This window comes from Mesoplodon bidens (genome assembly GCF_964165515.1).
Source record: "Mesoplodon bidens genome assembly, chromosome: 19".
Taxonomy (NCBI): domain Eukaryota; kingdom Metazoa; phylum Chordata; class Mammalia; order Artiodactyla; family Ziphiidae; genus Mesoplodon; species Mesoplodon bidens.
In genome coordinates, this window is record NC_138179.1 from 25996528 (window position 1) to 26068616 (window position 72089).

The window sequence follows — 72089 nt, forward strand, 5'->3', positions numbered from 1 at the left end:
CTCTTTAAGATATCCCCAGACCACACTGATTATGCTGGTTATAGAAATTATTTCTTTGAATTCTGTTTCTTAGCTGCTAGCTTTTTTTTTTTTTGGCCTTATTGCAAAAGCAGTGCATATTCATAAAAAAAAATACAAGTAGTGCAAGAGAATAAACAATACCTATCATTCCATGCAACCAGATGACTTGGTATATATGCTGCCAGTCACATTTTTGCTTTTGCATAAATATGTGCATTTCTTTTTTTTAATCCCCGCCCCAAGCACCTTTTTAATTTTATTTTATTTACTTATTTTTAAAGATTTTATCTTTTAAAAAATTTATTTATTTACATATTTATTTTTGGCTGTGTTGGGTCTTCATTGCTGTTCACGGGCTTTCTTTAGTTGCAGCAAGCAGGGGCTACTCTTTGTTGAGGTGCGCAGGCTTCTCACTGCTGTGGCTTCTCCTGTTGCAGAGCATGGGCTCTAGGTGCGCAAGCTTCAGTAGTTGTGGCTCACGGGCTCTAGAGCACAGGCTCAGTAGTTGTGGTGCACGGGCTTAGTTGCTCCGCGGCATGTGTGATCCTCCTGGACCAGGGCTTGAACCCGTGTCCCCTGCATTGGCAGGTGGATTCTTAACCATTGTGCCACCAGGGAAGTCCCCATGCATTTCTTTACAAAGGTCATTCTGTGATAGTTTCCTAATCTGGATTTTTAAATGTATAATCTGTCTTGAAAATATTTTCACACAGTAAATGCACTTCCACAGCCTTATTTATGAAGGTAGCATAGTATTTCATTTCTGGGTTTCCTTCAGTGTTTTTTGAACAGTTAGATTAATAGCATTTCTTCTGTTATAAACAGTGCCATTATAAACTCTTAGAGATAAAACTTTGTGCAGAATCTCAATTTTTTTCTTTTTTCTTTTTTCTTTTGTTTGGCTGCGTTGGGTCTTCTTGATGTGAGTGGGCTTTCTCAAGTTGCAACAAGCGAGGGCTACTCTTTGTTGTGGTGTGCAGCTTCTTCATTGCGGTGTCTCCTCTTGTGAAGCACGGGCTCTAGGCTTGCGGGCTTCAGTAGTTGCAGCACTTGGGCTCACTAGTTGTGGCACGTGGGCCCTAGAGCGCAGGCTCAGTAGTTGTGGCGCATGGACTTAGTTGCTCCATGGCATGTGGGATCTTCCTGGACCAGGGCTCAAACCCCTGTCCCCTGCATTGGCAGGCAGATCCTTAACCACTGCACCATCAGGGAAGTCCTCAATAGAATGTTTTGTTTTCTTTTTTTTTTCTATTACTTCAGGACATCTGTTATTTGGGCTCATTAAGAATTAAATTCCTGGGACTTCCCTGGCAGTCCAGCGGTTAAGACTTCACCTTCTAATGCAGAGGGTGCAGGTTCAATCCCTGGTCAGGGAGCTAAGATCCCATGTGCCTCGTGGCCAAAAAAACAAAACATAAAACAGAAGCAATATTGTAACAAATTCAATAAAGACTTAAAAAAAATTTTTTTTTAAAGAATTAAATTCCTAAACCTTCTCCGTTCTCTTTTCTCCACTGTATTACCTTTGCTCCTTTATCAAAGATCAGCAGACCATATTTATGCAGGTCCTTTTCTAGGCTCTCTATTCTGCTCATTGATTTATTTATCTATTCTTTCACAGTACCACACTGTCTTGAGTACTGTAGCTTAATAGGAAGTCTTAAAGTCGAGTAGTGTTAATTACCCAGTTTTGTTCTTCTCTTATAATACTGTGGTTTCTGTTCTGGTTTTTTTTTTTTTTTCCTCCTCTCTGTATAAACTTTAGAATTATTCTGTTGCTATCCATGAAATAACTTGCTGGATTTTTTACTGAAAATGCATTGAATCTGTAGATCAAGATGGGAAGAACTGTCGTCTTGACAATATTTAGTCTTCCTATCCATGAACATAGAATATCTTTATGTTTACTTAGTTCTTTGATTTATTGTATTGGAGTTTTGTAGCTTTTGTCCTATAGATCTTATACATATTTTGTTAGATTTATACCTAGGTATTTCATTTTATGGGATGCTAATGTAAATGGTAATATGTATTTAATTTGAAATTCCACTTATTCATTTCTGTTATGTTAGGAAAGCCACTGACTTTTGAATATTAACCTTAAATCCTACAACCTTGCTATAATTGCTTATTAGTTCAGGAGATTTTGTGTGTGTGTGTCAATTCTTTCATATTTTCTACAGAGATGATATTGTCATTTGTGAACAAAGATAGTTTTATTTTTTCTTCTCAATGAGTATGCATTTAATTTGGTTTTCTTGTTTTTTTGCATTAGCCAGAACTTCTAGTACAATATGACAAGGACTGTGAGAGAGGGCATACTTGCCTTGTTCCTGATCTTAGTGGGAAATCTTTGTTTCTCACCATCAAGTATGACATTAGCTGTAGGGTTTTTTTGTAGTTGTTCTTTATCCAGTTGAGGAAGTCTCCCTTTATTCCTACTGTGCTGAGAGTTTTTATCACAAATGTGTGCTGGATTTTGTAAACTGCTTTTCTGCATTTATTGATATGATCATGTGATTTTTAATTTTTAGCCTGTGTATGTGGGATTACATTAATTGATTTTTGAATGTTGAACCAGCCTTGCATACCTAGGATAAATCCCACTTAGTTATGGTGCATAATTGTTTTTATACATTGGTGGATTTGATTTACTAATATTTTGTGGAGGATTTTTATATCTATTTTCATAACAGATATGGGTCTGTAGTTTTCTTGTAATGCCTTTGTCTGGTTTTGATATTAAGGTAATGGTGGGCTCATATAATGAGTTAGAAAGTGTTTCCCGTGTTTCTGTCTGCTGGAAGAGATTACAAAGAATTGGTGTAATCTCTTTCTTAAATGCTTAGTTGAATTCACCAGGAACCCATCTCAGCTTTGTGCTTGATGGTTTGGAAGGTTGTTAACTGCTGATTAAATTTCTGTAATAGATATTGGTCTGCTAAGATGGTCTATTTCTTCTGTGAGTTCTGGTAGATTGTATTTTTCTAATAATTGGCCCATTTCATTTAGGCTAGCAAATTTGTAGGAATAGAGCTGTTTATAGTATTCCTTATTGTCCTCTTAATGTGCAGGTGATCTGTTGTGCTGTCTCTTAATTTTGATATTAGTAATTTGTGTCTTCTCTCTTTTTTTCTTAGCTTGACTAGAGGCATTATCAATTTTACTGATTTTTCTCAAAGAACCAGCTTTTGGTTTTGTTGAGTTTCTCTATTGATTTTCTGTTTCCAGTTGTATTGATTTCTGCTTTTTTTTTTTACAATTTCTTTTCTTCTGCTTGCTTTGAAATTAATTTGCTCTTCTTTTATTGGTTTTCTAAGGTGGAAATTTAGATGATTGATTTTGGAGCTTTCTTCTTCTCTAATATATGCATTCATGCTATAAATTTCCCTCTGGGCACTGCTTTCACTGCATCCCACAAATTTTGATAAGATGTACTCTCATTTTTATTTTGTTCAAAATATTTTTAAATTTCTCTTTGAGATTTCTTCTTTGACCCATGTGTTATTTAGAAGTATGTTGTTTATCTCCAAGTATTTTGGGGTTTTCTAGCTATCTTTCTGCTATTGATTTCTAGTTTAATTCCATTGTGGTCTGAGTGTATACAGTGAATGACTTCTATGCTTTTAAATTTGTGAAGGGGTGCTTTATGGCCCAGAATGTGGTCTATCTTGGTAAATGTTCCAGGTAAGCTTGAGAAGAATGTGTATTCTACTGTTGTTGGATGAAGTAGTTGATAGATATCCATTATATCCAGTTGATTGATGATACTGTTGAGTTCAACTATGTCTTTATTGATTTTCTGGCTATTGGACCTGTCTGCTCCTGATAGAGTCATGTTGGAGTTTTCAACTGTAAGAGTGGATTCATCTATTTCTTCTTACAACAATATCAGTTTTTTGCCTCATGTGTTTTGATGCTCTGTCAAATTAACAATTAAGGATTGTTATGTCTTCTTGGATAATTGGCCCTTTTATCATTATGAAATGCCCCTCTTTAATCCCGACAATTTTCCTTGCTCTGAAGTCTGCTCTATTTGAAATTAATATAGTTACTTTAACTTCCTTCTGGTTCGTGTTAGCATGGCATATCTTTCTCCATCCCTTTACTTTTAATCTTTATGTATCTTTGTATTTAAAACATAGTTCTTGTAGACAACATACCGTTGGGTCTTGTTTTTTCATCCACTGACTTTTAATTTGTCTGTTAATTGGTATATTGAAACAATTTACTTTTAAAGTGATTTTTGATATTACTGGATTAATATCTACCATGTTTATTACTGTTTTCTATCCATTGCCCCTGTCCTTTTTCCCTGTTTTTGTCTTCCCCTCTTTTTCTGCCTTTTGTGGTTTTAATTGAACAGGATTCAATTTTCTCTTCTTTCTTAGCGTATCAATTATACTTTTTTTTTTTTTTACTTTGTGTTTGCCCTAGAGTTTGCAATATACATTTACAACTAATCCAAGCCCATTTTCAAATAACACCATACCACTTCATGAATAGGTCAAGTGCCATATAATAATGGAATATTCCTAATTTCTTCCTGTTGTCCCTTGTATCATTCCTGTCGTTATTTCTACTTTTATGTAAGTTATAATAATTAACTACATTGTTGCTATTATTTTGAACAAACAGCAATTGTTATCTGTTAGATCAATTAAGAATAAGAAAAATAAGCTTTCATTTTGCCTTCACTTATCCTTTCTCTCATGTTCTTTCTTTCTTTATGTAGATCCAAGTTTCTGACCTATATCATTTTCCTTCTCTCTAAAAAATTTCTTTTAACATTTCTTGAAAGGCAGGTCTAGTGGCAACCTAATCACTCAGTTTTTGTTTGTCCAAAAAAGTCTATGTCTCCTTCACTTTAGAAGGATAATTTCTCAGGATATAGAATCCTGGTTAGTTCTTTTTTTTTTTCTCTCAAAACTTTAAATATTTCACTCTGTTTCCTTCTTGCTTACATGGTTTCTGAGAATAAGTCAGAGGTAATTCTTATCTTTCCTACTCTGTAGGTGAGGTTTTAAATATCCCCCCTCTGACTTCTTTCAGGATTCTTTCTTTATTTTTAATTTTTCACAGTTTGAATAGGATATGCCTAGGTGTAGTTTTTTTTTCTTCTTCTTGTATTTATCTTGCTTAATATTCTCCGAATTTCCTGTATCTGTGGTTGGTGTCTGACATTAATTTGGGGAAAATGCTCAGTCATTATTGCTTCAAATGTTTCTTCTGTTTTTTTTTTTCCCCTGGTATTCCCATTATGCATATGTCATATCTTGCATACTTGTCCCACAGTTCTTTGATATTCTGGCTTTTTTCAGTCTTTTTCTCTTTACATTTTAATTTTGGAAGTTTCTACTGACATATTCTCAAGCTCTGAAATCTTTCCACAGCCATGCCCAAGTCTACTAATAAGCCCATGAAAGGCATTCTTGTTTCTGTTAGTGCTTTTGATCTTTAGTATTTCTTTTTGATTCCTCCTTAACATGTCCATCTCCCTGCTTACATTGCCCAACCCCCTCCTTTGTTCTTCCATGTTGTCTACTTTATCCTAGAGCTCTTACCATATTAACCATTAGAGCTCTTAGCATATTAATCACAGCTGTTTTAAATTCCTGGCCTGATAATTTCATCATCCTTGTCATATGAGTCTGGTTCTGATGCTTGCTCTGTCTGTTTAAACTGTGTTTTTGTTTTTTTTAATCTTTTAGTATACCCAATTTTTTCCTGATAGCTGGACATGATGTATTATAACAGCTAAAAGGAACTGTGGTAAGCAGCCTTTAGTAATGCGGTAGCAATGTGTGCAAGGGAGGGAAGCAGTCTTTAGTTCTGTAGTACTCACTGAAGCATTGTTTAGTGAGCCTATGCCTCAGGACTGTGAACTTCACATGTGCTTTTCACATATTTTCTCCCCTTAGGTGGGACAAGATGGCTACCATGGGCTGGAGTTGGGATTTTCTCTTTTCCCGCAAGGAAGGTTAGAGGGAGTTCTTCCCTAAGCCAATTAGGCTCTGAAAACGCCCCAATAGTTGAGGCTCTGGTAAAATAGTTTCTCTTGAAGGCGGGCCTTTTAAGAAGCATAGAATACTTTGCAGTATTTCATACTCATGCGTGAGTCTCCCCCATCCCCCCATGACTGGATCACTTGGGAGTTTTTGCTGTAGACTTGCCCACACTAAGCCTCCAGCTATTCACCACTTACAGGTTAGGTTTTCCCAGCCCAGCACTGGTTCTCATGCTTTCTGTTCTGGTTAGTTGTGACTCTCTGTATTTGCTTGTCTGTCTCTCCAATTTTGGGGCCAGTGGTTTGCCCCAAATGAAAATGATATAGGTCAGAAACTTGGATCTACATAAAGAAAGAAAGAACATGAGAGAAAGGATAAGTGAGTGACCTCACTTCTGTGACAAATTTAAGAAGAGGTCATGATTTTTTTCAGTTTGTTCAGCTTTTAAGTTGTTGTGAAGACAGTGATGACTTCTAAGCTCCTTACATGTTGGACCTGAAACCAGAAATTCAGGTCAGTATATTTTTATGTATGAAAGTTTTATCAATCACTCCATCATATCTCTTTGCAAAAAAATTTGTGAATATATATATACACATATACACATTATACATATATGTAAATTGAATTAATTTTTTCCTTCTTCTGACTGTAAGGCTTTACGTGTTAAATGTTTATTCTGGATTAAGTAATCATCACTGTTATTACAAGGTAATGGATCAAATAAGATAAACATATTGCACATTTTGATAAATAATTATTAATCATATAAAGTAAAATTTTCTGACTTAAAATTTGTTAACCCAGTCATTTATCATTAATCTTCTTAATTTCCAGGAGGTACACCAAAAAGTCTTTACTGAGTCTTATCAAATGGTATTAATTTTAGTAGGTACTCTTGTACTGACAGTCACCTTTTATTAAAGCTAAAATTAACGCTGAAATTTGAAATCTCACATTTCTGTATTTTCTTACAGTAGGCTGTGAATAATGAGTGGTTTATTCATCTCAAAGTTTAATTTTTCATGTTATCTCAAAATATATTTTTAAGTGACAGTCAGACACTTGAGAATTTATACACATAACATATACATATTATCAAGTTCATTTCATGGTTGAAAATGATTTGACAGAATTAGAGTAATATATAAAATTTGAGGAGGAAGAAGTAATTCAGATTAAACAAAGGTGTTTTCTAAACTGTAGGGCCCAATGGATGCATCATTTCGATTGCATGTTGGAACGTTTTGCCTACACGTCCATTCCTTAGTAGTTGTTCTCACTTTGAAGGAGTTTAATGTACTTGTGGAAATAAACTGCAAATAAAGAAGAGAAGATCTGAGGCCACTAGTTAGCTAGCAAGTGAGGAGCTTATAGCAGGCACATTAATGGTTGTTGTGAAGCGTTATGTTACATTCCAATTATGCTAATACAGACCTGAGAAGTATGCAGTCAAAAGGAAGAAATGAGCAGGTGCTGGAAAACACAGTTAGCAAAAGACACGTTGCCAAGTAAAAAATAAATATAGATTTACAGCAGCCAATTGGTAAAAGTTAATGAAATTATTTCTTCTGTGGGCTGAGTAAATAACCAAGAAGATATAAAATTCTATCTTACTTCTGATCTATTCTCAGTTTACTCAAAGCTACAACATGATCTGTTGGAAGAAACTGAAAGTTTTTACTTCCTCCTACTTGAAATGGTACAGCATATGCACCTGACACTCCCTCAGCTTTTTGTGTTTCCCGAGAATGGTGAAAACGCAGAGAAGATGTGCCTGCGGCAGATGGCTTTTCCCCTGATGCACGTGTGTGCGTATGTGTATGCACGTGTATGCGTATGTGTATGCACGTGTATAAATCCCAACTCTCCTAATAGTATGATGGAGAGATAAAGAGATAAGGCATGGATCCTTGCCCTCAGTTTGTGGCCTTGTGAAGGTAAAATTCCACTGCCTGCAATATTTCACACTGACAGTTTCTTTGCTTTGCTCTCACCAAACTCTCCCTAAGGAGTGATAACTATAGGACTACAGTCAGGGAGTAGAAGAGGTAAAGTCACGAAGTACCAATATCCATCCCTCCTGCTGCCTCAATCTACAACATGTCTGGATTTAGAATGTCTCAACATAGGCCAAAGCACCATGCTTTGACCTTGACAGAAGTGTTACAAAGGTGGGAAACGACTCATCCCTCTGAGTTTATGGTGGCTTGATTAAAAGAAGTGTCTCAGACACTGACATTTAGAATGGTCCGTCCCCTGGGGTATTTTCACACTCTGGGGCACTGTAGTACAGTAAGATTTGGGATGGAGGAGAGGTACATCTTTCTTTTAAAAACTGGGTGGGGCTTCCCTGATGGCGCAGTGGTTGAGAATCTGCCTGCCAATGCAGGGGACACGGGTTCGAGCCCTGGTCTGGGAGGGTCCCACATGCCGCGGAGCAACTGGGCCCGTGAGCCGCAATGATTGAGCCTGTGCGTCTGAGGCCTGTGCTCTGCAACAAGAGAGGTCGTGACAGTGACAGGCCCGCGCACCGCAATGAAGAGTGGCCCCTGCTCGCCGCAGCTAGAGAAAGCCCTCACGCAGAAATGAAGACCCAACACAGCCAAAAATAAATAAATAAATAAATAAAAATTAAAAAAAAAAGAGTGGGTGAAGGTGACACTGAAAGGGAAAGAGATAAAAGAGATCCACTTGCCAGCTCTACCAGAGGACGTTTTTAGGCAGACCAATTTCTGGGAAGAGTCCTAGTGTAAAAGAGCTACTTTATGGTACCTATATTAGTTTCCTGTGGCTGCTTTAAACAAACTTCCCCACACTTGGTGGCTAAAGGTAACAGAATTATAGACTTCCATGGTTTTGGAGGCCAGAAGTTGGAAATCTGTTTCACCTGGCCAAAATCAAGGTGTCAACAGGGCTGTATTCCCTCCAGATGCTCTAGGAGAGAATCCATTTCTAGCCTCTTCCAGCTTCTGGAAGTTACTGGCATTCCACGGCACGGGGCAGCATCACTCCTGTCTGTCTCTGTGGTCACAATGCTTTTGCCTCTTCTGCTGTGTCCAGTCTCCCTCTGCCTCTGTCTTATAAGGACACTTCTGACTGCATTTAGGGCCCATCCAGATAATCCAGGATAATCTCGCCAACTCATGATCCTTTACTTAATCACACCTGCAAAGACCCTTTTTTCAAATCAGGTAACATTTACAGGTTCCAGGGATTAGGGCCTGGTATCTTTGAGAGGCATTATTCAGCCTACTCTGGTACTCAGTAAATATTTTCCATCTACTTTAAGGAATTTTCTGCTGTACGTTTAGCACATAAATGGCTAGCTTCTTACATTCCTACAGTGGTGAATTCTCTTGGGTTCTATAAAAATGTTGCTTGTTGGTCTTCATTTTCACAGTAGTTATGAATTCCAGTGTATGTGTGTGTGCACAACATGTTCCTAGGGTACACTGGCCGATGCAACATTAGTATATCAGGTGCTCCGTAAAATTCTGGAGAGCAAAATCAAGTGGGACATCCCAGTAAGAGAGACAAAACCTGTCAAATTGATCTCCCAGTTTCCAATTTTCACAGAAACTTGAACACTAAATTATATCTCCTGGTGCCCCGGCTCCTTTCATAGACTCCCTGACTCCCTCCTCCCTCCATAATCTAGCAAATCCAATAAATATCAATGACCCCAGATGCCTTGGGATCAATGCCTAGTTTTTCCTTGGGTTACTGTAAACATAGACACTTGGCACCATCTGGCCCTAAATTTGGGGGGCGGTTCAGAGCCATTTACCACATAAAGATCACGTATTCCAAAGAAACCAAACTCTCTTATCCATAGCAATGATAAAAACAAAAGGAAAGCATTATTTGGGCAGGAGAGGCCTCTTATTAGCTAAGTAGGCCCACTGCATGGCAGATAAAGCACAGTAATTGGTTATCTCCAGCCCACAAGGCCCAGGACCAACTATAAATGATCCATTCAAGTCCCTCTGAGTGCATGTGTTAAAGGACTTCCAGATGTTCTCAAAGGCAGGCCCTCTGTTCTATGATCTGGGTCTCATCCACCATATGGTGCTAATTTGGTTGTCCTGATACAGCAATGTGGGATGAAACACTGGCTGCTCCACAAGCTACAAAAGAGTTGGTAAATTGTTTAAGGCCTCATCATTCATCAGGTTGGAGCTCCCTATGGCAAACACTTCCTGATTTCCGTGGGATAAGGAGGTGTGTAGGCATACTCTAAGCACAGACTGTTCGTGAAACATATAAATGATTATGTCAGTGCCCTGGAATGACCCCACATATTTTGGGATCTTATCAAAATGCTCAGTCCATGGCCAGAAGTTTGGGGCTAAACTGGAGTTGTAAAATGAAAAGCAGGGGTCAGAATCTTCTGCATGCACTCATCCTTAGGGCTTTATTTCATTACTGAAGGTGCCTACTCCTCTTGGTTATAGCCGATGGCCACTCCCATGGCAGCCTTTCAGTGACACTTGGAGAACCAGAGAGAATTAGGATCAAATGAGGGTGTTTAGGGCTTCCCTGGTGGCGCAGTGGTTGAGAGTCTGCCTGCCGATGCAGGGGACATGGGTTCGTGCCCCAGTCCGGGAAGATCCCACATGCCGTGGAGCGGCTGGGCTCGTGAGCCATGGCCACTGAGCCTGTGCATCCAGAGCCTGTGCTCCACAATGGGAGAGGCCACAACAGTGAGAGGCCCACGTACCGCAAAAAAACCCCACAAAAAACAAGGGTGTTTAGTGAACATCTATTTCGACACTCCTTTTTTTCCAAATAAGAAAAAGGCATAGAAGAGGGTATGTAGTTCATCCTCAATTCACATATTAGGGTCTCTGCCTCCCAATTTCTGATCCAGTGCCCTTTTTACTCCCATGGATGGCCTCTCTGTCATGGGCGTCATCTTTAACAAGGTCATCTTGACTTGAAAGCCAAAGGGAAGTCCACTGCATTGAAATCCTCAGATCAGGAGCTGCAGGCAGGTTGAGTTGGATGTGAGTATTGGGAGGGAAAACCAGAGCCACCTGTAGCCAAAATCTTGGCTGCTTTGCTAACTTTCCTGTAGTAGTCGTCCTCATCAAATTGCACTGTCAGTTTCTCAGAGAAGAGTCAGAACAAAATTTCAAAAGGGATCAAAGATAGTAAACAAAAGCCTGAATAGAAGTTTAAAAGGGACAAAAAACACCCAATAAAAGGTGGAATAAGAGTTTCTTGAATTCTTTTTTATAGGAGAATTGAGACTATTTGAAATTAAAATATGACACATGTGAAACTTACATCCATGCAGACAGATGCAAAACACAATCAAGCTTCATATGCATACTCAGAGATAAGATATACTCAGAGATAAGATACACAAAGATAAATTGGTACCCAGCATCATGAAATAGAGATGTTTTGGCAAATATGAGGATGTACTGTGGCTTAATCTTTACTTCATTTCCTCCTTTCCTGGTTATCAGCCATCAAAGACAGTAAATAATGTTCTGACCCATCTGCCTGCCTCCAGCCACTGACTCCTCCAGCCTTTTTTCCACATTTCTACCCAAAGGAATGTCCTCTGTACATCAGTCTTCCCCCTCAAAAGCCATCAATGGTTTCCTGTTGCCTGTTGAGTCATGACCAAGCTTTGTCTTATGGTATTCTAAGTCCAGCACCAAAACTGGCGAGTAGGTTTCAATTAGGGCACCCACCCTGATGGATTTTGTCCTCCCAGCCTGGAGCCTTGTGTTGAAAAGGGATCTAAAGCTACATCTGAATTCAATGAGAAGCCTGCGTCTTGATTGATAGGGGATGCCTGCCATGATGTGGTATCCGGGAGTGAAAGTCCAAGGCTACATATTTCCCAGCCCTGCCAGACAGCATCCGATCTCATCTGTCACTCCATCTCCATCCCAATTCTTTGCTTCAGCAACTCCAGATTGTCTTATGTTCAGTTAAGGGAGGATTTTAAAAAGTGCAGTAATGTCTTCCTCATTAGACTGGCAGATGTTTAGAAATATGCAGTCTATTCCACCTCTTAAAACCTTTTGTATCCATCCCCTCTGTGCCATCCTCACTGCCTCTGCCTTAGTTCAGAGCCCCCTCCCCAGCTCTCCCCTGGCCTATTTCATTACTCTCCTATCTGATCATTTTATGGTACATTAAACCCTTCAGTGGCTCCCATTTCAATCTCTTTAGCTCGGCTTAGAAGGCCCCCCAACCCATCCCCCCCCCACACACAATGTTTTAGCTAATGCTAACCCTTCCAACAGTATCTCTGCCATACCTATAAATGTGACCTGTGATTACAGTCAACTTTACCTGTAAGCTCCTTGAGGCCACGTCTTATTCATCTTTGTAACCCACATCACCTATTACATTGCTTACAATACTGTTGACATTATATCAACATTTGTTTTGAATGAACTGATTAATGAGTGAATAAAGACTTGAGGATTTGGATTCTAGTTGACCTGCTGTGAGTGTGAAAAAAGTGCTGAAAATATCCTAGAGCCTCAGAGACTTAGGAGTGGAGGGGATTTTGAGAACTGTGACCCACAGAGACCCTCTCATCAGGGTGGAGTGAAGTTCTTGGAAAACTACCTGGCTACGGAATCCAGCCCCAGACCTGGCAGCCTGGTTAGAGGAGCTCGAACCCCTGGGAGGAAGGCTCAGCTTTCAGACTTTTGCAAGGCCAGCTTCTTCCCTTCATCCATCTCTTGGGTCAAATGTCACCTCCCTTCACCCACTGCATCACCTTATTTATTTTCTTCAAGGAACTTTTTATTTACCTTTCTTGTATTTTTTACTATTGATGCATTTTCCATCTTTGTCAATAGCATATGAACTACATGAGAGCACAGTTATTCTGTTTATTGGGGTGTCCTTGGCTCCTAAAACAGGCTCTGCTACTGTTCAATTTGTTGAATAATCGAATCGATGAATTCTCAGTACTGGTATCCACTCAGATAAGAGAAAGGGGCAAAAGAGGTGATGTAGGTGGAGGCCCCAAACTTGGGGTGGGTAGCAAGAAAATGATAGTCAAGGGAATGAGTCAATGTGCACTTGACCCTATCCTCAGAGAAGAGGGTTGGGAGTAATTAGGGCAACTACCTATCAACTTTAGAGTTTGGGGAAGGGCAAGGATTGGAAAGCTATGAAGAGAAAGTGGTAAGAACTCCAATGGGTAAGCAACCATGTTGGGCTGGGGAATGCTCCTGGGTCAAGTCGATGGTCTAGAAGAATTCCAGGGATGGATCCTGGCTCTGGTAGGGTGAGTTCATTCCAAAACAGTGAGGCTGATGGGGGACTTTAAAGTGGGTGAGGCTATGATATATATCTATATATATCTATATCTGTCCTGATGTTGATGGTCTTAAATCAGGAACTGAGGGAAGCCTTAGCCCACAAATGGAGCCATGTGTATTCAAGCTTAAAAACTTGGGGAAGGCTTGGAAGGAGAAAAAGAGAGAGGGGATGAGGTTCGGGGAAGAAAACAGGTTGTTTTTAAAGGCCTATTAATGTGCCAGTCACTGTACCTGGTTGCTTGCATGAGCCATCCCATTATATCCAATCCAACCCTACAAGGTGATTACAATCAATGTCATTTTATAGACGAAGAAACTAGGTCTCAGTGAAAATAAGGAACCTCCCAAAGTTTACACAGGCCATGGAGAAGCCAGGGTTAAAACCCAGACTAGATGACCCCCTAATTCTTGCATTTTCCCATTCTGCCACAGTAGTTTCCTATAAAGCACTGGTTCCCTCTTTCTTCTGGGATATGTAAGACAGATGATCACACAGTGACACACTTCTATACAAACATATATACAAACACTGACAATTTTGAGGTGTCATGCATAACTTCCTCTCTTTTTTCCCATTTAGACAGCATATCAGAATGTGAGTGTATTGCTATCATGGGGATAACATGAATTTTGGATTAAAGAGCAAATGATTATTAGATTTCTAAACTTCAGTAAAAAATGGTTGTGAGACACCAGGGCAGGGATGGAACCAAGGCTGGAAGTGGGATATTTAATTTGTTCATATCTTCTTGGGTTCCCCTACTTGGTATGGAGTTAAATTTTCAGAAGGAGGTTGGAAAGTGCGCTTTACTATCATTAAACTCTGTTTAAAAAGTCTCAGTGAGGGCTTCCCTGGTGGCGCAGTGGTTGAGAGTCCGCCTGCCGATGCAGGGGACACGGGCTCGTGCCCCGGTCCGGGAAGATCCCACATGCCGCGGAGCGGCTGGGCCCGTGAGCCATGGCCGCTGAGCCTGCGTGTCCGGAGCCTGTGCTCCGCAACGGGAGAGCCCACAACAGTGAGAGGCCCGCATACCGCAAAAAAAAAAAAAAAAAAAAAAAAAAAAAAAAAAAGTCTCAGTGAAAAGGAAAATTAATCTGAATTTGGAACTCATCCTGACAAAGCTGTTGTCCTGGATCAATAAATGGGAAATTAGCTGGACTGAATCCACAGTTTGGAAGATTAGTGGAATATATCATGGACTTAGAAGAAAAGTCAGGATTCGTTTTAATGTAAAAATGTAAAGACAGGGCTCCCCTGGTGGCGCAGTGGTTGAGAGTCCGCCTGCCAATACAGGGGACACGGGTTCGTGCCCCGGTCCGGGAAGTTCCCACATGCCGCGGAGTGGCTGGGCCCATGAGCCATGGCCGCTGAGCCTGCATGTCCGGAGACTGTGCTCCACAACGGGAGAGACCACAACAGTGAGAGGCCCGCGTACTGGGAAAAAAAAAAAAAAAAGTAAAGACAGACTCATATTGACTCTCTCAGTCTAACTTAGAACAGCTCTAGCTGGTAGGAATTGAACTTAGTTCTGAGTGCAAAAGTCTAGAGATTAGTTGATTCTGTAGACGGCAACAGCAGAAATGTCATTTAATCAGTTTCCTAGGACTGCCATAACAAATTCTCACAAACTTGGTGACTTCAAAGAACAGAAATTTATTCTCTCATAGTCCTGGAGGCCAAAAGTCCAAAGTCAAGCTGTCGGCAGGGCCATATTCCCTCTGAAGGCTGAAGAGGGAGAATCTTTCCTTGTGTCTTCTAGATTCTGGTGGCTTCAGACATTCCTTGGCTTGTGGCTGCCTAACCCCAATCTTTGCCTACATCTTCATATGGCATTCACTTCTGTGTTTGTGTCTTCTCATTTTCTGTCTGTCTCTTATAAGGACCCATGTCATTGGACTTAGGGCTCACTTGCATAATCTAGGATGATTCCCATCTCAAGACCATTGACTTCATTACATCTGCAAAGTTGCTTTTTTAAAATAAGGTCACATTCACAGATTCTGTGGCTCAGGAGGTGGACATGCCTTTTGCTGGGGCCACCGTTCAACTCCTTGTGGCCATATTTTACCATGTAGAGCAGGGGTCCCCAAACCCCGGGCCGTGGATCCGTACCAGTCTGCAGCCTGTTAGGAACCAGGCCGCACAGCAGGAGGTGAGCGGCAGGCGAGCAAGAGAAGCTTCATCTGACGCTCCCCATCGCTCCCCATTGCTCTCATTACCGCCTGAGCCGTCCATCACCACCCCACCCCCCCATCCGTGGGAAAACTGTCTTCCACGAAACCAGTCCCTGGTGCCAAAAAGGTTGGGGACCACTGATGTAGAGGACATTAGAATGCAAGTAAAAGTGGGTAAGGACTTACAAGACAGAATTACAAGGCAAAATTGTATAGGAAGCATAGCTTTTCTTTTCTTTTTTCTTTTTTTCTGGGGGTAATGCTGAGTGTACTAAAGCAGAGAGTAAGTGCCACAGGTAGGCACCAAGACAAATCAGGTGGCTGTAGACACCTGTAAGTAGAGTTCTATGATGAATGAGATGATGAACTGCCATTTGTTTTTCAAAGCAACTGGACCACTTTACACTCCCACCAGACATGTATGAGGGCTCCAGTTTCTCTACATCTTATCTGACTTTTTGATTTGACTCATCCTAGTAGGTGTGAAATGGTATGTCACTGGGGTGTTGATTTACATTTCCCTGATGTATAATTACATTGAACATCTTTTCATGTACTTGTTGGCCATTTTTATATCTTCTCTGGAGAAATGTCTATCCACATCCTTTGCAAATTTTTACACATCCAAGAAATTTAAACCTAAGAATGCTCTCAAAAACAGGAGAGACTGTGGTGAAGGAAATTGGGAAGAGATTCATGAATCTAATGAAGGTATATCCTAGATTATGGGACAGCTTGTGTGCAGGAGAGAACCAAAAAATAAGACACCTGGGAGGAGCCCCCTAAGATCAGGACAACTATAGATTCTTTGAAAATTAAAATGAACATAAACAGAATAAGCATTTTGAAACATATTTATATGATCAGTTTTTTAGCCATCTCTTGCTTTAATATCTTGTCACTGGTATTTCCCTGGAAAATGTATTTTTCAATGTGACTTATTTTAAAAATTATCTTAAACTTTGGTAAATTTTGACAAGCACAGCTTCTATTTCAATTAGTACAATGTCAATTTTGAATTCAATTTTGAAATTATGTGTATACCAAAGCTATTTTCAACTGCATTTCTGTTCCTAGATTTCTTAATTTAGTAAAAACATTCTTTTTACCATGGTCCTGTGCTCCACCATAATTTGTTTTCCATATAATCACTGTAAGCTAAATTTTTTTTACTATATTTAACTTTTAAATTTAATTTAAAATAGAATTTATAGTGTCAGATATTTCATTTTGACAGAAAGAACTTCTAAAAGCTTCACTTTTATGTTATTTTTATGTATATCAATACATTACTTATAAGTAATTGGATTTGTACCCTTTCTTTTTCTTTCTTGTCTGTTTTTTTTTTTTTTTGCGGTACGCGGGCCTCTCACTGTTGCAGCCTCTCCCGTTGCGGAGCACAGGCTCCGGACACGCAGGCTCAGTGGCCATGGCTCATGGGCCCAGCTGCTCCGTGGCATGTGGGATCTTCCCGGACCAGGGCACGAACCCGTGTCCCCTGCATCGGCAGGTGGACTCTCAACCACTGCGCCACCAGGAAAGCCCTAAATCTCTTTTTTGAAGTAAAAGAAATGCCCATTTATTCTGAGTTAAGATTTATTTTAAGTCGGGAATGAATATGGAGTTTTATCAAATGTTAAACCTGTATTATAATACTGTGGACAATCTTTAAGTGAATCCCCTACAGCGATACATAAATACTCAGTTTTTATAAAAATATGGAGCAGAAAGCTAGAAAATCTTTGGTATATTGTTGCTAAAGTAGGAGCGGAAGGAACACCTATGATCTTGGATCTATTCTCAAGGCTCTACGGAAACAGAAACTCTCACGCCTTCTGGTGGGAGTGTCATCTTGAACAATTTTAATAGATGGTAATCAGGAGATATCTGTCAAAATTATGAATACAAGCACCCATTGACTAAGCAAATTCTGTTCTATGAATTTATCCTGCCAACATATTCTCAAACATCTAATGTGACACATATACGAGATTATTCATTTTGGCACACTGAGTGATAGCAAAAGGTCAGGAAATAATCTAAACATCCATCAGTATAAGACTGGTTAAATAAATTATGGTAACATTCATACAGTGGAATAAAGTACAATCCTAGAAGAATGAGAAAACTCTTCATTTACTCAAGCGGAAAAATTTGCCAAGATACATTATGAAACCCAAAAGGCTGTTTTAGAACAATATACCTTGTATGCTACATATGTGAATTAGAAAGGGACGGGGGAATAAGTACATAGCTGCTCTACATTCAAAATATATCTGGGATTCGACTTATTGTTACCAACCTCATTGCCACCACCTGGGTCCACATCACCCTCATCTCTTGTGGGGTGACCGAGATAGCTCTCCAGATGGGTCATTGCTTCTGTACTTGCTTCTGGGTTGTCTGTTGTCAACACAGTCAGGGTTGTTCTTCTTAAAGGGGCCTCTTCTGCCCTTCAAAGATTCCTCTTCAGAGTCCTTAGGGTGACCTGCAGGACCATGGCTCCCCTACTCTTACTCTCATCCACTCTGCTCCAGCCGTACTAGTCTTCATGGGCATCTTCTCTCTTCCAGGCTTTTCTGCCGTTAGTCCCTTCCTGGATGGCTCCCCCTGTTTCTTCAAGTCTTCACTCAAAAGCCATTTTCTCAGTGAGGTCTATCCTTACCTCCATTTCTAATATTTCAAACCATCCCGTATCATTATTTCATATCCACTTCTTTGCTTTACTTTTCTTCTTTGGAACACTTGTTATTATTTACATTTTTTACATCTTATTCCCCCTATCTCCCCAACTAGAAGGAAAATTCTATGACGGCAAAATTATTTTGAGGAAACCTCTCTCTGCTACTAAATCCTCAGTACCTTGCTCATAGTAGGTGCTCAACAAATTTTTTTTTTTTTTTTGGCTGCATTGGGTCTTCGTTGCTGCGCACTGGCTTTCTCTGGTTGCAGCAAGTGGGGTTACTCTTCGTTGTGGTGCATGGGCTTCTCATGGCGGTAGCTTCTCTTGTTGTGGAGCACGGGCTCTAGGAACACAGGCTTCAGTAGTTGTGGCACGCAGGCTCTAGAGCACAGGCTCAGTAGTTGTGGCACACGGGCTTAGTTGCTCCGCGGCATGCGGGATCTTCCCGGACCAGGGCTCGAACCCGTGTCCCCTGCATTGGCAGGCGGATTCTTAATCACTGCGCCACCGGGGAAGCCCTCAACAAATGTTTTTTAAATGAGTAACAGAATGAATAAATGACTGAATGACTATAATTAAAATATTTCTGGAAGATTACTTGGAAACTGATAACATAGTTATCTTTGGGGAAGGGAATTGAGTGGTCAGGGTTAGACGGAAGACTTTTCATGGTACATCCTTTTATAATATATTAAAATTTTTGAATATTTTGCCTAATAAAAATATACAAATTAATTCAAGATTTAAAAAAATATATATATTCCTTTAATTGGTAATCACCATTACTCACGCAGCCAGCCTAACTGGCTTTTGTGTTGCCAGTCTAGTTATGAATAATGTTCTTTGATTCTAGTTCTAATTTACATTTCTATTGTGAGTGAGGTTAAGGGTATATGAATACATTTCAGAGTCATATGTATTTTCTGTGAACTGTGTGCACATACTTTGCTCAATTTTCTATTAGGTTACTGTTTTTTCTTATTGACTTGGAGAAAATTTTAAACATTAGTGATAGGAGTTGGAAATGTGTCTTCCCATTTATTGTCTTTTGACTTTGCCTACAGTAGTTTTTTTAATTCATAAATTTATGATTGTATGTAGTTCAATGTATCTTTTTTATTTTTCTAAAAATGGTTCATATTTTTTCCTGGGAATAGTTTAATAAAACAGCAGTTATCTGTCCTTTAAAGATTTGGAAGATTTCCTCCTCGAAGCTAACCATGTTTAGGTGTTTTGTGGGCTATAGCTCGAGACAACTGTCTCTGACTCTTCTGCCATAATTGATGTGTTTAGACTTTTCATATCATCTGGTGTCAATCTGAATAAAGATTATTTTCCTAGGAAAGTATTTTATTCAAGTTTTCAAGTTTATTTTCACAAAGTAGAGGAAAGTGGTTACTTGTAATTCTTCTAATTTTTCTCTGCATTTGTGATTTTTTCCTCTTATTTCTTATTTTTTGAGCTTACTTTTAAATTATAAGTTAGATGAAAGTTAATTTATTTTTATTTTATTTTTCAAAGAACCAGGTCTTGAAATTATTTTTTAATTCTTTCCTTTTCTGTTTTCTAATTTATTTTCTTTTTTATCTTAATTCATTCTTTTTTACTGTATTTGCTTTTTTGTGATTATTCTGATTTCTTGAGTTGAATGCTTAACTCATTATCATTCTTTCATTTAAAATGTTTATTGAAGACAAAAGTTTTCTCTGAGTAATGCTTTAGCTCTATTTCATAGGGTCTAATATATAACATTTTCATTGTTGTTAATTTTCAGAAGTTTTACAGATTGTTATATTTCCTCTTTGATTTAAGAATTGATTAGGAAGGGTTTTTAAATTTATGAATGGTAGGGCCTTTTGTTTTATGGTTTGATATTAATTTATACTTTTCTTTTTGAAATGTATTGATTCAGGGACATGGAAACAGAAGTGGTATCAGGCACAATACATAAACTCATTTAATCTTCAAAAATAGTGTTAGGCCCATTTTATAGATGAGAATACAAAATTAAGGAATAGTAGAGTGATACACACACACATATTTAGCTAAGAACTCATTGTCAGAAAAATAAATCCTGTAAATCAAAACCAAAAGCAAACAACCCACTTAAAATATTCAAAAAACTCAATCTAACCCTACACAAAGAAGGTACCCAAATTGTCAAACAGCATTTGAAAGGTTGGTGCCCAGCATCACTATTCATCAGTGAAATTAAAACCCAAATGAGATATCGCTGTACCTGCCCACCACACATGAAGGGCTGAAATTAAAAGATCTGACAAGGCCAAGTAACTTTAAGGATGTTAACCAACTGAAATTCTCATACATTGCTATTTGGAGCGTAAAGTGGTTCAGCCTCTTCAGAAAACTGTTCTTTTTTTTTTTTTTTTAGGTTAAGCATTTTCCTACTGAATCTGACCTAGCAATTCTACCCAAGAGAAATCAGTGCATATGTTTCCAAAGATATTCGCACAAAAACAAGTTTAAAGCAACTCTATTATAGTAGCCTAAACTCAACAACACAAATGTTCATCAACAGAAGAATAAACTGTTTCATATTTGTACAAAATAATATTACTCGTTAATAAAAAAAGAATGAACTACTGTTACACTCAACAACATGGATGAATCTTAGTCAGTTACATTGAGTAAAAGAAGCCCAAGCATGAAAGAATGTATGTTGTGTGATGTCAGCAGAGGCATAACTAACCCATGGTGATCAAACTCCAAATAGTGGTTGGTTTTGGGGGGTGGATCGATGAAAAAGGACTCAAGGAACTTTCTGGGGAGATGGAAATGTTTTCTATCTTGCTCTGTGTTGTGGTAACATGCGCATGTTACTGTTTGTTAGTTATCCCAATTAAAAACAAAAAGACCAAAGGAGAAAAGAAAAGCAAGTTATCAAGTTATGTGCCAAGCCTATAAGGCACCTGGTAGACCTTGCCTTCCCATCACAGCTTATAGCTTATAGAGATCACTGCAGACTCTGGGGCTTGCTCCCTGGCACTGCTGGTAGATGTCATAGCACCATAAATCTACCCAATATAGATGCACATCACTGCTTCTTGGTCTGCAAGAGGCTGAGGCTCGTGATGGTTGCCATCCAGCCGTGTCACTGCCTGAGGAGCTGACCTGCTTCCCCGGCAGGGGGACAGAGTGGTGCATCAAAACATCACTGCGATGCACTTTACCCAAAATTAAGTGCTAAGGGATGATAATGGGGCTTTTATGCTACGTGTATGTTTTCCTTTCCATTAAATCTCAGATATGCTGTTTGCTTTAGTATCCTTAGTTCAGGCTGCTTTGAAATGCATAGGGAGAAAGAAACCCTTCATTAAGTTCGGCAGCCCAGCCCAGCAATGCAGCAGTGCTCCTATTTGGTTTTCCTTCTGTAAATATTTGTGCTCTCTCAGGCTAAGGAGTGGCCTGTGCCAGAGACTAAAATATTCCCATTTATAAATCCTCCAGGTGCAGCAGGGAAAGCCTGACCCCTCACCCTGCCCCTGCAATGACCCCAACCTCACTCATGCAGACCACCCTCTAGGCTGCCCCCAATGCAGACCCATGATCACCTCTCCAGGTTGAATGTAGAAGAGCAGGAGAGGATGAACCTGAAATTGAACGGTTATTGCAACCGAATTTTTTCAGTCGAAAGGTGAAGGTTACTTTGCTTTTTGTTGCTGCTGTTAAGCTTGTTAATGAAAAGATGGAAAAACAATATTGATAACAGTGAAGTCCAATTTATCCAGAAATGAAGGCTGATTTATTATAGAAGTGAAACAGAAGACAAATAGAAAAGTGAGATATGTAATAAGACCAATAATAGAAAGAAAATTGTAAAAGTCTTAGAGAAATATTTCTTTTTCTACTGGGCCTATTCATCTGGGTTTTCAAATTTCTGCTTTTCACAAGAGGCTCATGATATGAATGCAACCCCATATAAGAGGTCAGACTGAGGCTTAATTATCTTCCACTGCTAACTCCAACTGACTTGCAGCTAAGGGAATTTTGTTCATTCATTCAATAAACATTTATTGAATAGCATAACATTCCAGATGTTGGGCTTATTCATTTACTTTTTTTTTTTTTTTTTTTTTTTTGCGGTAGGCGGGCCTCTCACTGCTGTGGCCTCTCCCCTTGCAGAGCACAGGCTCCGGACGCGCAGGCTCAGCAGCCATGGCTCACGGGCCCAGCCGCTCCGCGGCACGTGGGATCCTCCCAGACCGGGGCACGAACCCGTGTCCCCTGCATCGGCAGGCGGACTCTCAACCACTGCGCCACCAGGGAAGCCCTCATTTACTTTTTAAAGTGTCAATTTTACGTCTCTATAAATTCACTTCCTTTTTCATTTTCCTAAATTCTTATCATGCTAATTCATGTCAAAGCTGTGATATTCCATGCATTTCTAAGTTTTATCTTATATAAATTGCCCCGTCTGGCTTATAAGTCCATAATAAGGAGCAAATGAAGTAATCTTGATAAAAGCATACGAAAATATTTTCTATCTTAAATACATTTCAAAGTATAATCTAAGTCTTAGATTTTTGTTGGAAAAGAAAAACATCAAAGAAGTTAATTCATCTTTGTAATTTTAATAACCTTATAAAAAATGGAAACAGAAAAACAGGGAATGGAAACTGACATGAGATCAGAAATTTTTCTAGTAAAAAATATGATTGCTGAATTTAAAAATGCAGTAGAGAAAAAATATTTATGGAAAGAAACCAAACGTCTACCCTCTTTAAAAAAGGGCTAACCACAAACAGTCTTACAGGTCAGTTCTTCACTTTTGTGAAACGTTTATGTTATGAAATATGCCAAATCTTTAGAAAGAAATGAAAAAATTTCGTATCTCTGATCCTAGAGCCTAACATATATATTATAGGATAAAAAATGGAATATAGTGACTGATTCATATGTAAAATCAAATATCCTGAATAAAATGCCAACAAATCAAATATACCAGTATATATACCTGCATATATACATATATATATGAAATAAAGTTCATATTTTATGGCAAGACAAGAAAAATTTAAACATAAGACATTTTTCTCTTCCCTTTGGCCTCCTTTCTCCCCTTCACTGTGCACTGTGTATCTGCATTAGGCATCGACCAAACCTCTGCCATGGGCAGAAATACCTGCTCAACCATAGAGAACAATATTCTCATCGCACCAATATGACAACTTAAAAGATAACACTCCTTCTTGATCCTGTAAGGGGTCACGATGACCAACCACTTTATACTTGCAGATCTGAATCATGTAAACTGTCAATAATACGTCATTTAATGTAAAACCATCTGTCTCAAAAACTTATATAACTGTGCCTAGACTTCTAATGGGCAGAAGAGTTCTTGGAGCTTTCTGAGATGCTCTTCCCAGGTTAGAGTCCTCAATTTGGCTTGAATAAAATTTTCCACTTCTTTCTTAGATTGAATGATTAATTTTTCATCAACATATATATACTAGTATATACATATTTCTGTTGGTAGCACGGTGGCAGGATTTAGCATGTGACAGGTTTTTATGGTAGCCACTGGTTTGTCTAAAAGCATAGCCTGAAGTTGAATCAACCTGCTGGGGGATAGCCATTCTGTTCCCTTAGAACTTACTAAAGCCTGGACCCGGTGTGGAGTCTATATAGTGATCAGTGATTGGCTGAGCAAATATTCACTTTCCAGCCTCCTAAGCAGGGTTGAAGTAGCTGTTACTGCCAATAGGTAAGGAGGCCATTCCTTAGCAGTTTGATCTGACCGTCGAGATAAATAAGCAACCATACGAGTTAGGGTCTCCAGTTTCTGAGCTAATACCCCAAGGGCTGTGCCCCTTCTCTCATGAATGCAAAGGTCAGAGGGTTTAGCTCAATCTGGGAGGGTCAGGGCAGGGCCTGACATAATTGCTTATTCAATTCTCGAAAGGCCCCTTTGCATTCTGAGTTCCATTCAAAAGGGTCATCATCCTTTCCTTTCAACTTTTCATACAGAGGCCCAGCTATTAGACCATAGTTAGGGATCCAGATGCTCAAGACCTGGACACTCCCAGGAAGCCCCTAAGCTGTCTTCCAGTTTTAAGAGGGGTGAGGCTGCAAATGAATTTGTTCTTTTCCTGGGGTGGGCTTCCCTGACTTTCCGTGAGAATGAAGCCTAGGCGGGTCACCGTAGTTTGTGACCCATTGCCGGGCCCACCTTCCCTGTCTCCTAGTTGGTCTGGGGCCCAGGCTGTACCACACAGGATGATGAGATGGTTCTGCAGGATACACCCTAATGGGCTACCCTTCAGCTCAGTGGACGTTTGGTTCTCCATCCCTTAGACCAGGGGTCCCCAACCCCCAGGCCGTGGACTGGTACTGGTCTGAGGCCTGTTAGGAATCTGGCCGCCCAGCAGGAGGTGAGGGGCGGGCGAGCAAGCAAGGCTTCATCTGCTACTCCCCGTCGCTCCCTGTCGCTCGCATTACCGCCTGAGCCATCCGCCCCCCCCCCACCCCGCTCCACCTGTGAAAAAATTGTCTTCCACGAAACGGGTCCCTGGTGCCAAAAAGGCTGGGGACCGCTGGCTTAGATGCTCTGTTTTGGATTTGTTTCCAACTACTTAGGGGTGGTTGGAGTGATTTGTTGGCACCCAAATGTCATAAGATTTGACCCAAAGAAGATTTCTGGTTTGGGAAATTCGGACCCAGCAGCAAACTGTTAATAGATTCCTTAAAAGACCCAAATAGGAGGCGTCCAAATGGCATGGACTCTGATATAACTGGGGTCCCCCTTGAATTTGTAATGGTCCAAGCTTGAGATAGTCAGTCCCTTCTTAGCCAGAACATCCTGGCCGGAGCAGGTTGGTCCCTTGGAGGGTGGCGCCGCTGTCTGAGGGAGCGGGGGAGGGGGTCTTCTCTTTCCTCCTTTAGGCCGAAAAGGAGGAGTTTTTCAGACTGCCCGCTGGGTGAGAGTTAAAGGCATGAGGGGTTCCCCAGGGTACTCACCCGTTCACTGGGACAGCGAGGATCCTGTGCAGACCCTGGGAGGAGAGCCTGGGAACTTTGGTCGATGGGTGTTTCCTGTTCTCTGATCTCGCCAGCAGCTCACAGGGCTTTGCTCCCGAGAATGGGGCTCCTGGTCTTGCGAGGGGCTCTCAGGGCTCCCCAGCTCACCTCCGAGAAACCAGTGCTGCCCAGATGAGGCCACATCACAGGTCGTGTGGCAACCTTTTGCCCCTGGGCATCCCTGGAGTCCTTTCCTGAACTTGGATCGAGAGAGTCCTCGTTGTATTTTCTTAGGCACCCTCAGTACCTGGGCCTTTCCCAAGTCTCATCCTTTGGCTCACGGGGCTGCCCCCTGATCTTCACCAAACCAGAAGTGACCATGGAGGATGCTACGGTTGACCCCTGGAGGTGGACGAGGAGGGCCAGACGCCCTCGTGCGGCTGCTATGCCTTGTACTGGGGTCGAGGGGACCGCACTACTGGCGACATGCCGTGGCTCCCTCTCATCCACAGGTCCCCGCCACCCCTGGGGTCGGCACCGTGGGAAGGCCAGCCGGAGGCAGCAGCAGACACGCGTCATTTTCAGTCTCCGACCCCTAACGATGCCACAGTGTGGTCCCCTCGAGGGGGCGTGGTCCCGATTCCTCTGGGGGCCAAGCTGGGTGCGTTCCACACCCGGGTGTCGGGTTGCTGGGCAGAGTTGTTCTGAATTCGGCCCCAGGCTGCCGCGTTCTACCCGGTCAGAGAGTCCTCAGAGATCAGAGTCCCTCACGCTCACGAACCTCCCAAAGCCTCTGCCGTCCTCTCGTTGGAGCCGGGGCGAGCCCGGAGCCTAGTGGAGGGTGCAGGTGAGAAAGGCAACAGTCTGTCCCATCTGGGGTGTCAAAATTTTGTTACCGAGCCTCCTGAGTTGGTCTCCAGCAAGGGTCCTTCTGCCGGTGTCACTGGAGCCAAGAGAACGAGACCGAGTTCGGTTCAGAAGCAAAGGAAAGTTTTGTTTTTGGATCTGAGAAGGGAGATGCCACGCTCCTGCTCTAGAGTACACGCTTCCCGACAAGCCGGGGCAGGGCTGCTTTATAAGGTCTCGTCAGAGGGGAGGGCGGTGGAGATCTCGCGAGATCTCAGTGTGGGTTGAAACGTCTCTGCGCACGGCCCGCAGCCGCCATCTTGGACCATCGTGCACTGCGCGTCTGCGCACAGCCCGAGCTGAGGTGCAGGTGCAGCTGTTTTGCACCAGGAGCTCTGGGTAGTCGGGCCCGTGTGAGGCCTCTGCACGCAGCCGCCTGTGAGCCAGAGAGACCGGACTCAGCGCAGAGGAAAAGAAAGGTTAGACTTTATTTTATTACCCAGGTTCTATGTTTATTTCTATGTTTATTTCCCGGGAATTGTTCATGGGCTTAGCCGGTGATAAGGTTGAAGGAGGCGCACCCCTGTGAGATAATAGAAGCCTAGAGGTAGAACGTTTTCAAGGAGCGAGGGGTCGACTGCTGGGAGGCCAGAAATGAGGAGGCTAGAGAAGCTTCTTGCTTTCACAGCGGGGAGGTGTTTTGTTTGTTTGTTTGTTTGTTTTTGCGGTACGCGGGCCTCTCACCGCTGCGGCCTCTCCCGTTGTGGAGCACAGGCTCCGGACGCGCAGGCTCAGCGGCCATGGCTCACGGGCCCAGCCGCTCCGCGGCATGTGGGATGTTCCCGGACTGGGGCACCGGGCAGGCAGACTCTGAACCACTGCGCCACCAGGGAAGCCCTGATCTAATTTTTAATACCTCTTTTCTTCTGCTTGTTTTAGGTCTAATTGATTTTCTGTATCTAATTTCTTGAGATGGAAGCTTAAATGATTGATTTCTGATATAAGCATTTGATGTTATAAGTTGCCCTCTAAGCTCTACTTTTGCTGCATCACATAAGTTTTGATAAGTTGTATTTTCATTTAGTTCAAAATATTGTTAAAAATTTATATTGGGACTTTTTCTTTGATCCGTATGTTATTTAGAAGTGTGTAGTTTAATCTCAAAAAATTTGAGGATTTTCCTAATATTTTTCTGTTAGTGGTTTCTGATTTAATTTTCATCATGGTCTAAAAGCATTCTTTGCAGGATTTCTATTCTTTTAAGTTTGTTAAGGTGTGTCTTATGGCCCAGAATTTGGTTTATTTTGGTGAATGTTCCATGCAAGCTAGAGAAGAATGTGTATTCTGCTGTTGCTGAGTAGGATAGTCTATAAAAGTCAATTAGAATGATTTTTGCCACCCAGGTGGTGGCAATGAGGTTGGTAACAATAAGTCGAATCTCAGAGATATATATATATATATATATATATATATATATATATATATATATATATATATATTTTTTTTTTTTTTTTTGCAGTACGCGGGCCTCTCACTGTTGTGGCCTCTCCCGTTGCGGAGCACAGGCTCCGGAAGCGCAGGCTCAGCAGCCATGGTTCACGGGCCCAGCCGCTCCGCGGCATGTGGGATGTTCCCGGACTGGGGCACCGGGCAGGCAGACTCTCAACCACTGCGCCACCAGGGAAGCCCAGCAGGGAGGTTTTTGATGTCCTTCTAGGAATCGTTGTGGAGGACCATCATAGGAAGGATCTTGGAGTTATTTTGTTCTTACTTTTTTTTTTTTTTTTACTTTTTTAAAATTGAAGTATAGTTGATTTACAATGTTGTATTAGTTTCTGGTGTAAACATGATTCAGCTGAGAAGAACCTCCTTTTAAGTAGGTTAAATAATGAATGAAAGGTGAGTTAGTGTAATTAGTAATTGCAGACAGTTCTTCCCAAAGGTTTTAATGTGCAGGGAAAGAGAAATATGAGGATGTGGGGTTTGGGATAATTTTTGTTCCCCCAAGGAAGATACAAAGTAGATCATATTTATTTGCTGATTAAAATAATCCAGGAAGGAATCAATTACTTATGCTGGAGAGAGATCATTGTTGGAGGAAAATATTTGATGATGGAGAAGAGATCCTTCATAAATGGTTAGAAAACTTATTCTTCGATAACAAGATATGTAAATATGCATTGTCATCTCCAAATGAACTTCTGCAGTTAAAAAGTAGTTTTCGATTTAAATCTTAACATTTAAAATATTGAATTTGACCAAATTAAATGCCTGAGAAGAACTGGGATGATTTTGAAAAATAACAGTCATGAGGAGAGAGTTGCTCGATCATATAAAGTTTCCGTAATTTTTTATGATGAGGAATAAGCACACTGGCCAGTGGAATAGAATATGATATCTGTGAGTAAGCCTAAAAAAATAAATTGGTAGTTAGTATATGTCAGACCAGTGGAGAAAACATCCTTCATCTCACAACTTGCTGACTCACAACTACTGAGCCATTTGAAAAAAAAAAAAAGCTCATGTTGTCAAATCATATATTAAAATAAATTCCAGGTAGATTAATGCTGTAACAGACATGATAAAATACTAAAAGAAAACATAATGGATTTCTAAGCATACTTTCAAAGGTAAATAGATATGTAAACGGACTGATAGATGGATTATCTAAAAATTAAAATCCTCATTTTAAGATCCAAAGATGAAAAACTCTATGTGGTCATGAAAACATGCTTTAACTGAGTATTTAATGAGAAGGGAAAATAATCACAAAAATGTCACATTATTAAGCCCCAAATGAAAAGATTATGAAAGATCTTGTATCGTGCAATCCCTACTTTGCAATAAAAGTGTTTATATATGCACAGAGCAAAGAGGGGAGGAAAAAATTAACGATGTATATTTCATGACAAGACATCACCTACAGTTTCAATTTTTTTGGAGCTTTTCTGCAGTTCTCAATACATCTTTTGTGATAGAAAAAAATTGTACTTTTTTCATAATGTTTGAGCCATGGCTATTTTAGATAATTTATATTAAAGTTACAATCTTAACTAGCAAATTGCCTTATAAGATTATGTTTGCTGTCTATTTGCAAAAATTGGGGAAAAAACCCCTTAGTAATGTAAATTAAGGTATTTAAACATATATTTCTTTTCATGGCTAGAATTGAATAACCCTGGACAACACACAGGTAGTGGATAATTTTGTATTTGTTCTGCTGGATGCAGGGGCGGGGAGGGGATTTCCCTTGAAGGGGGTCCGTGTTATTTCTGTGTCAGTCACTGTATTAGCTTCCTGAGGCTGCTGTAACAAAGCACCACAAACTTACTGTCTGAAAACAACAGAAATTTATTCTCTCACTGATTTGGAAGCCAGAAGTCTCAAGTCAGTATCTCTGAGCTGAAATCAAGGCATCAGCAGGGCCACCCTCCCTCCAGAGGCTCCAAGGAAGAATCTATTTCTTGCCTCTTCCAGCTCCTGGTGTTGTTGGTGCTTGTTCCTTGGCTTGCGGGTGCATCTCTCCTATCTCTGTCTCTGTGATCACATGGCCTCCTCTCTGCGCGGTGTAATCTCTTTCTGGTCCCCTCTTTAAAGGGTATAGGTATTGTTTTTAGGGCCCACTCTCATAATCCAGGATAATCTCCCCATGTCAAGGCTTTCATAACATTTGCAAATCTTTTTTTTTGCCATATGAAGTAACATTCCCAGGTTCCAGGGATTAGGATGTGAGTATCTTTTGGGGGTAGAGGGCACTATTCAGTCGATCCACAGTCACCCTGAAATGTGCTCAGTCCTGGGGCAAGACCTTTCATCTGGGGTGAGGAGTGGTTTCATAGTCTAGGTGAGACCCCGTCTTTCACTCTCTGCTAGAAGCCGAGGGAGGTGTGTGTGTCAGTCAACATCTACTCCCTTCTCAGAAGCAGTTTCTGGGCAGCTCGCTCTCTCCAGGAGCATGAACTCTGAGTTGCAGTTCCACTGGTGGGTGGCAACCAGAACTCAAGTTTGGACTCAAGGAAACAGTTCTGTCCATGAGGACAGAATGGGGCATCCTCCATGGTCTCTGGCAGAAGGTGTCAGGCTCATCAGAGGGTCATTTTCCCATGGTGGTCATCAGCCTAGAGTAGGCAGTGAAGTTAGTGAGAAGAAAGCAAAAGTGAAGAAATTCAAAAGCTTTGTTTTGAAGTCCCTGACAGCAAAAGATCAGAAAATAGCTAGGGTTCAATTTGAATGGGGTTAATTTTACCTAATTGACTGGCAGGAGCCCATGCCTTCTAATATAATCCTATTTTTATGTCGAGGAAGTTGAGGGTATAGATTTACTGCTTATCTCTCTTTTCTGGTGACTTTATGTTTTGTTGCTTTTCATATAAAATGTTTTATTACTTTTTTTTTTTTTTTTTTTTGCGGTACGCGGGCCTCTCACTGTCGCAGCCTCTCCTGTTGCGGAGCACAGGCTCTGGACGTGCAGGCTCAGCGGCCATGGCTCACGGGCCCGGCTGCGCCGCGGCATGCGGGATCTTCCCGGACCGGGTCACGAACCCATGTCTCCTGCATTGACAGGTGGACTCTCAACCACTGCGCCACCAGGGAAGCCCTATTACTTTTAATATAAAATTTTCATGTCTTAGGCTTGGATCTTGGAAGACAAACACTGGATTTAAGTATCTTAGAAATGATCGTCTGAAACACTTTCTGTGTCTACTCATCAGCTTCAGTAAGAATAAAAAATGACATGTAACCAGCATAGAGAAAGGAGATGTCTCAGGGAGCAGGACTCTTCAGTTGCCTCCGTCTGTGCCTCCTGAGAATGTGTGCACCCAGGGCAGTGGTGACAGTTGGCCGACCAGCAGCTGATAGATCCGGAGGAAGCTGAACAAAGGGACTCCCAGATTTTTATTATCTACACTGTTGGAATAGCCACACCAGAACCCAGAAATAGTTTGTTACCATGGTGATTTTGCTGCTCAGAACATGATGTCACCCAAGCCTCATTTCTGCGTTCTGAGTTGTTAAGTACTTGGTGACTCATATTAATGGAACTACAATTCTCTGTGCCTGTACCACAAGTTATGATATTTCCCTTTTGTCTGTGCCTGTTTCAGGACCTAGGAATTTCTCATCTGTATCACTTGGGGGGTCTTTCCATGTGCAGGCATGGCCATGGGTTACCAGAGTCTGATCTCTAGCCTCAAGCTACCATTTAACTCCATTTGCATAGTTCCTAACTTTGACATTTACCGATGGCTGTTTTACCACTACTACAATCTTGACATGTTATTCCCCAACGTGGTTATTTACACATCTCACATTTACACATCTCTGTATTTCTGTTTTCATCAAAGTTTTCTATTATTCCTTTTGCAACAAGGCTCAATATCTTGGCATCACATTTGATTCTTTATTCTATTTGTTGTCCCTTATTTCCAAGCAGTTGCCGTTTGCAGTTGTTTATTTAAAGTATCTCTCCCCTTTGCCTCCCACTGCTCCCTAAAGTTTAGTCTAGAATCTCACTAAGTACCCGTAAATAATATTAAAATACTTTGTACTTCTATTTTCCTTATTTCCTTAACCAGTGCTGTGTGTACTCAGGTAGACACATTTTTAAGGGCACAGAGGAAGACTCCAGAATCTCTAGCTCAGTTGGCTAGAAAGGTTATCATTGAGGGTCCATTCCCTTGGCTGTAAAGTCACCTGTGTGATCACCATTAACGAAAAAAAGATACAAGGTGACTATGTACTCTGGAGAGCTCAGCATGAAGAAATACTCAAATAGAAAAATAGGATGAATTGAGGAACTGAGAACTTCACCTTGCATGGTTTGGGACTGTCATGGTCAGAAAATCACTGATTTTGTGCTTTATTCCAACTTCCAGAGCCTTAACACACTTAACTTTATCAGTCATTTCCATTTTAGAGTAAATGGTTGCCTTAGCTTCTTTGAAGGAACTAGTTATGATAAGGCGGAGGATAAAGGTAATTATAATTTACCGTTGGAGAGTAGGAGTTGCAGACAAAAAAAAGAGTTTGAAGAAAGAGGAAACATGAAAAAATAGGCTTTTCCTTCTTAAGAATTCTGAATGCCTTCAGTAAATCCTGAATGACATTAAGGTTCATTCAACAAGTATCCGATGAGGACACACAGATATTATGTGTCCATCTCTGTATTTGAAACTGGACACAGAGAAGTAAGCAAAATGGACCACATTTTACTTGCTTGACATTTATATCCTAGTAAGAGAGAAAGACAATAGACAGGTAAACAAACAAACAAATACACAAACTAAGTCAAGAGAGTGATACTTGATATGAAGGAAATAAAGCAGGATGCTCTTATAGTGATTGAAAGTGGCTGCCACTCAGATTGGACGGTCAAGGAAGACCTCTTGGTGGAGCTTATTCTTGACCTGAGACCCAAATTATAAGAAGATACCAGCCAATGGAAGATCTGAGAGAAAAGCGTTCGAAAAAGAGAGAAAATAGCCTGCAGAGACCCAAAGATGAAAAGAAGCTCATTGTGTTCAAGGAACAGCCAGTGTGGCTGGAGAATAAGAAAGAACCATGCAAGATGAAATCTGAGGTGGTCAAGCCATTCAGAGTTTTGAGGGTGATGATGGGGGTTTCTATATTATTTTAAAGGAGCTGGGAAGCTCCATTGAAGGGCTTTAAGTACAGGTGTAACACAATATGTTTTATACTCTATAGAGAGTACTTGAGCTGCTGTGGGAGAATAAATGGATTGTGGAGGGAAAGAAGACACCTCCTGAGTACTATCAGTGAATTTAAATGAGAGATGATGGCTTGGACTAGGATTGTGGCAGTGGGGTTGACTGGATATGGTCAAATTTAAGACAAAATTTGGATTTGGGGTATTACTGCTGCTGGATAAGATAGATGTTGATTGAGAGAGGAAGATGAATAAAGATGGCTTGATGTTTTTGCCTGAGCAACTGGGTCACTCATGGTGCCATATTGAGATGAGAGGTGGATGGGACAAGGCTTTGGATACACCAAAGCCTTTAGTGTGTGCTGAGCTTCCTTTTTGATGCTGACAGGGCAGGGTGGGGACTGGGATGGTGAGTGAGTTCCCTATATCAGACCCTTTGGAGGGCACAAGACTGAGTGCTTGAGTTGGTTTATTTTTTTATGAATGTCCAGATCCATTTCCCCCTACCCGCCCAGACTTGTGTGGCCAGTTGGAAATGTCTGGTTTGTGTTAGTCTCTCCCTCATTTCTGGAACAGGGACTGAGACCCTGCCACATCTCCTGTGCTCTGCATCCATGCCTTGGGGCATCTTGAGATGCCCATTTGGCATCCCAGTGGAAGTTTCAGATCAGCTGTAGGTCATATGAGTCTAGAGCTCCAGATAGAATTCGAGTCTAGACATGTAAATTAGAGCACTGCCGACTTATTTGCCAACAAGAGGCTGAGAGACTGGATCTGATTTCTTAGGAAGAGAGTGGGAAGAGATAGAGGGAAAAGCAGAGTTCATAATCACTTTAATCTTCTAAAAATACTCTTTTAATGTGCATTTTCCTGCTTATTCTATGATTCTAAAGCTTTTCCATTTCTCATTAGAATGTAATTCACTTTAATGTTTAAAGTGCTGAATGAAAATCCCATATCCTTTCTAATTACTCCAGTCCACCCTGATCTTTCCATATTCTGCGTTTCTGTACCCTTCTGGCTAATGAAGAATTAACCTTATCCAAACGGCTGCCTGGCCTTTGTCTTCAGCTATTGGAGGGTGATCTCTGGGCATCTGGGATATCCTGCCTCATAGAAGTGTCTTTGTTTGCCTGGGGGCTTTGGCCACTGGATAGTCTAACAGTGTGATTCATGTTGGGGCCTTTGGTCCATGTGGTGTCAGTTCTGGTCCTTGGAGGGACTGGAGACCAAAGGAAGTGACCCCACCTCAGGGAGAAGCTGGACAATAAAGGTCAGTCATGCAGGCGGTATGGGATGGAGTCCCAATAAAACTCAGGACACCGAAGGCTGAGGTGAACTTCTGAGGTTGGTAACACACCCTGCATATTGTCACACATGGCAACTGGGAGGAGTTAACTCCTTCCACGAATCCACAGGGAGAGGATAACTGAAAGCTCTGCATTTGGAAATTTCCTGGACTCTGCCCTGTATGTGTCCCTTCCCTTGGCTGATTTTAATCTGTGTTTTTTCCCTGTAATTAACCATAACTGTGAGTATAACAGCTTTCAATGAGTCCAGTGAGTCCTTTCAGTGAATTATCAAACCTAAGAGTGATTTTAGAAACCCCGTTATGGACTGAATGTTTTAATTCACCGCCCCCCCCCCCACCCCTTGCCAATCCATATGTTAAGATCCTAACGCCCATGTGATGGCATTTGGAGGTGGGGCATTTGGAGATTAGGTCACGAAGGTGGAGTCATCATGAATGGGATTAGGGCCCTTATGAAAGAGACCCCAGGGACCTCCCTCACCCCTTCTGCCATGTGAGGCCACAGAGAGAAGACAGCGGTCTATGAGCCAGGAAGTGGGCTCTCACCAGACACTGAATGTGCTGGTGCCTTGATCTTGGACTTTTCAGCCTCCAGAACTGTGAGAAATAAATGTTTGTTGTTTAAGTCACCCAGTCTATGACATTCTTATTACAGCAGTCTGAACCGACTAAGACACCCCCCGAATTTTCAGTTGGTATCCTGTGTGGTCTGTTCCCTCTAACTTGGTCGTTGGCCTTCCTCTTCCCACCTTCATTTTGGTGGTTAATCACATTCTTATTTCCTTGTTATTCAGCTATTTCACGTGTTTCTGTGTCTTTTTCCCCCAAGAGTGGATCTCCTAGAGAGCTTTCATTTCTTTTGTATCCTCCTTAACACTTAGCAGAATTTGGGGGCTCCTAATAGGTTCTCAATATATGTGTTAAATTTAATTGTCACGTTAAGTCATTTTCTTTCTTTTTAAATAATTATTATATTACTTAAAAATCCTTGTCATGAAATTTGGACTTTATGTAATTTTTCTTCTTTGTACTTATTAAAATTAGGAGGTGCTGTATATATGTGTATATGTATTTAAGAGGGTGACCAGAAAAAAGATGTAAGAAGAAACAGTTTTTCTGAATGTGATTTTCTGTACTGTTTGAATTCCAGCCAGTAAATGGTGCAGCTGTATCTTCCTCAGGCATAGGGCAGAGATTTGGAGGAGAGGAGGAAACATGCATTACTGATTTTGGGGCGATGTTTCAAGGAGAAAGCTTGTGTCCCTGGTTCTCTGCTTAGCATACTTGCACTTGCACTTGCCCTATAAATCGACACTTCCCAATATGGTAGCTACTACCCACATGTGGCTATTGAACACAGGAAATGTGTCTCATCCAACTTGAGATGTTCTGTGAGTATAAAATACACACTGGATTTCGAAGATGTAGTACCCAAAAAAGTAAAATATTTCTTTAATGATTTTTATAAACTGACCACATGTTGCTATGATAACACTTTGAACATATTGGGTTAAATAAAAAATATTATTAAAATGAACGTTATCAGCTTGTTTCTACTTTTATAAAAAAAATGGGGCTGCTAGAAAAGGTAAAAGCACATATGTGGCTCACATTTGTGTGTCGCAGCACATTTCTGCTAGGCAGTGCTGCTCTGATGCCTAGAACAGTCACCTCCTGTCTGTCTCCATCACTGGTATGCTCATCCTCACTTCTGGGTGACAAAGTCTGCAGGAAACAGGTTTCCTCTTTCCTTGTTTCAGTGCTGGAGAAGAACCCATGGTTTCCCTCCCTCCTTTTTATTTCTGATAGTCATTTTCTTTCATTTTTAAGAGGTGGGGAGTTTGAAGGGAAAGAATGAGATGTTTACTCTCAGCCGTCATCTTTCCAGATGTTCTTGAAAAAGTTTCCTTAGAAACAAATTTTGGGAAGCAGAGAAATACCTTAGGATAACCAGTCAAGAACTCATCTTCAACACATCAACTCCAGTGGTTATTAAAGACAGAAACTTCAAAAGTGTTGAATTTTTTTTCCTTTTTAATTTTTCTAAAAATGTTTCAGAGCCAAGGAGAAATTGTGTGTGCCAGGATTTGGTGAAAAGGACTGTTGTTTTTTTTTTTAATATGATTTTTTAAATTTATTTTATTTATTTAATTTTGGCTGCGTTGGGTCTTCCTTGCTGCATGCGTGCTTTCTCTAGTTGCGGCGAGCAGGGGCTACTACTCTGTTGTGGTGCGTGGGCTTCTCATTGCGGTGGCTTCTCTTGTTGTGGAGCACAGGCTCTAGGCACGCGGGCTTCCGTAGTTGTGGCTCGCGGGCTCTAGAGCGTAGGCTCAGTAGTTGTGGTGCATGGGCTTAGTTGCTCCATGGCATGTGGGATCTTCCCAGACCAGGGCTCGAACCCGTGTCCCCTTCATTGGCAGGCGGATTCTTAACCACTGTGCCACCAGGAAAGCGCAAAAAGGGCTTTTTATTGCAAAGTTACCAGCTCTGAGAATTTTGTTGTCATAAAGAATCTCCATAACCTTTCATGAAACATCAGGAAGGTGATAGTTTAGTAATGACCCTACATGTGTTCTAGGGCAGGAGTCCCCAACTCCAGGGACCTAAGGCCTGATGATCTGAGGTGGAGCTAATGTAATAATAATAGAAATAAAGTGCACAATAACTGTAATGCACTTGAATCATCCCGAAACCATCCCCCACCCCCACCCTGGTCCTTGGAAAAATTGTCTTCCACGAACACGGTCCCTGGTGCCAAAAAGGTTGGGGACCACTGTTCTAGGGCACAGCTAATGAGAATCTCTGTAACAGAGGAAAGAAAACAATTGAGAATTTACAGTTAAATCTCCTGGGATTAATGTATGAATTGTATTAATGACTTCTTCAAAGCAGAATCTAGCTCCTTGTTTTATCAGAAACTCTTTAAATGGTTGTCAGTTTTATAAAGGGAAGTAGCTATTCTATTTTTCTGAAAGTATTAGAAAATGTAGAGACAGTGCCATCTTTTTTTCATAACTGCAATGACTGTCTTTGTGCAATAAGTCTAAAATTCATTAACAGATAACCAGAAGATGGTATACTAGACACAGGTAGCCTTGGATGCTCTGCACAGATCTCTCATGCCGTGCAAATCATTACTTCTTTTTGGGTGGTTATCAAGGGTGAGAGGTCCTGACCCTATCAAACACAGCTAGTTTAATTATATCCCCTTTGAAAAGCAGTTTAATCATTCAAAATACATTTTTAAAGGCTTCCAGTGAAAGGCATAAAAAGAAAAAAATATCTTTTAACCATAATTTAGTGATTCTCCAACCTTGACTTTTGGCTTTCCTTGCTGCCTAAGTGGTCATATATTTTACAAGCCTTGCTAATTTGCTGTTAAATTTGCTATTTATATGATCCTAGATGATTTGTTGGACTTCATTGAACAGAAAAGATTTTTATTAGCAGCCAGTACTTTAAAAGAAGTGTTTTTTTTTTTCACACCATCAAGGCCACTTTCTCAGCTTATTGACAGCTTTTATGAGTGTAGCTGGATAAAGAACAGTTTCCTGTGTCCAAAGCCATTTTGCATTCCATGGGGCAAAAGCTCGGACTTTTAATTAGTATATAAGGGCCTTCCTTTCTCTCCTGGCATTCCCTGGGGGCACAGGGCCGTTACACTTGCATTTAGATAGTTAATCACTTTTCCAGACTTCAGTCCACTAAAATTAGGGAGGTCTTTAGGGCCCATGTTTACCTGGATCTGGGCCAGCCCAAGATGGTATTTATTTCTGCACATCTGCATTTTGTATATGTATACCCATGGTTTTGCCTTTCTGATTAATTGAAGGTATTTTGCCTACTGCAAAAACTGTCAAATGAGTTCTGTTTAGAATCTTGTTTGAGTCCCTATTGGATATTTTTCACAAGAGAATGAAATATGCCCTAGACTTTTCCCAGATGAGTTTGCTCTCTGCATCAAGTACCAGGCAAATTCTCCTCATTCCTTTCTCTCTTGTCCTGTCCTCACTATCTAGCAGATTTATAGGAGTTTTCAGGTTTTGTGTTTCTGTTAAAATTTTCCTGATTGTTATAATCCTACCCAGCGAATTCTTTCTCTTTTCATGATGGTGTTAAGTCTTTGATTATGAAAATGAGATGCCGAAGAGTAAATGAATATTTGGGGGCTCAAAGCGGTAGCCTGGTTGATGCTAGTATTTGGTGTCTTTTGACCCTTTAGGGGAAGCGTGTACTTTCAGAATACTCTGGTTGGCTGGCTCTGGTCCCTTGCTCCGTCTTCGCAGACACACACGGTCAGCCGTCAGAGTAAATGGGTTTCTGCCAAAGGGCGGAATTATTGTTATTCAATAATAGTGATACTAGGACTGCCTGAAGCCTATTCACTTATTTAAGTAAAGAGCAGGCTTTTGATATGAAGATGCTCCTCAGGAAATTTTTCTGCATTGCCCATTTTTGTTTATTTTGTAACCATGTCAAGAAGACCTATTTCTTGACTCAAAAATGAACATACAACAAACAAAACAAAAAACCCATGGATTTTTATCCATGACCCAGAAATCTGGCAGCTTAGAGGTGCTGCTGGTAAACTTCAACCAAATCTCATTGTTTGGGACTGCAAAATAGAAGGCTATCGTAGTGATCTCAGGTTCAAGATCTGCCTGCATTTGAGCATCGGCAAGTTTCCCCATTCTTCTTAATCTCCATCTTGTCCTCAAGGAACTCATACACATACAAGCATTTGCAAACATCTACACAATTTACAATTAGCAACCTAACGCAAACTAATTCTGAATGTGCTGCCCTGTGAGCCATTTGCTTAGAATGTGCTGACCACTCCCTTGAAGTAATGAACAAAGTCACAGAATGCATTAAGCACCCAGGAGGACACATTCCAATTTGGGGCTTTGCTGTATCATTCATTTGTAGATGGTTTCCAGAATATCAATATTGGTAGCCGATGGAAACTAGTGCTGAAATTTAATCTGTTTGTTTCTTTGACAGATTGCAGTGAAAATCAGTTCTCTTCTAATTTGTGCAAAATGAATATTTACTTTATGGGCTACTTTATACTAGTAACTACATAGCCTGAAGTCCAGCATCTCTGGGGAAACCTATCCTGCTGCTATATTCTTGCTTGAATCCATAGGATAGCAAAATTGAGTTTTAATATCTTCTATTTCCACCCTCATGATTCTGGCAATTGTATTTCTTTTCTCCTCCTAGTCTAGGCAGTCACTCTGCTTGCCCATTTTTAGGAAGTAGTCTCCTGATGTTCCCTTTGCTGCTCAAGATTTCTTTTCTCACAAATCAGTGATCCTGATCTAGTGATTCTGTGAAAAGGAAGTCAGCCTGGGAGCTAGGGAGCCTCTACTCTAGCTCGTCCCCTCATAGCGGTGAGAACTTGGGCATAGCACTTCACCTCTCAAAATCTTTGCTCATCCAATGAATAAGATGAGATGTTTCCCCAAGGCACTTCCCAGTTGCCTGATTTTGCTGTCCTCAAGAGGCAGCTTTATCCACTAGCATTCTTGTTGTAGAAATATGCCTCAAGGAACAAAACATTTAGTCTAGTTTCAATGCTTCCCTTTCCACCTTTTTGCTGACAGTGCCCTAGGAGATTGTGGTACCAATTGAATGCATGTGATGTATGGAATATTCTAGAAAATGTCTTAAAGTTCCATCTATGCATTTTACCTCAGCTCTTGAGTGTTGTGGTCTTCATTATCAAACAGGGTACAGTTTTCTTTCTTCCTTCCCTCCCTCCCTTTTTTCTCCCTCCCTTCTCCTGTGGCAGGACAAGCAATGCTCCTTCTCTGTTTATTCCACAGGAAGATGTTCCTGAGCTCACTGTCCATTGCCCACGCTCCTATACTCAGCCATTTTCTCCAACTGACCTGCATGCCCTGTGGATTATATGGACAGACATGACCCGTGGATTTTCCTAAGGCACCAGAGTGAATGATAGAATCAAAACTGTATTCAGTAGACAAGAGTATGCTTCTTATATGGGTCCATTTGCCTCATATTTTCTCCTCTTTGTGGTTTCGTATCAATCACACCCATTTTTAGTTAAGAAATAAGTAATTTTCTTAACTAGAAGCTACCTAGGTTTTCTTAGCGGTTTTTTTAATGTTTATTTATTTATTTTTTTCTTATTAATCATCCATTTTATACACATCAGTGTATATATGTCAATCCCAATCTCCCACTTCATCCCACCACCACCACCACACCCCCCTGCTGCATTCCCCCCTTGGTGTCCATATGTTTGTTCCCTATATCTGTGTCTCAATTTCTGCTCTGTAAACCGGTTCATCTGTACCATTTTCTAGGTTCCACATATGTGCATTAATATACGATATTTGTTTTTCTCTTTCTGACTTACTTCACTCTGTATGACAGTCTCTAGATCCATCCACATCTCTACAAATGACCCAAGTTCGTTCCTTTTTATGGCTGAGTAATATTCCATGGTATATATGTACCACATCTTCTTTATTATATTTTTATTTTTATTTTATTTTTTTATTAGCTTCTGCTTTATAACAAATTGAATCAGCACATCTTCTTTATCCATTCGTCTGTCGATGGGCATTTAGATTGCTTCCATGGCCTGGCTATTGTAGATAGTGCTGCAGTGAACATTGGGGTGCATGTGTCTTTTTGAATTATGGTTTTCTCTGGGTATATGCCCAGTAGTGGGATTGCTGGATCATATGGTAATTCTATTTTTAGTTCTTTAAGGAACCTCCATACTGTTCTCCATAGTGGCTGTATCAATTTACATTCCCCCCAACAGTGCAAGAGGGTTCCCTTTTCTCTACACCCTCTCCAGCATTTGTTTGTAGATTTTCTGATGATGCCCATTCTAACTGGTGTGAGGTGATACCTCATGGTAATTTTGATTTTCATTTCTCTAATAATTAGTGATGTTGAACAGCTTTTCATGTGCTTCTTGGCCATCTGTATGTCTTCTTTGGAGAAATGTCTATTTAGGTCTGCCCATTTTTGGATTGGGTTGTTTGTTTTTTTAATATTGAGCTGCATGAGCTGTTTACATATTTTGGAGACATCCTTTGTCCAGTGATTCGTTTGCAAATATTTTCTCCCATTCTGAGGGTTTTCTTTTCATCTTGTTTATAGTTTCCTTGGTGGTGCAAAAGCTTTTAAGTTTCATTAGGTCCTATTTGTTTATTTTTGTTATTTCCATTACTCTAGGAGGTGGATCAAAGAATATCTTCCTGTGATTTATGTCAAAGGGTGTTCTTCCTATGTTTTCCTCTAAGAGTTTTAGAGTGCCCGGTCTTACATTTACGTCTCTAATCGATTTTGAGTTTATTTTTGTGTATGGTGTTAGGGAGTGTTCTAATTTCATTCTTCTACATATAGCTGTCCAGTTTTCCCAGCACCACTTATTGAAGAGACTGTCTTTTCTCCATTGTATATCCTTGCCTCCTTTGTCATAGATTAGTTGACCATAGGTGCGTGGGTTTATCTCTGGACTTACATTCCTGTTCCATTGATCTATATTTCTGTTTTTTTGCCAGTACCATATTGTCTGGATTACTGTAGCTTTGTATTATAGTCTGAAGTCAGGGAGTCTCATTCCTCCAGCTCCATTTTTTTCCCTCAAGACTGCTTTGGCTATTCGGGGTCTTTTGTGTCTCCATACAAATTTTAAGATTTTTTGTTCTAGTTCTGTAAAAAATGCCATTGGTAATTTGATAGGGATTGCATTGAATATGTAGATTGCTTTGGGTAGTACAGTCATTTTCACAATATTGATTCTTCCAATTCAAGAACATGGTGTATCTCTCCATCTGTTGGTATCATCTTTAATTTCCTTCATCAGTGTCTTATAGTTTTCTGCATACAGGTCTTTTGTCTCCCTAGGTAGGTTTATTCCTAGGTATTTTATTCTTTTTGTTGCAATGGTAAGTGGGAGTGTTTCCTTAATTTCTCTTTCAGATTTTTCATCATTAGTGTATAGGAATGCCAGAGATTTCTGTGCATTAATTTTGTATCCTGCAACTTTATCAGATTCATTGATTAGCTCTAGTAGTTTTCTGGTAGCATCTTTAGGATTCTCTGTGTATAGTATCATGTCATCTGCAAACAGTAACAGTTTTACTCCTCCTTTTCTGATTTGTATTCCTTTTATTTCTTTTTCTTCTCTGATTGCCATGGCTAGGATTTCCAAAACTATGTTGCATGATAGTGGTGAGAGTGGACATCCTTGTCTTGTTCCTGATCTTAGAGGAAATGCTTTCAGTTTTTCACCATTGAGAATGATGTTTGCTGTGGGTTTGTCATATATGGCCTTTATGATGTTGAAGTAGTTTCCCTCTATGCCCACTTTCTGGAGAGTTTTTTTCATAAATGGGTGTCGAATTTTGTCAAAAGCTTTTTCTGCATCTATTGAGATGATCATATGGTTTTTATTCTTCAGTTTGTTAATATGGTTTATCACATTGATTGATTTGCATATATTGAAGAATCCTTGTGTCTCTGGGATAAATCTCACTTGATCATGGTGTATGATCCTTTTAATGTGTTGTTGGATACTGTTTGCTAGTATTTTGTTGAGGATTTTTGCATCTATATTCATCAGGGATATTGGTCTGTAATTTTCTTTTTTTGTAGTATCTTTGTCTGATTTTGGTATCAGGGTGATGGTGGCCTCATAGAATGAGTTTGAGAGTGTTCCTTCCTCTGCAGTTTTTTGGGAGAATTTGAGAAGGATTGGTGTTAGCTCTTCTCTAAATGATAGAATTCACCTGTGAAGCCATCTGGTCCTGGACTTTTGTTTGCTGGAAGTTTGTTTTTTTTTTTTTGCGGTACGCAGGCCTCTCACTGTTGTGGCCTCTCCCATTGTGGATCACAGGCTCTGGACACGCAGACTCGGCATCCATGGCTCACGGGCCCAGCCGCTCCATGGCATGTGGGATCTTCCCAGACCGGGGCACGAACCCATGTCCCCTGCATCGGCAGGTGGACTCTCAACCACTGTGCCACCAGGGAAGCCCCTGCTGGAAGATTTTTAATCACAATTTCAATTTCATTACTTGTGATTGGTCTGTTCGTGTTTCTGTTTCTTCCTGGTTCAGTCTTGGAAGGTTATACCTTTCTAAGAATTTGTCCATTTCTTCCAGGTTGTCCATTTTATTGGCATAGAGTTGCTTGTAGTAGTCTCTTGGGTTGCTTTGTATTTCTGCCATGTCTGTTGTAACTTCTTCTTTTTCATTTGTAATTTTACTGATTTTAATCCTCTCCCTCTTTTTCTTGATGAGTCTGGCTAATGGTTTATCAATTTTGTTTATCTTCTCAAAGAACTGTCTTTTAGTTTTGTTGATCTTTGCTATTGTTTTCTTTGTTTCTATTTCATTTATTTCTGCTCTGATCTTTATGATTTCTTTCTTTCTGCTAACTTTGGGTTTTGTTTGTTCTTATTTTTCTAGTTCCTTTAGGTGTAATGTTAGATTGTTTATTTGAGATTTTTCTTGTTTTTTGAGGTAGGCTTGTATAACTATAAACTTCCCTCTTAGAACTGCTTTTGTTGCATCCCATAGGTTTTGGATCGTCGTGTTTTCATTGTCATTTTTCTCTAGGTAGTTTTTGATTTCCTCTTTGATTTCTTCAGTGATCTCTTGGTTATTTAGTAACGTATTGCTTAGCCTCCATGTGTTTGTGTTTTTTACGTTTTTTTCCCTGTAATTGATTTCTAATCTCATAGTGTTGTGTTCAGAAAAGATGCTTGATATGATTTCAGTTTTGTTAAATTTACTGAGGCTTGATTTGTGACCAAAGATGTGATCTATCCTGGAGAATGTTCCGTGCCTGCTTGAGAAGAAAGTGTAATCTGCTGTTTTGGGATGGAATGTCCTATATATATCAATTAAATCTACCTGGTCTATTGTGTTATTTAAAGCTTCTGTTTCCTTATTTATTTTCATTTTGGGTGATCTGTCCATTGGTGTAAGTGAGGTGTTAAAGTCCCCCACTATTATTGTGTTACTGTCGATTTCCTCTTTTAGAGCTGTTAGCAGTTGCCTTATGTATTGAGGTGCTCCTATGTTGGGTGCATATATATTTATAATTATTATATCTTCTTGGATTGATCCCTTGATCATTACTTAGTGTCCTCCCTTGTCTCTTGTAACATCCTTTATTTTAAAGTCTATATTATCTGATATGAGTATTGCTACTCCAGCTTTCTTTTGATATCCATTTGCATGGAATATCTTTTTCTATCCCCTCACTTTCAGTCTGTATGTGTCCCTAGGTCTGAAGTGGGTCTCTTGTAGACAGCATATATATGGGTCTTGTTTTTGTATCCATTCAGCAAGCCTGTGTCTTTTGGTTGGAGCATTTAATCCATTCACGTTTAAGGTAATTATCAATATGTATGTTCCTATTACCATTTTCTTAATTTTGGGGGGTTTGTTTTTGTAGGTCCTTTTCTTCTCTTGTATTTCCCACTTAGAGAAGTTCCTTTAGCATTTGTTGTAGAGCTGGTTTGGTGGTGCTGAATTCTCTTAGCTTTTGCTTGTCTGTAAAGCTTTTGATTTCTCCATCGAATCGATCCTTGCTGGGTAGAGTAATTAATCTTGGTTGTAGGTTCTTCCCTTTCATCACTTTAAGTATATCATGCCACTCCCTTCTGGCTTGTAGAATTTCTGCTGAGAAATCAGCTGTTAACCTTATGGGAGTCCCTTTGTATGTTATTTGTCATTTTTCTCTTGCTGCTTTCAATACTTTTTCTTTGTCTTTAATTTTTGCCAATTTGATTACTATGTGTCTTGGTGTTTTTCTCCTTGGGTTTATCCTGTATGGGACTCTGCACTTCCTGGACTTGGGTGGATATTTCCTTTCCCATGTTAGGGAAGTTTCGACTATGATCTCTTCAAATGTTTTCTCAGGTCCTTTCTCTCTCTCTTCTCCTTCTGGGACCCCTATTATGCGAATGTTGTTGTGTTTAATGTTGTCCCAGAGGTCTTTTAGGCTGTCTTCATTTCTTTTTATTCTTTTTTCTTTATTCTGTTCCGCAGAAGTGAATTCCACCATTCTGTCTTCCAGGTCACTTATCCATTCTTCTCTCTCAGTTATTTTGCTATTGATTCTTTCTAGTGTATTTTTCATTTCAGTTATTGTGTTGTTCATCTCTGTTTGTTCTTTAATTCTTCTAGATCTATGTTAAACCTTTCTTGCATCTTCTCAATCTTTGCCTCCCTTCTTTTTCCAAGGTCCTGTATCATCTTCACTATCATTAATATGAATTCTTTTTCTGGAAGATTGCCTATCTCCATTTCATTTAGTTATTTTTCTGGGGTTTTATCTTGTTCCTTCATCTGGTACATAGGCCTCTGCCTTTTCATCTTGTCTATCTTTCTGTGAATGTGGTTTTTGTTCCACAGGCTGCAGGATTGTAGTCCTTCTTGCTTCTGCTGTCTGCCCTCTGGTGGATGAAGCTCTTTCTTAGTGTTTATAATGATGTTTATTCCTCCCACCCTTCTTTCTTTTCTGTTTCTTTTTCTCTCTTTCCTTCTTTCTCTTTTCTTTTGTTCCTTCTTCCCTCCCTCTCTTTTTCTTTCTTTCTTTCTTCCTTCCTTCCTTCCCTCCCTCCTCCCCCCCCCCGCCTAACTCTTTTCTTCTTCAGTATATCCCTTTAAGCATATGTATTTCTATTCAATAGTGTAAGGGTTATTTCCCAAGGCATTTCTTTAAGAATAGAATGTCATGGGGGTGGTGTGGGGTGTAGTAAAATCACAACTACTTGGCCCACTAGTTATTCAGGCCCTTTATTTTCAAGTACTGCTCAGAAACTCCTCCTGAAATGCACCTGGTTTAGTTCTATTTCGTTCTACACTGCCTTTCTCACAGCCACAGCCTCGCTCTTCATTCATTCCACAAGTATGTATGGAGCACCTACTATACGTAGGTACCGACACTAAGAGAGTTCTGAGCTCTGCTCTCAGGGAGTTTGGAGTCTACTGAGGAAAACATGAAGAGAAAACTGAACACAAATATAACATTGATGAATGTGATAAATGTTTGACACCTGAGGGAAATGCATTGTGGGAAAGAACACTGAGGAATGTGCTGCTTATAGATGGGTTAATTGGGGAAGGTCAGAATGAGGGCACAAGCGTGAGGAAAGGAAAGCCAAGCTGAGGGTGTCACGTGCACAACCAGATGCCGCGTCGGAAGTGGTGCTGCATTTGCTAACTCTAGCAGGTTGGTGTCTGGAATATAGAAGCAAACTGGGGGAGTAGTGAGAGTTAAAAGTCGAATGGATGACAGAGTATGATCATGAGGTCATTAGATATTATGCTGAGGAAACTGGATCTTTGTCCTGGAGGTAAGAGGGATGACTTAACCAAATTTATACTTGGTTTTGCGGGGCCTGATGCATGTACAGTTTGGCAGGGGTTTCTCTCTTTTTTTTTAAATTTTGATATATTATTGTAGCATTGTATTCCAGAAGGTATATGGAATCTATTTAAGATGAAGACATCTGACTTAAGAAAACAGAAATATTGAACTCATAATCTTTTTTCTCTAACTTTTTATTTTAGGTTGGAGTATAGTGGATTAACAATGTTGTGTTAGTTTCAGGTGTACAGCAAAGTGATTCAGTGATACATATACATGTGTCTATTCTTCTTCAAATTCTTTTCCCATTTAGGTAGTTACATAATATTGGGTAGAGTTCCCTGTGCTATACAGTAGGTCCTTGTTGGTTATCCCTTTTAAATATAGCCGTGTGTACATGTCAGTCCCAAACTCCCTATCCCTCCCCCCATCCCTTCCCTCCTGGTAACCATAAGTTTGTTCTCTAATGGGGGGGGGTCTCTCTTTAAGAAATAAATAATATGAATTTAAAAATCCAAAATTAGGTACAAAAGTGAATATTTGTTTATAATGAGAAAAGAAAGCACAACAAATTACAAATTTAAAAATGCTGAGAAAAATCCAGAAAAATAACGTATTTTATTGATTTACTGCCAGCATACTTCTGTAAAAGATTTCCCCCTATGTTTGCAGAATTCAACCTTTGGTTCACCTCTTTACATGAATTTTGTTATATCACTTTCTATTGACAGAGTAGGAAGGTAGTTTAGTTTATCCTCTAGCATGGTTAGTGGAAATTTTATTTATTATTAAGAGTTTAAATGTTTCTTTCATCTTTACAGTTTATTGGTGGTTTATGTAAGTTTTTAGGTTTGTTTACCAAATTTGAGAAAACCTCTCAAGGTTATTTCATGTATTATGAGCCATACAATTTTGACACAATATATCAAATTTTCTTGTATGGTTACTAATACAAATATTCTTTGAATGGATGACTAATTATTCAGCTTTTCTTTGATGGCTTTATGTCATGATGCCAAGACAGTGGGCACAGAGATAATTAGTAGTATTTCTGAAAGTCATTCTTATATGGGAACAATAAACAATAGCTTACCGCTATGTGGAGATGTCTACAAACCATGTATGTATATCCTACTAAACTCCAAGTGTAATCCCAGCCTAACTTCTCCTTGGCTTAAATCCCCCAAAGTACCTGACACAAGAGGAAGAGGGGAAGCATCTTACCTTTGCAAATTTTACAAAACACATGGCCATATGGACATACTACTAGGGCTCTTTCCAAGTCTTGGCAGGGGCCTGTGCAAGTGAGGGACCATGAAACAGACTTTATCAGCCACAGAGAACATCTGCTGCAAGGTAGCCAAGGTGAAGATGGGCCGAAGGGATACTGCCTGGAAGCACAGAAACCTCAGTGGGGCTGTGACCCAAGGTGGGTCCCTGAGAATGAAAACAAAGACATATTTGATTTTTATATCTCTTAATTTTTTAATTAAAAATTTTTTTATTGAAGTATAGTTGATTTACAATGTTGTGTTAGTTTCAGTGTACAGCAAAGTGATTCAGATACATATATATATATATATAAAATATAATTCTTTTTCAGATTCTTTTCCATTATAGGTTATTACAAGATATTGAGCATAGTTCCCTGTGCTATACAGTAGGTCCATTTTGGTTATCTATTTTATGTATAGTAGTTAAGAGTTTGGGAGTAATATATCCACAGTACTTTATATCTCTTCCTTAAGGGGGAATATAATTGATAGGTTTTGGGTGATTTGTTTTTTGGGGAAGGGGGAAAGGGAAGAAACAAGGATGATTCAACTTTCTGGCTTGAGTAACTGGGGGAGGTTATGTCATTGAGACAGGAAGCATGATTAGGAGATAAGACTTGTGAACATGACTGAGTTGAGGGGCCTAATGATAACTGCGTTGGCAACATTAGTCTGAAGAGTGAGCTGGGAGGTGATGGTGGGAGCAATGGGGTTGGGAGGTTGGTGGTGCTGTCAGTCAGCACAGGGCTGGAGCTGGAACCAGGGAGTGGCCACTGCCTCAGCCAGAGCAACCCTAGAACAGGGTGGTAAACCAGGTCAATGGCCCTAGCAGTTTGCTACAGGTTTGGCTTGAACCAAACCCTTCTCTTCCAAATGCACTGGCTAAGGTGTCTCACTCACTGTTTCCACCAAGCCTCTCATTCAGCTTAATTTGGCATGTTTCATGGCAAAAACTCCTGGGCCCAAACTTTATAGGTCTTTAGTTGAATAGCCCTCTCAGTTAACAATCAAGTAATGAATCAGGACTTTTTTTTTTTCCACTTATATAAGTTCTAGCTGATTCTTTTTATTATCCTTCGTCAGGTCATTGTTGTTAATCTTTTGCTCCTTACTCATACTTTTTAAAATTCTGTTTTATTTCTACAATCACTTAAAATGTTCTTATTTATAGCTAATAAAAACAACCTCAGAAGTCTTTTCTTTAAAAAAATGAGTTTTATTTTGCATTTAAATAAAATTTATTTTAACCACACCTTGAATTTGAAAATATATTTTAATGCAATCATAATTTTAATTAATTTATTTATTTTCTTCCAGTTCTACTGAGGTATAATCAGCATACAACACTGTATAAGTTTAAGGTGTACAGCTTGATAACTTGACATATATACGTATTGCAAAATGATCACCACAGTAAGTTTAGTTAATATCCATCATCTCATACAGTTACCATTGTTTTTCTTGTGATGAGAACTTTTAGGATTTGCTCTCTTAGCAGCTTTCAAATATACCACGTAGCAGTGTTAACCACCGTCATCATGCTGTACATAACGTCCCCAGTACTTACTTATCTTAAAATTGGAAGTTTGTGCTTTTTGGCCACCTTCACCCAATTCCCCCATCTGAAGTCTTTTCAGGTCTGATTCTATTCTTTGTTTTATTGGCTTATTCTCACTCATGATGTCTTTTTCCTTATATGCTCTGTCTTTATGTTTCAGTTTATTTTGTTTTTATCGTGAACTTGTATTCACTGAAAATTTATCAGCAGGATGGTAGGAATTCTTTGAGGTGTACATTAAGGGCAGTTTCTTTGAAAAAGATTGTGCTTGATCCTGCCTGGAGGCATTGTAAATTCCTGGAATCAATTTAAACCAACTTCTTAGTTTATTATTTACTTTGCTGGTTTTTAGAATATTCCCACAACATGAATTCGGACCTCTAATCCATGTAAAAGCCAGCTCAGAGTTGCAAATTATGAAGAAAGATTTTTGTTTTCTCTTCACCCAAAGACAAGGTAATGATAGGAAATTTTCTTTGGTGTCTGCTTTTGTGAGGCGTTATTTTCCCACCCGCCAATTCTCTCTTTCACTGAAGATGTCCTATATTCACAGGAATTTTTGTATCTAATTCTTTACTTTGTCAGGCAAGGGATGTTTTGTGGGAAGGAGACACTTTCCTAGACTTTGTCTCCTTTCCCTGGGCAATTGTTAAAAGTGAATATTTTAGTAACAGAGTAATGCAGATGCCCTTTGGGTAGTCAGGAGCTTTAAAGCTCACGTTGCTGGATTCATGCGTTTGCTCTGCAATTGGCCTTTCAGGATTTTCCCTGTTTTCTTACCAGTTCAGGTACACATGTTAAATGACCATTTTTAGATATTCTGTTGCTAGATGGTTATTCAGTTTATTGCTGGAGCTAGAAGCCAACCATGACTTTCTTATACAGTTCCCAGCCCCGCAACAGAGTTTCTAATTTGCCTTTCTTTCCTCTTGTTGACAAGAGAATGGTGTGTACTTACCATATTCTCAGATTTTCTAGCCTATCCATCATGTCTATGTGGCATCTACATCCTTCACAGCAATTCCCTGGAGATTGCTTGAACCTTCTGCTCCACCACAGACCACTGACTCATCACCTGTCATCCTGAGATCTCCCATCTCTGCTTGCTAGGGTAAACCTACTATTTCCTAGATCTAATGACTTCCAATATTTTGGTTATTTCTGTACTTTCTCTATCATCTCATTAAAGAACTCTTCAATTATTGGACATTTCTCAGTTGACTCATGTCTAAAAATGTCTTTAGCTCTCAGACTTGATTGGTGGATTGCTTAGGTATTGAATATAGTTTCAAAATAAATGACCTGGACTTCTGGTTTCAGTTCCAAAATTTAAAGAGCTCAGAAGTCATCACTCTTGTCCTTGCAATAGGAAAGGAGCTGAGCACACAGAAAATCATGACTTTGCTTGGGCCCATTAGAGAATTGAGGTCTCATCTCAGGGCAAATTGCTGCTCCCAGATCTGGAGAGAATGGTGAATCCAGAGAGCTAAAATCTGTTTCCATAGAGCAGGAGCCACTAGAGCCTTCAACTGGTAGAAACGATTACATGGTAATTTTGATGAGTTGCTGGAGACTGAATGTAGAATAGCATGGAGGTGAAAATCACCTAGAGGCTGCAGTTTTAGCATGTTCTCTACAATCATGGAATTTACTTCCAGCCACCATACCGGGTGCTCATTGTGAAGACCTAAGAAAGATCCCTTGGTGACTGGCAGGGGGAGGGAAAAGTAATCTTTTGGAAATGCCCAAAGCATTCTCTATCACAAAGACTTACTATCCAAGAGGAAAGATGTCACCAGGAGCCTTCTAAAGCCTAGGGGAAAGGCATTTACCCACTCCTGCCCCAACTAGTCTTCCAGTCTCATGTAAGGGGGCGGGAGGAAATACTAAGAAACATTTGTGAAAGTCACAACCCAGGGACATAGACCACTGGAAGACAGATTTAATCATAAGATTATAAAATTCTTTTGCTACCCCACACCTGACCACGACCTCAGTAGGGCTCTAGTATAATAACAGCATATTAGAGCTGAAAAACCCGCAGGTACAGAAGGTACCTTTATTTAAGGAGGAGTGCTTAGGGAAACCCCAGGGCAACAGGGGAGATGAAAACAAGGACACCAGATGAATTCAGAGCCTCTGGTGCCTACAGCTAAGGTAAGCAGTAAGCAGTCCAACTCCAAGTTAGAGTAACATAAAACCTCATACTAACAGATTTTATCTCAGTTCTGATCCATCATGCCTGGCTTTCATCAAAAAATTACAAGGCCTGCTAAAAAGCAAAAAAAGAACACAGTCTAAATATAGAAAGTGCTATGGTCTGAATGCTGATGTCTTCCCAAATTTATATGTTGAAATCTTAACCCCCAAAGGTAATGGTATTAGTAGATGGAGATTTGGGGAGGTGATTAGGTCATGAGGATGGAGTCTTCATGACTGGCATGAGTGTTCTTATAAAAGTGATCCCTCAGAGCTCCCTAGCCCCTTCCACCATGTGAAGATACAATAAGAAGTCTACAACCTGGAAGGGGGCCCTTGCCCAACCATGATGGCACCCTGAACTTGGACTTTTAGCCTCCCAGAACTATGGGAAATAAATTTCTGTTGTTCATAGGCACCTGTTCTATTGTATCTTGTTATAGCAGCCTGAACAGACTAAGACAGAAAGCAAGCATCAGAACCAGACTCTAATATGACACATATTTTGGAATTATCAGACTAGGAATTTAAAATAATCTATGATTAATATGTTAGGAGGCTTGCATTAATCAGGGTTCTACAGAGAAATGGAACAAATGGGATAAGTGTATATAGAAAATCAAAAGACCTAGAATAGTCAGACTAATGGTGAAAAAAGAACACAGTTAGGACTCACATTATCCAATTTCAAGACTTACTATAAAAGCACAGTAATTAAGACAGCATCTCTTTGGTGAGAGAATAGACACAGAGAACAATGGAACAGAACAGAGAGCCCAGAAACAGAACCACTCAAATATATTCAGCTGAGCTCTGACAAAGGAGCAAAGGCAATTCAATGGAGAAAGGAGTCTTTCCAACAAAGGATACTGATACTGGAATATTAGATGCCATATGCAGGAAAAAAAAGGGAATGTAGACACAGGCCTTACAACTTGCACAAAAATTAACTCAGAATGGATCATAAGCTTAAATGTGAAATGCAAACTATAAATCCTGTAGTAGAAAACATAGGAGAAAATCTATATGTCCTTGCATTTGTCAATGAGTTTTAAGATACAACACCAAAAGAATAATCTGTGAAAGAAAAATTTGGTAAGTTGGACTCTATTACAATTAAAAACTTCTGCTCTGCAAAAGGCACTGTTAAGAGAATGAAAAGACAAGCCACAGACTGGGAGAAAACACTTGTAAAACACGTATCTGGTAAAGTACTTGTATTTAAAATATATGAAGAACTCTCAGAACTCAATAAGAGAACAAACCAGTTAATAAATGGGCAAGAGCTGAACAGATACCTTATCAAAGAAGAAACATATAAATGTATGAAAAGATGCTTGATAAAATTTGTCAATAGGGAATTGCAAATTAAAACAATAATTTGGTAACAGTATACACCTATTAGAATGACTAAAATCCAAAACACCAATAATACAAATTCTGGAAAGGATATAGAAAAACACTGCTGGTGTAAATGCAAAATGATGCAGCCACTTTGCAAGACAGTTTGGCACTTTCTTACAAAGTTACAGTTTTACCGTATAATCCAGCAACACACACAAATATTTATAGCAGTTTTTTTTAATCTATAAAAACTAGAAGTAATTAAGATGTCCTTCAGTAGGTGAATGGATGAAGAAACTGTGTTACATTCATACAGCAAAATATTATTTACTGAATAATTAAAAAGAAATGATCTATCATTTTCTTTTTTTTCATTAAAAAGAAATGCTCTATTAAGCCACAAAAACACATTGTGGAATCTTAATGACATATTGCTAAGTGGAAACAAGTCAGTCTGAAAAGACTACATACTGTATGATTTCAATTACATAACAAACTGGAAATTGCAAAACTATAGAGATAGTAAACAGATTACTGGTTGCCAGATGTTTAGGGGGAAGTGAGGAGGGTTGAATAGGTGAAGAATGGGATTTTTTTAGGGTAGGTGAAACTATTTTGTATGCTCCTGTAATGGTGGATATAAGACATTATGCATTTGTCAAAACCATATGATGTTACAGTACAGAATGAATGTTCATGTAGGCAAATGAATAAACAATCCAACCAAAGGAAAAGGTGTTGCTCTAAGTAACTCTGGAAATGAGTGGAGTCTGTAAAATTAAAGGGAAAAGGAATTGCACTTAAGTATTATATTCTAATTGATAAAGTTCTTTCCCATGGCTGTATGAGTGAGCAATTCTGATACTGTATACATGTGCATATACTGGAATTGAACAATTAAGTGGATGAATGGAAGATGGGGGGAGCCAGGTTTCTTACTGTGAGAGTAGTAGTTTACGGACAAGCAAGGGAAGGAGGAGCTGAAAGACCTGCAAGGTACTAGTCCTTCTATTGACATTTTATTATTTTATTATTCTATGGCATAGAATAATCCATGTGGTAATGGATTATGTTTGGAGACATCAGTGTGAACTCATGTTCAGTCTAATATAGACCCAGATGTCTACATATAGAATTATTTATAGATATGTGTATATACATGTTTTAGAAAACACATATATTTCCTCGCATTATCAGCTCAGAGAGCCAAGAAGCGGTGACACCTCAGTAGATATGAACACACCTCACACTCAGATTTTGGTTTCTAATCCCATTTCTAATAAAAGGGGCTCCTTGGAGAAATGGCTGATTCTAGGACTGGGGCAGGACCAAGATGAGCCTGGAGCATCTTGCAGTGACAGAAAGTTAGGAAGCACTCAAAAAATACAAAAATAAAACTACAACCCATCCACATTATGTTGAAGGTACACAGTAGCTAACTGAAAGAACTTCTATGCCCAAAGCTGGAACAGGCTGGGCCACAAAATAAAGTCACATTGAATTATAACCCAAAGTATAAAATAAACATCTGTGAATCCATAGTGATATAAAGAAATGATTGATTGATGGGGTGAAAGAGACAAAACTCCCATACAGAAATATTCCCCCCAAAATATAGATATTCTGGTTTCATAAAGGTGGATCATAAGTCCCCACTCCTGAAGTGTGGGCTGTGCATAGGACAGTATGGAAAGGGGGAACTTCACACTAGAAAAAAGTGGCAATCATAACCTCAGCCATATGATCAAGGTCAACATCCATGGTGATAAATCACGTTGATGGTATTTACGCTTGATATGATGTGATGAGAATGGCACTTTACTTCTGTGATCTTCCTCCCCTGAACCCCTAACCGCAGTCTAGCCGAATAACAGAAAACAAGTTCCAGTAGAGGGACATTCTACAGAATACCAATCAGTACTCCTTAAAACTGTTCCTATCAGCAAAAACAAGAGAAGTCTGAGAAACCGTCACAGTCAAAAGTTGCCTAAAGAGACAGGACAGCTACATGTAATGTCATACCCTGGGTGGGATCCTGGAACAGAAGAGGGACATTAGGTAGAAACTAAGCAAATCTGAATAAGTATGTATCAAGCCTGGTTCATTAATTATAACAAAGGTACCATATTAATGTAAAATGATTCATGGGACCTGCCTATACTACTTTCTCAGTCCTGTAAATCTACAAGAGTTCTGAAATATACCGTGTATTTTTTAAAAAAATTAGCCTCAGAAGCTGGAAGGCAGTATCTTATAGCCAGCCAGTGGTCTTCGTGAGAAATCAGATTGTTGTTCCTTTGTGGGAGATAAGATTTTTTTTCCGCTCCTCTGGAAGCTTTCAGACTTTATTTATTTTGTTAAATCCAGAGTGTTCTTAAGTTTCATGGCAATCTTTTAGATGTGGTTTTCTGTCATTTATCTTGATCATCACACCATTGCCTTTTTATTCTGAAGAATGTTGTGTTTTTTCATGTCTGAGTTTCTTTCATTCTCTATTTGTTACTTTTTTCTGCATTCTCTGATCTCCTTTTTAGTGACTTCCATCAGTAAGATGCTGAACCACATGGAAACTACTTGTATCTGTTTTCTTCCTTCTGTCTACCTTTATCATTCTGATCTATGTTTAGGAGAGGTATCCTACTCTTTCTTTCAGTCCTTCTATTGACATTTTTTATTTTGGCAATCTTATTCTTAATTTCTAAGAACTCATATTTTCTGATTAACCTACTTTTCAACATCCTACTTCTTAATGGATAAATTTCCTCTCAAATTTTGAGGTTAAAAAATATGTCTATCTTATTTGTTATCGTTTTACTCACCTGATTTATTGGTTGCTATTTCTTTTTTCTTTTTTCCATGCTTCTGGTTTTTTATCATATCTTTTTTTTTTAATAAATTTATTTTATTTATTTATTTTTGGCTACGTTGGGTCTTTGTTGCTGCGCACAGGCTTTTTCTCTAGTTGCGGCGAGCGGGGGCTACTCTTCATTGCGGTGCGTGGGCTTCCATTGCGGTGGCTTCTCTTGTTCCAGAGCACAGGCTCTAGGTGCGTGGGCTTCAGTAGTTGTGGCACACAGGCTCAGTAGTTGTGGCTTGTGGGCTCTAGAGCGCAGGCTCAGTAGTTGTGGCGCATGGGCTTAGGTGCTCAGCAGCATGTGGGATCTTGCTGGGCCAGGCAGGACTTGAACCCGTGTCCCCTACATTGGCAGGCGGATTCTGAATCACTGCGCCACCAGGGAAGTCCTGTCTCTTATAATTCTTGGTTGCCTATTTATATTTAAGAATGAAGGTCATATTGATCATTGTATGGTGCTGATGTGAGATTCCTGAGTACTTTTGCAGGCTCTGAGAGGCAGCAGCCTGGTTTTCCTTCAAGGTGTCTTAGAAGAGGACTGATTACCTGTGAGATTAAGATCATCCAAATACAGAATCAGAAGGGCTTTTTTCTGTACCAGGAGCACCCAGTAATGCAAACTCTTCCGAGGCAATTTGCTTTATTTATTTGTAGGAGAGCCTTTTATGCTTTTTACTATGGGAGGAAACTAGGCTTCCTAGGCTCAGGGCAAGGGTGGGGCAAGTGGCACTGCCAGTCTTGCTTAAACTTCCCAGTCGTCCCCATCTGTCTCTTCTGTGTCTGACTCTAGCCTTCCAGACCTGCCTCCTCCACACTGGGAGCCTGTCATGCATCTATCTGTCGGATGGAATCTCACCTTACCTTGAAGCTTTTTCCCTAGCACGCTCCCATCAGTTTCCGACATCTGAAACTATCCTGGATGTCCCTCGATGACTTCTGTTCCCTTTCTCTATGTGGTTATGAATTTATTTCCTTGTAGTATAATTCTACCCACATTGTCCCAAGCTTTGAAAGAGAAGCGGGGGAAGAGGCACATGACAGATCTGCTACTTTGAAATGAAAGCCTCCAGTTACTTTTTAAATAAGAAGACTTTATAAATTACAAACATATATTTTCTGATTCAGAAATAGTTGGGAAATCACTTGAGGATTGCATTTTATGATTCTTAGTCTCCTCATGTTTTGTAGAAAGCATTTTGTCTAATTGTTCTTCTTCATACATGAGGGGACCAGGGCTCTGAACAGAGAGCCCCTAAATGACTCAGATATTTAGGTTTGGGAATGAGATGGGTCCAGTTTGGATTTCAGCTTTCCCACTGGCTAGGAGATTCTTAGCAGGTACTGAATTTCTCTAAGACCCACTTCTCTCATCTATAAAATTAGAACAACAGAACATGCTTTGTGGAGTTGATGTGAGGATAGAATGAGATTTTATACGTAAACTGCTCAGCACAGTGCTATAAATGGTCTAACCTAATAAATATTGCTATTATCATTAATTACTACCATCATCCAGGTTGACACTACTTGTACACCCAGTAAACATTTGTTTTTGTGGTTAATAATGATCATCTAATTTGATATCCTTTCACTTTGTGACTTTTTTTTTTTTTTTTTTTGGCGGTACGCAGGCCTCTCACTGTTGTGGCCTCTCCCGTTGCGGAGCACAGACTCCGGACGCGCAGGCTCAGCGGCCATGGCTCACGGGCCCAGCCGCTCCGCGGCATGTGGGATCTTCCCAGACCGGGGCACGAACCCGTGTCCCCTGCATCGGCAGGCGGACTCTCAACCACTGCTCCACCAGGGAAGCCCCACTTTGTGACATTTTAAGTGATGTTAAAGTATAAAAGGAAAGGGAGAAAGGAGTTTAACTTTGTTAGGAAGAAAGATTAAGAGGGAAAATTACTGCTGCAATGAGACAGATATAGAAAAAGAAAATATGAGAAGTAGAGGCCATGGGAGCAGCCCTCACGATCCATATACATTTTGTTTGTTTTGCCTCAGAAGTTGGTTTGTAAATGACTTTTGTCAATGACAGTTATGAAGAATAACATTCAAATGTTTGACGACAGCAGAATCTGGAACTGGACTTAGAAGGAACCAGACTGAAGCAGATACACTGGTCTTTGGAGCAGTTGGATGGGAGGAAGAGAAATATTTTACTTTTCATTATGGGTTTCGATAATAGTGTAATTACACAAACAGCCTTCTGAGCACAGAAAACAAAACACACAAAACTTCTGCGTGGGAAACAAAAGAAGCTTTAGGGCAAACATAAATGAAATAATCCAGTGAGATGGGAGAAGAAGCCATCAGAGCCAGGATGGAAAGTGGGGTCTTGGGAAAGGACACATTTAACTCCAATATCCAAACCTGAAGATTAATTCTGTGGTTATGATTCAGGGGTTGTGGGAGTGGTGTGGGAAGAAGACACCGGATTCCCTCTTCTCAGTGCTGTATTAATTTTAGAAGGTCTTTCTGCTGAGTGTGCACTTTTCTCATTTGTTTGACCAACACAGGCAGGGAGTGAGGAAGCTTCTCCTGGCATGTATTTCCTCACTTACCGGGGACGGTGTTTACATTAATCACACCCGGCCCTATACGAGCTGCTCTGTGTGTTAACCCCACATGGCTGCTAATTAGCAGGTCACTTGCAGGTTAGAGCTGTGCCTGTGTTGTGCTTCTTGGCTGGCTGTTGTGTTATTATAAGAACTGTAAATGCCATATGCAGCTGCCATACGGGTTGTGCTCAGAAGGCTGTTTGTATAATTATAGGCATTAGCCAGAGACAGAGCCTGCCAGCTGACATTCAAGAGGCAATAATAACTTAATTTCCCTCACAACAGATTGGCTCTCTAATAGGGAATTTAGTTACACTTCGAACTCAGGGATGGCTTGAGAATTCCAGCAAGCACACTTCTGTCCAGGTATTATCATCAGGGGTGGGGTAAGCACACCTAGACCCACGTCCATCTCCTTGGCTGCCAGGATAAACCAAGGGGTGATACTAATCCATACCTTTTCATTTCCAAAGGAAAGATGTCTCGTCAGAGGAGCCAGCTGGCCTCAATGAAGGATTTGTCACAACATGTAGTCCGAAGTGCGTCGTGAAAGGTTTTTGCCCACCTGGTGTCTCTTACTGAGCACAGTTCAGGAACCTCTTTGCTCTGTCATGGTGTTTGGAACTAAATCAACTAAAGACATCATCTGAGAACTAGTTCCCTGGGATTCTAACTTCACCGTGTCTCTGCTCATGCGTTCCTTCAGCCCAAATATTTTTCCTCTCATTCTCTACCCACCAAACATTTGTGCAAAGCTGTTTCCTCTGTGATAACTTTCTTGATCCTTCTCTCTACTTCTAGAGGATATGGTCGCTTTCTTCTTGTGGTTTTTCTAGCATTTGGTTTAATAATTATAACATTTTATCTCTCAGAAGTCTTTGTGCCCACACCTGTCTCAGAGTTGACTAGGAGACCCTAGCAGCATCTGTTTCTGATCCATCTTGGTAACACCTATAATGTCTTTTACCCAGCAGGTGCCAAAAGCAGTTGTTAAATGGATTTAAAATATATTCTAAAAGCCATAGTCATTCTGTATTTTAAAATATGCATAGAACTTTGATCACAATGGCAAACAGACATTATAAAAGATTAATGGTTTGATTATTTAAAAATAAAGTCTATTTTTACACAGTATATAAGATTTATCTATCTATGCATATATTAGATAATATTTATATTTTGTACCTATATATTTATACGTATATGTCTTCATATACACATACACGATGATCTCTGCACCCATACCTCAATCTATTGTTTTGCTATTCTGTGCCGTTTAAATGAGATTGCAAACTTTTAATGACCTGGAAAGACTTTATACCCTCTGAAATGATAAAAGAAAGTTTCAAAATGTTATATACATTAGGAATGTAGATTTGTATAAGATAATCTAATGATAAATATTTATTCACCTGAGGTCCATAAAGATATACATACACAATAATATTGAGTGTTTGTACATGACAGGATTTGGATTACTTTTGCTTTCTTTATTTTGCTAATCTGTATTTCCTAGAATGTTTACAATGTATATGGAAAGCTTTTGTATTCAGGAGGAAATGGTTATTAATAGATAATTTTATTAGTGTACTTTCAAAGTTTTTAAGAGGAAGGATTTTAGCATCTCCAAATTCTCATTAGGTAATATGCATAAGTGATGTCTGGAAGTGCTGTTTTTTTATGCTTAGTGAGTAGGCATAATTTATTTTGTATGAATTAAATGTTTCAGGGTTAAAGTAGATAATGTGCTTCTGGGTTCACATGTGCAGTGGGGGTGGGAAAGGAAATTAAGACATTTTGAAGTGAGAAACACCAGTGCTGGGGCTGAGACAATATTAACTTCAGCACACAGTTTATTTAGTTATTTGTTTATTTTGTGTTTATTTTATAAGAAGTTTTAACTTAGTTGGATTAGGCAGCAGCAAAGGAACAATTAGCTAAATCTTGCTGAGCTTCTACCAAATTCAGCTAATATGCTGTTTATATTGATACACAGTCTCTTTTAATCCTTACAGCTATCCTATAAGCTAGGATTTTAAAAAATAATTATATCCATTTTATAGAAGAGATAATTTAGCCTTAGGTTAGATCATTTTCCCACATCAGCGTGGCTGAGCTGGAACTCAAAACCAGTCTATTTGACTCGATAGCCCAGACTCTGACTGCCTTCCAGATAGCAAACATGTGTGACTAAAGTGCCTAAGTGTGTCTTAGACTTATAGTTCTTTAATTTTTGCTCTAAGGCTTTATTTTCTATATAATGTGATGAGCAAAAGCTGTACTTCGTGCAGTGGAAGCACTTGGTGCCCCATCCAGAACCCTTCTCAAGGACAGCGGTACCCTGTCTTTATCCCCTGTGGGTGGAGGCTCCTAATGGCTCACATCAGTCGTTTCTCCAGGGACATCCTTCAGTGAAGGGGAGCTCCCTTGATCAGGAGATTGCATCCTCCTTCCCGGGGGCAGGTGGGCAGAGAGGAGAGGCAGCCAGAAGTAAAAGACTGACTGACACAGGGACATGAAGAAGGGGGACCACCTCCTTGCCTGGGGTGGGATCAAACCATTGTGTGACGTGTGCTCCAGGGTTCTCGGATCAGGCAGAAGCCAGTCTAGGTCTGAGACCACATCCTTGCTCAGTTTGCTTTCTCTGCCCCATTCTCCTCCCCACACTCCTTCTCCTCAGAGCACTTCCTGCCCAAATCACTATCATGAGAATCTCCCCGTCTCAGGCTCTGCTTCTGGATGCCCTCCCTACACGAAACATTTAGATATGTAAATAATTGAATGGAAATTGTTTATGATGTTTTAAATTCCACTTCTATGAATAAGGTTGAACATCTTTTCATGTGTCCAGGAGTCACTTGTATTTCCTATTCTGTAAGCAGTCTGTTCATAAACTTTGCTAATATAAAATATTATATTAAATACTGAAGCTTATAATATGTTTTTATATCTAGTATGGCCACATCTCCCTTCCCCGCTGCCTACTGCCTGTCTCCTGCATCACTCTTTTTCAGAATTTTGTCCTCACTATCCTTGCTTGTTTATTTGCATATATTAACTTTAGAATCAGATTGTCTATTTTTCTCATAAGATCCTGTTGCTGTTTGTGTTGGGATTGTAGTAAATATATAGATAAACTAGGATGAATTAACAGTCATTCTGTTGGGTCTTCCTAGCTAAAACATGGAATGACTTCATTTGTTCAAGACTTCCTTTGCATTCCTCAGGATTGTATTAAGCTTTTTCTTCATAGAGAGATTGCATTTTCTTTTCTAAAAAAATTTTTATTGGAGTATAATTGATTTACAATGTTATGTTAGTTTCAGATATACCACAAAGTGAATCGGTTATACATATACATATATCCACTCTTGTTTAGCTTCTTTTCCCATATAGGTCATTACAGAGTATTGAGTAGAGTTCCCTGTACTATACTGTAGGTCCTTATTAGTTACCTATTTTATATATATTAGTGTATATATGTCAATCCCAATCTCCCAATTTATCCCTCCGCCTGTTTTCCCCTCTGGAACCATAAGTTTGTTTTCTACATCTGTGCCTCTATTTCTGTTTTGTGAATAAGCTCATTTGTACCACTTTTTTAGATTCCGCATATAAGTGATATCATATGATATTTGTCTTTGAGAGACTGCATTTTCTTAAGTTTATCCCTGTGTACTTTATTTATTTTTGTTTTTGTAAATGGAGTGTTTTATTCCAGAGGGACGACTGTCATATCAGCATCTGGGTGACAGGAAGGTGGAACATAGAAGGAATGCAGCCAAACTCCAGGCTCCAGCGGATCTATGTCCTACCCTGTGCATTAAGCCAAACTATGCTTTTTAGGGAAATCAAATTTTATGACTTAAATGACTTTTGAAAACTGATTTATGAAAGACGCAATATTAATATGGCCTCACCACTGGGCCCCATGCTTCTGGGGCACTGGAGCTCACACTGAGCAGGGTTTCTCTGGCACTGATCTGTCCACTGGAGACTGAGAATCTGGCTCTGCCTTAGGACCACTCAGGAGAATCAGTGGAAAACCCAGCTTCCTGGGCCCCACTCCAGAACCACCGGATGAGAAGATTTGGGAGCAAGGCCCACAAATGCATATTTCCAAAAAAAATCTCTCCAAGGGGTTCTTCTATAACCAGCCCACAAACTGGCATTTTGGAGCACTAATTTACTTTATAGAAACACAGTTCTGGGGCAGAGAGCAAGGTGGTAGGGAGGAAGGACTGGAGTGAATAAGGATGGATAGTAGGAGCAACTCCTTCCCAGTGACCAGAAACAAACCTCAGAAATGTTGCAAAGTGATTCAGCATCTTTTCAAGCATCCTCGGTACCTTGCCCAGGCTCAGCTCTGATCTGCGCCATCCAAGCTTCATGTTGGGTTGTTCTAACTGCATACATTCTAACGTAAGGACAATATTTCCAAGATTGCTTTGTTGCAATCCTGGGTGCTGGCATTTTAACTGGGAATAAGAATGTTAAAGCAAAGACTTTATTTTTCAATTATGGGTCTTCAGACGTAGAATGAAGGTGGGGACAGGGGGGAGCAGACAACTCAGGGACCTTCTCTGAGATGTTAAAATCATACTTTATAAATTGTCTTCTGTGAGTAAAATGCGCCTTTCCTAATACTAAGGGAAGTTAGCTAAAGACTGTGAATAACATAGTGAAGATGCTTTTTCCTCTTATTTCCAGGAGACCAAAGTTTCCCCTCATTCTTATTTCATTGAATGAGATACAGTTTGTTGAATATCCAGGCCTGTTCCTTGCACTCAGGACAGGAGAATTCCCTTCCCATTCCCTTTGAATCCAGTGAACACTCAGACAACATAAACAGTTTGCAGTAGCTTAAAGAACAAAATTAATCTGGGGATGTAAGTATGCAGCCTAATTCACAGTTGAACTGTGTTTCAAATCCAGAGGTGGACTGTACAGTTGAGTTCCTAACTTTAAAAACAATGGAGGATCTCACTGAAGTACTCAGAGTAAGTGGGGGGGGGTGTCTTTCCACATTTGGCTTCACTTTTAATATTACTGGAAAATGATGTAGAGAATTGTGGTTAAGAGCACAAATTTCAGAATCAGAGAGTGCTGGGTTTGAGTCTTGAGGCATTGTAGTCTTAGTCAAGTTACTTAACCTCTCTGAGCCTTAGTTTCCTTGCTTTATAAGATCGGTGTGTGTGTGTGTGTGCAGGCATGTGGGTGCATGTGTGCATGCCTACATATATTGGCATATATATGCATATATATTGGTGTGTGTGTGTATATATGTGTGTGTATATGACTTCACAGAGCTATTGTAAGCAATACGTAATCTAATTCAAGAAGAGTTCTTAGTACTGTTCGTCAATAAAAAGAATTGCTGCTTATGTTTTATTGCTTTCTGAGTATACACTTAGTAAACCTCTACCATCCATAGATTAGCAACAAGACAGATAGATCCTTATGAACTTATTTTGAGCTCCAGATGATTGAAGGCTATTAACCAAAAACTGATGATTTTCTTCTTTCTCTGCAGTGTTACATTATTCGTTAGAAAATTATGTCCTCATATTATTTAATTGATGATTGTATGCATGTGAGTGCATGTGTGTGTGTGTGTGTGCATGAGTGCGCGTGCATGAGTGCACATATGTATCACCTGAAAAACTCAGAGGCTTGAATTTCCTGTGTCCTTTCTCTGTAAGGGGAAACACTGCAGAGAAACTGTAATTTTAGCAGGCCTCCTTGGAGATATTTTACATGATGTTTCAGAATGTCTCTGAACCCAGTTCCTTTATGTATTCATTCATTTGACCACTACTTATTGAGTGCCAACTCTGTCCCAAAGGTCAAAAGGGTTGAATATTACAGAGGGGGTCCAAGTTCGTGGAGACTGTTCTCTAACCCTCATGCATCTTGAGTTTATTGCTCTGGAGGTAAATCCTAGGTCCACCGCAGCATTCTCTGCGGCAGGCCTGTCTGCCGGGAACAATGACCATCTCAGTGTACATAGACAGTAAGGTGTGCTGGGCTGGGCCTTAGGGGAGGGACAGAGTCTTGAGGAAGGAGCCTGGAGAAGTTGGGTCGGGCAGGCTGTAAATATGGTCTGATTTAGACAGTGCCCACTGTGTGTGTGTGTCTGGCACTTTGCTTTACAAATGTTATTTTATTTAATCAGCATAACAGATAGGTATTATTCTAACCTGACATTAGCACATCAAACATCTACTTTTAATTCCAGCTGGGGCAAAGAAGCTTGGAAAACAGAAGCGTTCCCAACAGGCAGCCACACCGGGCAGCAGAAAACTGTACAAAAGCAAAATGCAGATTCCAAGTCTGAAGTGTCAATTATATTTCTAACAATTGCATATGGACTTCATTAGCCAGCTAAATGGTACCTATTTTAGCATCCCGCCAGCTGGAGGGGTTTCCAGTAGGAAATGTGAGAAGGGAAAATGTCTAGGAATCTCAGATTCCCCAGGGCCTTCTGGAATTCGTACAGATTAAGCAAGATAAGGTCAGTTCTAACCCCTTTCTCTTCTTCCTGCACCCCTCTGCGCGCTCACCTCACGGGTGAATAAGACCAGAGCACCTGTATCTGTCCAGAGGGGGCCGGGGCTGTTTTATTTGCATCCCTTCGGGCCTCTGAAGCTGTGTCCCCCCTCAGGGATGGTAGGCAGAGCAGAAAGAATTCATTCAGCACCAGCTCTCTGTGGGAAATCTGTATCTCTTTGACACGAGGCCTCTTTATTATATGCTTTCTATTACATCTTTAGCACAGCTTTGTGTTGGCTTTTCCCATAGGTTAAATATAATGATGGGTAACCTAATCCTGAAGGTAACAGAATAATCTTCGAAGACACAAGGCTCTATTTAATTCTTGCCAAATGACAGAATGTACCCAGACTTTGAACAGACCTCTGCAGAACTGCAATAAGTTTTTGTGTCTTGCTGAGCTTGGAGCCAGATCGTCCCTTTCTATTCTTTTTCCTGCTCCCAGGCTGGATCTGATTTCACACCAATCGATCCATAAGAGGATAATGGTATCACAGTTCAAGACAGGCAACCATGGAGAATTGTTTTATATGCTTCTGATACTCAAGAAGTTTCAGTGGCCTGGGATACGTCTCAGTTTTCAAGGAGAGTCAATTCCAGGGCAGAAGACAGTGTGGCAAAGAGAAAAAGAAAAAACAAAAAAATACCAACATGGACTTCGGAATCAGGTTGACATGGGTGGAAAGCACAGCTCTGTTTCTTATTAGCAATGATCTTAGTCAGTGCCTGGGCCTCAGTTTCCTAATTAGTAAAATGATGATAAACCCATACCCATCTTGGAGAAATTTTGCAGGAGCAGAATGAAAGAAATAAGTGGAATGCCATTGAGAGGGATGTATGTGTGTGGCGGGAGGATATTTTCTCACTTGCCTCATTTTGAAGGTCATTTGAAAACACTGTAGAGTGTTGTCCAATTAATTCTTCCCCTACCCAGGAGTGTGTGCCATGCTGTCCTCTGCACAGCCCACAATTATAGTGCTTGATGTTGGGTTGTAGCTGGCATTAATGTTGGTGGACATCTAGATTCTCTACCTGCACTCTGTTTAGATATGTAAAAAGCACTACTAAGGGCCTTTTATTTACTGAAATAGGCATTTTAGGTGCTGAGGATTAAGTAAAGAAACACATGCTCCCTGTCTCCATGGGACTGTTGGACCGGAGGAGAGGTAGTTACCACTGCAGAGCCTGACAGATGCTTGAGTTGCAGGGAGTTCACAAAGAAGGTTCAAGTCAATTCTATCAGGGATAAGGAAGAATCAGGAGAGGCATCTAAGAGGAAGTGACCTTTGAGCTTAGATTTGAGGCTGAGTAGGTGTTTTCTAAAGGAAAAATGGACTTGGGCATTATGCTCAGTGAAATAAGTGAGATAGAGACAAATACTGTATGATCTCACTTACGTGTAGAATCTAAAAAATACAACAGGCTAGTAAATATTACAAAAAAGAAGCAGACTCGCAGATACAGAGAACAAACGAGTGGTTACCAGTGGAGAGAAGGTGGGGGAGGGGAAATACAGGGGTAGGGGAGTAAGAGGTACAAACTATTAGGTATAAAATAAGCTACGATGATGTATTGTACAACATGGGGAATATAGTTAATATTTTATAATAACAATTGATGGAGTATAACCTTTAAAAATTATGAATCACTGTGTTGTACAGCTGTCACTTACATAATGTAGTACAGCAACTATACTTCAATTAAAAAAAAAAAAAAGAAAACCAGTGGCAGCAAATTCCAGACAGAGGGAGCTATTTGGGCAAAATCAATGAAACTAGCTGGGGCGGATTAAGAAATGATTAAAAGTTCAGTGGCTGGAGCGCAGAGCCAGGGAGAGTGGACAGAGGGGTGTGGAGAGATGACTGGGTCCAGGTTCTGAAGGACTCTATAAGGCATGTTAAGGAGTTTGGCTAAGCTTCTGAGTATTTCTATGGAACCAGTGAAGGCTTCTCCATAAGGAGGTGCCATAATTAGATTTGCACTTTAGAAAATTACTCTGCTACAGTGAGGAGGATGTCTTAAGGTGAGTTGTCTTATTTGTATCTCCTGCTTGGGGTATGTAGTATCTCTTTGAGTCTCTGGCTTGAAGTTTTCTGTCCATTTTGGAAAATTCTTAGCCATTACTCTTCAAATATTGCTTCTGCTTCATTCTCGCTCTGCTCTTTTTCTGTCACTTTTTATCACGGGCTGTAGGTCTCTTAGAATCCTTCCTAAAATTTCCATTCTTGTTTCTTTCTGTGCTTAGCTAATCTGTTTTATAAATAAAGCTTTATTAGAACATGGCTACACCCACTCATTTGTGTATTGCCTATGGCAGCTTTTGTACTCCAGTGGCGGAGCTGGGTAGTTTTAACAAGCCTATTAGCCTGCAAAGCCTAAAATATTTACTATCTGGACTTTTACAGAGAAAATTTGCTGATCCCTGGGCTAATCTACTGTTAAACATATCTACTGAGTTCTTTACCATTATTTTAGTTACACAATTTCTCACTGATTCTTTTTAATAGGTTTCAGATCTCTGCTTAAATTCCCCATAAATGGATTTTTGAATGTACCAGTCACAGTTATTTAAACTCCATGTCTGAGTAACAGCAGTATCTGGGTCTCTTGGTTTTTATTGTCTTTCTCCCCCGCCCCCCCTTAGTCTTTGGCCTTTTGTGTCTGGTCTTCTGGTACAATAATGTTTACTGAATGGTGGCTGGTTTATGATATATTGTAGAGACATTTAGAAGCTTTTGTCTGGATGGGGTTTCTTTACTCCAGATAGAATTAACTATTGTTTCCAGCAATCAACTAGCTCAGGGGCAGATCAGCTTAAACCCGTCAGGGGTTGAGCAGATAGGAAGCTGTTTTTCAGTCTTTGTGAAGGTTGGTATATTTCTTATTTACCCATAATTTGGGGGAAGGTCTCTGTGCGAGTTGCAGTGAAATCCAGAGTGTTCCCCAGACCTCCTTTTCCTTGGTGGGCCCTGAAATCTATTTCCCATTACCCATCCACAGTAGATTAAGTTCTGCTCAGCTTCTGGACCATTGCTTTCCACTTCTCAGCTGCCACCTTTGAATCAGCAAGTACTCTGAAAGGAAAACTAATGCTTCATATTAGGCCCATATCTTTGCTTTTCCCTTCTTTCCAAGATCAAGGTTCTTCAGGACCTCTTGACTGAGTAACTCTCTCAAGACTTCCAACAGGTTTCTTTGTGTTTTTGAGGGGGGCTTTTATGATTATTATTGGAAGGGGGATTTATCTACAGCTAGCTATTTTGCCATTACTGGAAATAGATTTATGGATTTTAGGTAATCTGGAACAAGACACAGAAAAGTGAGACTGGTTCAGGAGAAATTGTATCCAGTTAGGAAATAATGGTGATTTGAACTAAAGGCTGCAGGATGTGCAGACAGCAAATGAATATGTGAAGTATGTTCATAAGCCATCAGGGAAATGCACACTAAAGCCATATGGCTAAAGTAGAATAGTGACAACATCAAATACTCGTTAGTGTGTAGAGAAACTATCACTCATACATCACTGGTAAGCACATAAAATGCTATTGCCACTCTGGCAAACAGTTGGGCAGTTTCTTACAAAACTAAACATAGAATTATCATCCAACCCAGCGATTACACTCTTGAGCATTTATCCCAGAAGAATGAAAACTGATGTTTATGTACAAAACCATGCACATTGAATGATCATAGCAGCTTTATCTGTAATATTCCCAAACTGGAAACAACCCAGATGTCCTTCAACAGGTGAATGATTAAGTAAATAGTGGTCCATCTATACCATGAAATACTACTCAGCAGTATAAAGGAGAGACTATTGATTTGTGCACATCAATGAGTATCTGGGGCATTATGCTTAGTGAAAAAAGTCAATACCAAAGGTTACATGCTGTATGATTGTTAGTATCCTGGTTGTGATATTGTACTGCACTTTTGCAGATGCTATCTTTAGGGGAAATTGGGTGAAGAGTAGAAGAGATCTATCTGTATTATTTCTTACAGCTCTATGTGAACCTATAATTATCCAAGTAAAATTTTAATGAAAACCAACAAAACAACAATAAGATCATATCACTCAGAATTCTACAAGCTTTTTAAAAATTTCATTTTTTGCATATTTTGTTGCACACACATTTTTAAAAAAATAAAAAATCACAGTGTTAAGCAACTATTGTTCTGCTCATATAGTGTATAACCAAGTATAATATATACAATTCAGGTGTTCTATTTTTAGATGAAATAATCCTCTCTGTTTCATTTAAGCAGACCTATATATTAAAGGATTTTAAGTAGCTTTTAGAATCTCCAGGAGAGCCAGAGTCCCTCTTAAGTGAAAATACGTAACTCCAGGCTGAATGCCAGGAGCTCTGAGACTGCTGCCCTGAGGAACTAGACACCTCTGCCATCATGCCTGCTAGGAGAGGGCTGCATGGGCATGAGTTTTGACTTTTCTTGATATTTGCTTTGGGGTCCAGATGTCTTCTGGATGATTCTAATTGGTAAACCTAGACGCCCCCATCTCTGTCCTTGCTACAAGAGAATGGGAGGATGCAAGTTGTCTGGGTTCTACCTTAGGAAGGCGCATCACTTAATGTGGAAAATGAGCAAAACTAGGATGCATGTTCAAAGATGCAGGATGGATGTAAGTTACATATGCCCGCTACAGTCAACCCCTTGGCTTACATTTCCAAATAAGATGAACAGTGCTCTTTTCTAAAAGAATCCAAGTGTTATTCTTCATATCAGTAAAAATAGAATCAATTGTCTTTCCCAAAGGGGGAAAGGTCATAGACTTTCTGGGTGATGGTCATTCTTCCTCTGGCTCCATCACTATTTTCTTTATTAATCGTTTGTAACCAATGTACTAAGTTGTGAAATTCACCCCCACCAGGATATGCTGTAGAAAATGGCAAAGATTAGGGACAGTGATCACGAAACCACAGTTTGTATTTTTTGCTTCCTTCATTATCCATTTCGTGCTTCTTTTCCCTTCTTCTGTTCACTGTAATTCAGCAAAACCCAGAATCAGACTCTGTATCTGTATTTTGGCTACATTCATCCTGTATTACCAGGGTTGAAATTCTTTTTGACTAGTTAATGAAAATCCCTGCTAAGGTTCTCATGGATGCATTTGTATGCTTAAAACCTTACATTTAGGTTGTCTGAGGTTGTAAATTCTTGCCTCTACTTTGAGAAATGTTCAAAGCAGAGGGAAAGAGGAATGTGTGTCTGATTTATTTTGGCTCTATGTAGCACTTAGCCCGTAGTGCTACAGCTAACAAGCTAGAACTTCTGATGCATTTTGTACTTCAGTGCAAAGGGAAGGAAAAAGAGGCATAAGAGGTGAATAGGGAATAAAAGATTGGAGTCCAGGAGATTATTTTTGATAAAGAAGTTTCCCTTGGGTGGTACCTTCATAAAAACAATCTGAGGCTTCATAAACAGTGAAAATGGCATTTGCTTAGCAAGAATTCACTTAATTTCATTGTAGGGGGCTGTCCAAGACTTTGGTAGGGAGTTAATGCCTTTCACCCTAGCAGCAATACCCACTTGTTTTCTTATCAGTTATCTTCCAGACCCTGAGACTTTCAAGTTTTTTTTTTGAGGCTTGTAGGGCTGGTTTTCTTCTAGTAATTAGACATCTGTGTTATTATCAAATTTTCAAAACTCAGATTTAGTGACTGAAAAAATCTTGATGTGGCTGAAAAAGTCTCCCCACTGCCTACAGAATAACATCACTCTCCATAATATGACTTCCACAACCCATGTTATCTCTCCTCCATCCTTCTACAGACCTATACTGCAGACAAATCAGATTTTCCTCCCTGAACAGTTTACTTTTAAAAATCTACATGTTTTCATCAATGCACTTTCCGTCTCCACCCCACCATTATCCACTTTCTCCTCATTAACATTCTTTAAATCTCTAAGATGTCAGAAAACAATGCCCTTTAGTAAATGTGTTAATGCCTATGAAAATATGTAGCATAGATTCTTGCACATACTCAGTAAAATTTAGTTACTTCAGCTCTTCCATTCCTTAGTTATTGCATGAAGCTTTTCTTGATCCTTCCAGTTGAAATTAATTAGTCTTTCTTTTATACCATAGTAACAGCTATTGTGAATGTGAATGTGTCCAGTCCATTTTACTGGATATATATGTACACTTAAGTGATATATTATTTTTTAATATTTTGCAAATGTACCTAAATCCTTTCCCCTAGTCATTTATTTCCAAATTCACTCAAATATATGTTTTTGAAATCTGATTTGATTTCTAGTTTTCTATGCTAGGTATATTTATTTTTTCTCTCTTCAAGGACATTTCTTCCTTTTTCTTCTCTTCCTCCCTCCCTCCGTTCCTCCCTCCCACTCCCTCTTTCTTTCTTTCTTTTCTTTCTTTCATTCATTCATTCATTCATTCATTCCTTCTTTAACTAGGCTGAAATTGAAACTTATATATTGTATCTGTCAGGATTAAACCAGAAAAACAAAACCAATAAGGGATTTGTTGTTAAATATTGGCTTACATGATTGTGTGGCTGGTTAGGCAGGTCGCCAGGAAAAGCAGAGACTAGAACACTCAGCTATAGGGTGACACTGCTGTCCACAGGCGAGGGTGACACTGCTGTCCACAGGCGAGGGTGACACTGCTGTCCACAGGCAACGGTGACACTGCTGTCCATCGGCAAGGGTGGCACTGCTGTCTACAGGCTAGGGTGACACTGCTGTCCACAGGCAACGGTGACACTGCTGTCCATCGGCAAGGGTGGCACTGCTGTCTACAGGCTAGGGTGACACTGCTGTCCACAGGCAAGTTTTCTTGCTTTTGAGGGAAGCCTCAACTTTGCAACTGATTGAGTCAATCCCACCCATATTACCTAGGATAATCTCCTTTACTTAAAATCAGCTGATTATGGATTTTAATAATATCTACAGAATATCATCATAGCAACACTAGATTGCTCACAAGAGCCTTCATAGTGTCTCAAGACATTTAGAACCACCTCCTCTGGTTATGCAGGAGTCAAGGAATCCAATACATCTCTCACATACATTTCTGCATGGCATGCCCACTACCTACTCTAAAAATACACTTCTGTAGTAGGAGGAGTGCTCTTCAAATACAATGAGTAAAAGTCACTGCCAGATAAGGTAGGAGGAGGGGACAAACCAGCCCCCAAATAATTTCTCCATTAGTTCTTAGCCACCTGTCGAACTTTTAAAGATGATGAAAAGAAAAAAGGCTGAAGCTTGCAAGAGGCAGCAGACAGAGGTCCTCCCCTCACACTCACTACCTGTAGCTCCATCACAAATGTGTCTAGGCTATCTCCCAAATTGGGGTGGAGGCCATCCAAAGCCAAGTCCCATTTGC